The 72,089-nt window shown below is 32.9% G+C and overlaps 3 protein-coding genes and 1 pseudogene across 7 annotated transcripts; 1 reads left to right on the top strand and 3 right to left on the bottom strand.

The window, feature by feature from the left end:
* Positions 1-653: 653 nt before the first annotated feature.
* LOC148544898 (uncharacterized) lies at positions 654-1,166 on the bottom strand. Its single transcript, XM_088498475.1, is given in 1 exon segment — positions 654-1,166. A coding segment is annotated over 1 exon segment (513 nt).
* A 16,970-nt stretch (positions 1,167-18,136) lies between these two features.
* Positions 18,137-18,702, bottom strand: LOC107615615 (uncharacterized; annotated as a pseudogene).
* A 3,858-nt stretch (positions 18,703-22,560) lies between these two features.
* On the top strand, positions 22,561-25,796 carry LOC107618269 (hypothetical protein At1g04090). The gene is made up of 2 exons (XM_016320282.3): positions 22,561-22,979; positions 23,524-25,796. The coding sequence occupies exons 1-2, from the start codon at positions 22,871-22,873 to the stop codon at positions 25,089-25,091; spliced, it is 1,677 nt and encodes a 558-aa protein (XP_016175768.1). The 5' UTR covers positions 22,561-22,870; the 3' UTR covers positions 25,092-25,796.
* A 6,858-nt stretch (positions 25,797-32,654) lies between these two features.
* ATRX (P-loop containing nucleoside triphosphate hydrolases superfamily protein) lies at positions 32,655-58,066 on the bottom strand. Of its 5 annotated transcripts, none has more exons than XM_088498018.1 (27): positions 57,758-58,066; positions 56,841-56,977; positions 55,544-55,671; positions 55,364-55,426; positions 54,016-54,104; positions 53,842-53,934; positions 52,905-53,095; positions 52,590-52,830; positions 51,748-51,861; positions 50,699-50,782; positions 48,594-49,016; positions 44,345-44,667; positions 43,588-43,678; positions 43,303-43,506; positions 42,259-42,378; positions 41,263-41,429; positions 40,515-40,656; positions 40,181-40,330; positions 40,041-40,096; positions 39,651-39,951; positions 38,766-38,898; positions 37,938-37,999; positions 37,564-37,790; positions 34,918-35,121; positions 34,505-34,583; positions 34,190-34,431; positions 32,655-33,462 (listed from the first exon to the last, which is right to left on the bottom strand). In XM_088498018.1, the coding sequence occupies exons 6-27, from the start codon at positions 53,908-53,910 to the stop codon at positions 33,084-33,086; spliced, it is 4,002 nt and encodes a 1,333-aa protein (XP_088354144.1). In that variant the 5' UTR covers positions 53,911-53,934; positions 54,016-54,104; positions 55,364-55,426; positions 55,544-55,671; positions 56,841-56,977; positions 57,758-58,066; the 3' UTR covers positions 32,655-33,083. The 5 variants fall into 5 exon arrangements, with proteins under 5 accessions (XP_088354144.1, XP_016174860.1, XP_088354143.1 ...); XM_016319374.3 differs by having other exon boundaries at positions 54,016-54,111; XM_088498017.1 differs by having other exon boundaries at positions 54,016-54,111; positions 56,768-56,977.
* Positions 58,067-72,089: the final 14,023 nt, after the last annotated feature.

Here is a 72,089-nt window from a genome sequence, read left to right on the forward strand (position 1 = left end):
AATAAAGCATTTAAGATTTTACCAGTCATTTCACAATTACCTCTAATCAGTGTCTTAGATCCCTCAGCACCTACTGTAGAAGTAGTGTATACTCTCCCCGGCTGCTGCACCCTACCAGCCTCATACTTCTTCTTCTCTGGGAAATTAGTGGCCATATGCCCGGGCTGTCCACAGGAATAGCATACTCCAAGTCCCAATCTGCACAGAACTCCAGGGTGATACTTTCCGCACCTCTGACAATTTAGATCCTGCTGTGGCTGCTTCCCAAACCTTCTTCCTTGATTGACGTTAGTATTCGGCCTTCTGTAATTATCCTGGCCCTGAGTCTGATGTGGAACAAAGCCTCCACGCTTAAAATTCCTACCTCTCGGAGCAAAGTTCCTCCTTGAAGGCCTCTGAAAAGGCACCCTCAAACTTCCTTTCTCTGCTACTGCCTTTCTCACACAATCTTCAGCCACCCTACTCTTATTCACCAATTCAAAAAATACTCTGATCTCCATTGGGACAACGAAGCTCAGAATATTGCTCCAAAGACCTTCCTCATATTTAATACACTTCCATTCAGTAAAATCTTCAGGCGCACCTTGACAGATACGAGAAAAGCGACATAACTCCTCAAATCTGCTAGTATACTCAGCAACAGTCATATGTCCCTACTTTAACTGCATCAGTTCAAGTTCCTTGGCATTTCTGGCTGAATTAGGAAAATATTTCTTATAGAATTCTGTTCGAAAAACCTCCCAAGGAATCACAGCACCATCAGGCTGCAGGATACGTCGGGTTCCCTGCCACCAATACTGAGCTTCGCCTTGCAACTGATAAGTTCCAAATTCAACCCATTGCTCTTCAGGAACCTGTTAGGCCTGTAATGCCTATTCCATAGTCTGAATCCAATTATCTGCATCGGTGGGATTTGAGGTTCCCCTGAAGGTCGGAAGGCGAACTTTCAGAAATGTAGCAAGTGTCATAGGACCGTCCTCATCATTATTGTTCCCATGATTACCCTGGTTTATCTGATTACCCAATGCCTCAGCTGTCGCCTGCATAGCTGCAGCCATATTTCCTAGGGCAGCCATAAAGTCTACTGGATCAGTCCCTATGGGAACAGGAGTAACGGTGCCTGTCCTACATCTACCTCGCCCGCGACCGCGTTCGCGAGTCGACATCTGGTCCTTATACACACCAAACAAGTGATATTAAGTTGATCAGTCTCAATATTGCAGGTCTAATACTTTAAGCTCCAAATGCATGCTCACAAACATTTATGCCATATATATCAGTCAGATATCCTAATAGCACATAAACACATACACAGAGAATGTACAAAAGCACAATCAGTCCGTCTTTCAGGCTCTATAGGAACGAACTGCTCTGATACCATAATGTAACACCCTACCACACTAACCTTTATGCTTAAGTCATAAAACAGAGGTGGTGTGGTATTACGACCTCTAAAATAAAATGAGTATATATATATAATAGCAGAAGAATTATAATATGCTAGGAGCCTTTTAGAATAGAGGGAATAAAAATCGTGAAATAAAAGCACAATGCTCAAGGTACGAGTGAACTTATGTATTAAGAAAACCATAATTATTAACATAAGATGACAGAAGTAGGAATTGAGTGCCAAAGATACAAAATAACAAGCTCCTAACTCAGCTTGCGAAGTCAAGACTGGCCAGAGAATATTTACACATATATACATACATATCCAAAACCCAAAAGTACATATACACAATCCTGCCTCTCCATAAACCTCTAAGAGGATCCAAAAGGAACAAGTTATGCAGAGAGAAAACTAAGTACATATATATATATATAATATATATATATATATATATATACATCACTGTACAGCAAAACTACCCAGTAACCACTCCGCTTCAAGAGTCCAGACGCCTAACGAGATGCCTCTCGGCCTGCATTTGAAAAATAACAACATAGTAAGGAATGAGAACCGGAGGTTCTCAGTGTGGTAAAGGTGCCACACACATAATATATAAGGTCCTGGGAATGCCAGAGGCAGACACTCAGATTATAGAGCTTAAAGTATTAAATAGGAGCCATAAAAGGTGGTTTTCTAAGAATATTTAAACCTAACCTAACTTAACCTTAAATCTAAATCCCATACTGCCATTCTTCCAAACCTCCAACTCCATCATGCATTTCACAGACAGATAAACAGATAAAGGCAAGCACAAGAAGGTTACAAATACTGCAAGAAACAAATTCACATTTAACATGGAAAGTACATTTAGGCACACCCAATTAAAGCACAAGCAAGTAATTCAAGTAATATGCATATGATGCATGCCTATCCTATGGCTGATGAGGGTCATCTGTCGGTTATCCAGCCAACCATACAAGTTTGAAAATACTTAGACTGTCCCCCGACGTGCATCCCCAAGAGTCTTTGCATAGTTTTTCTCATATAATTAATATTGCTCAATGGGGTTACATTCCCGGGAATTTATATAGTGTCCGGTCACACTTACGTCGTAGGGTCAACAGAGTATCGAATTTTCTACCTGGTACACGTGGTGGAAAGCCATGGCACTTTATCCAGGGAATCTCGTATCTCAGATTATTAAAATTCATAAGCCATATAAATAATTCAATTATAATTTATCAACATCCACATCATTCTCAATCGCATCTCATTCATCATCATACATCAATCAAATTTAATCCTTATCCTTCATTATCACACCTCCCATTCCATCCACCAATAGTTCCAATTCAAAACATAATTCATTCTTTTCTAAATGAATCAAACTTAAAACATGCTCATTTTCTTAATAACTTAAAATCAAACCTTATAACCTTTAAATCTAAATCTTTTTAAATAATCATATAAACAAATCTCTAATTTTTATAAAATTTTGGTAGCATCTCCTCTAAAACTCAGACTTTGCCACACTTTTCGGGTCCAAACCTGCATTCTTTTCAATTCAACATACCCTTCCTCATCATGATAATAATCACCACAATAAATCTACCTCAGATCAACAATTAAACTCATACAATATTCAAATCCAACAACCAAAATTCAACTAAGAATCATAGTTCTGAAATCCTAGGCTTTTAATACAAAATACCTCAATATCACAACAACCTCCACAATAATTATACCTCAAATCAATAATTCACCAAATCACCATTTAATTAACAAGCACCAAACCAACCATGTTCATCAACAGGATACTAAGTATTAAATATTAGTACACGGAATCATGCTCTCACACTTTTCATACAACTCTGTGCAACTAACCAGCAAGTGTACTGGGTCGTCAAAGTAATACCTTACGTGAGTAAGGGTCGATCCCACGGAGATTGTCGGCTTGAAGCAAGCTATGGTCATCCTTGTAAGTCTCAGTCAGGCGGATTTAATTGGTTATGAGGTATTGATAATAAAAATATAATTAAAAAAGAAAATAAGATAGAAATACTTATGTAATTCATTGGTGCGATTTCAGATAAGCGTATGGAGATGCTTTGTTACTTCTGAACCTCTGCTTTCCTACTGCCTTCTTCCAACCATGCGTTACCTCCTTCCATGGCAAGCTGTATGATCCTCTCAGATGAAAACAAATCCATCTGCAGGAATAGGACCATTGTCCTTTTGCGCACTGTCACTTGCGCCCCACATTCATAGGTTTGAAGCTCGTCATAGTCATCCCTTCCCAGATCCTACTTGGAATACCACAGACAAGATTTAGACTTTCCGGATCTCAGGATGCTACCAATGGTTCTAGCCTATACCACGAAGACTCTGATCTCATGGAATGGAAGGCTCTGTTGTCAGGAGAGGCAACCATGCGTCGTGAACCAGGAGGCCAAGAGATACACACTCAAGCTGTTGCAGATAGAACGGAAGTGGTTGTTAGGCACGCGTTCATAAGTGAGAATGATAATGAGTCTCACGGGTCATCACATTCATCAGATTGAAGTACGAGAGTATATCTTAGAGAAGAAGTAGGCGTGAATTGAATAGAAAACAGTAGTAATTGCATTAATTCATGAAGAACAGCAGAGCTCCACACCTTAATCTATGGGGTGTAGAAAGTCTACCGTTGAAAATACATAAGTGATGAAGGTTCAGGCATGGTCGAATGGCCAGCCCCCTAAACGTGATCAATAGATCAAAAGTTATACAAAGATAGTCTCAATGATCTGAAGATGAAAATACAATAGTGAAAGGTCCTATTTATAATGAACTAGTAGCCTAGGGTTTACAGAAATAAGTAAATGATGCAGAAATCCACTTCCAGGGCCCACTTGGTGTGTGCTTGGGCTGAGCATTGAAGCTTTCATGTGCATAGGCTTTTCTTGGAGTTAAACGCCAGCTTTGGTGCCAGTTTGGACGTTTAACTCCAATTCTGGTGCCAGTTTGGGCGTTTTACGCCAGAAATTTTAGGCTGATTTTGAACGCCGATTTGGGCCATCAAATCTCGGGCAAAGTATAAACTATTATATATTGCTGGAAAGCCCAGGATGTCTACCTTTCAACGCAATTAAGAGCACACAAATTGGGCTTCTGTGGCTCCAGAAAATCCACTTCGAGTGCAAGGAGGTCAGAATCCAACAACATCTGCAGTCCTTTTTCAGCCTCTGAATCAGATTTTTGCTCAGGTCCCTCAATTTCAGCCAGAAAATACCTGAAATCACAGAAAAACACACAAACTCATAGTAAAATCCAGAAATTTGATTTTTATCTAAAAACTACTAATTATATACTAAAAATTAACTAAATCATACTAAAAACTACCTAAAAACAATGCTAAAAAGCGTATAAATTATCCGCTCATCACAACACCAAAATTAAATTGTTGCTTGTCCCCAAGCAACTAAAAATAAAATAGGATAAAAAGAAGAGAATATACAATAAATTCCAAAAACATCTATGAAGATTAGTCTTAATTAGATGAGCAGGGCTATTAGCTTTTTGCTTCTGAACAATTTTGGCATCTCACTTTATCCTTTGAAGTTCAGAATGATTGGTATCTATAGGAACTCAGAATTTAGATAGTGTTATTGATTCTCCTAGTTCAGTATGTTGATTCTTGAACACAGTTACTTTATGAGTCTTGGCCGTGACCCTAAGCATTTTATTTTCTAGTATTACCACCGGATACATAAATGCCACAGACACATAACTGGGTGAACCTTTTCAGATTGTGACTCATCTTTGCTAAAGTCCCCAGTTAGAGGTGTCCAGAGCTCTTAAGCACACACTTTTTTTTTTTTGCTTTGGACCACGACTTTAACCGCTCAGTCTCAAGCTCTTCACTTGACACCTTCATGCCACAAGCACATAGTTAGGTACAGCTTGGTTTAGCCGCTTAGGCCAGGATTTTATTCCTGTGGGTCCTCCTATCCATTAATGCTCAAAGCCTTGGATCCTTTTTCTACCCTTGCCTTTTGGTTTAAAGGGTTACTGGCTTTTTCTGCTTGCTTTTTCTCTTTTTTTCCCTTTTCTTTGCATTTTTTTCTGCAAGCTTTTCATTGCTTTTTCTTGCTTCAAGAATCAATTATATGATTTTTCAGATTATTAAATAACATTTCTCCTTTTTCATCATTCTTTCAAGAGCCAATAATTTTAACATTCATAAACAACAAATTCAAAATTATGCACTGTTCAAGCATTCATTTAGAAAACAAGAGGTATTGCCACCACATCAAAATAATTAAACTAATTTCAAGATAGAATTCGAAACCATGTACTTCTTGTTCTTTTGCAATTAAAAACATTTTTCATTTAAGAAAGGTGAATGATTCATAGGACATTCATAGCTTTAAGGTATAGACACTAAGACACTAATGATCATGTAATAAAGACACAAACATAGACAAAACATAAAGCATATAATTCGAAAAATAGAAAAATAAGAACAAGAAAATTAAAGAACGGGTCCACCTTAGTGATGGCAGCTAGTTCTTCCTCTTGAAGATCTCATGGAGTGCTTGAGCTCCTCTATGTCTCTTCCTTGCCTTTGTTGCTCTTCCCTCATGGCTGTTTGATCCTTTCTAATTTCATGGAGAATAATGGAGTGTTCTTGGTGCTCTATTCTTAGTTGTTCCATGTTGGAACTTAGTTCTCCTAAAGAGGTGTTGATTTTCCCCCCAATAGTTTTGTGGGGGAAAATGCATCCCTTAAGGCATCTCAGGGATTTCTTGATGAGGGACTTCCTCATGTTCTTGTTGAGGTTCATAAGAGGACTCTCTTATTTGCTCCATCCTCTTTTTAGTGATGGGCTTATCTTCTTCCATGAGGATATCTTCCTCTATGACAATTCCAGCTAAATTGCATAGGTGGAAGATGAGATGAGGGAAGGCTAACCTTGCCAAAGTGGAGGTTTTGTCAGCCACTTTGTAGAGTTCTAGAGATATGACCTCATGAACTTCTACTTCCTCTCCAATCATGATGCTATGGATCATGATAGCCCGATCTATAGTCACTTCGGATCGGCTGCTAGTGGGAATGATGGAGCGTTGGATAAATTCCAACTATCCTCTAGCCACGGGTTTAAGGTCATGCCTTCTCAATTGAACCGGCTTGCCTTTGGAGTCTCTTTTCCAATGAGCTCCTTCCACACATATGTCCATGAGGACTTGGTCCAACCTTTGATCAAAGTTGACCCTTCTAGTGTAGGGGCGTGCATCTCCTTGCATCATTGGCAAGTTGAATGCCAACCTTACATTTTCCGGACTGAAATCTAAGTATTTCTCCCGAACCATTGTAAGCCAATTCTTTGGATTCAGGTTCACACTTTGATCATAATTTTTGGTGACCCATGCATTAGCATAGAACTCTTGAACCATTAAGATTCTGACTTGTTGAATGGGGTTGGTGAGAACTTCCCAACCTCTTTTTCGAATCTCAAGTTGGATCTCCGGATACTCATTCCTTTTGAGTATGAAAGGGACCTCAGGGATCACCTTCTTCTTGGCCACAACTTCATAGAAGTGGTCTTGATAGATCTTTGAGATGAATCTCTCCATCTTCCTTGACTCAGAGGTGGAAGCTTTTGCCTTCTCTTTCCTCTTTCTAGAGGTTTCTCCGGTCTTAGGTGACATAAATAGTTATGGAAAAACAAAAAGTAATGCTTTTACCACACCAAACTTAGAAGGTTTGCTCGTCCTCGAGCAAAAGAAGAAAGAAGGGAGGAGAATAAGAAAAGAATGGAGGAGATGGAGAGGTGTGAGTGGTTTGGCCAAAAGGGGAGAAAGAAGTGTTTATGATGTGTGAAAATGAAGGAGGGATAAGGGGTTTATATAGGAGTGAAGAGAGAGGTAAGGTTCGTGTATTAGGGGTTGGGTTTGGGAGGGAAAAAATTTGAATTTTGAATTGTGAGGTGAGTGTTATGGGGGAGAGAATTGGAGGTGATTGGAGAGGGGTATTTGAGGAAAGGTGTTATGGGAAGGTGTGAAAAAGAGAGAGAGAGAGAGAGAGAGAGAGAGAGAGAGAGAGTTGAGGTAGGTGGAGATCCTGTGGGGTCCACAGATCCTGAGGTGTCAAGGATTTCTTATCCCTGCACCATTTTGGGCATGTAAATGCCCCTTGGAGTGCCAATCCTGGCGTTAAACGCCAGGTTACTGCCCATTTCTGGCATTTAACGCTAGCTTTTCTCCCTTTTCTGGCGTTAAACACCAACTTTTCTTCCCTTTCTGGCGTTTAAACGCCAATCTGGTGCCCTTTTCTGGCATTAAACGCCCAAAATGGTGCCAGACTGGGCGTTTAACGCCCATTCTGCTACCCTTACTGGCGTTTAAACACCACTAAACTCATCCTCCAGGGTGTGCTATTTTCAATGCTATTTTTTATTTTAGCTTTTGTTTTTGTGACTCCACATGATCATCATCCTAAAGAAAACATAAAATAACAATAGAAAGTTAACATAGATAAGTAAAAATTGAGTTGCCTCCCAACAAGCGCTTCTTTAATGTCAATAGCTTGATAGTGGGCTCTCATAGAGCCTCACAGATACTCAGAGCATGATGATGCCCTCCCAACACCAAACTTAGAGTTTGAATGTGGGGGCTCTGTTTGACTCTGCATTGAGAGAAGCTTATCAAGCTTCTTCTCCATGTGTACAGAAGGAGATTCTTTAGTTTTAAACACAAGGTAGTCCTCATTCACTTGAAGAACCAACTCTCCTCTGTCAACATCAATCACAGCTTTTGCTGTGGCTAGGAAGGGTCTGCCAAGGATGATGGATTCATCCTTACTCTTCCCAGTGTCCAGGATTATAAAGTCAGCAGGGATGTAAAGGCCTTCAACCTTTACCAAGACATCCTCTACAAGTCCATAAGCCTGTTTTCTTGAATTGTCTGCCATCTCTAGTGAGATTCTTGCAGCTTGCACCTCAAGGATCCCTAGTTTCTCCATTACAGAGAGGGGCATGAGGTTTATACTTGACCCAAGGTCACACAGAGCATTCTCAAAGGTCATGGTGCCTATGGTACAAGGTATTAAGAATTTTCCAGGATCTGGTTTCTTTTGAGGTAATGTCTGCCTAATCAAGTCATTCAGTTCATTGGTGAGCAAGGGGGTTCATCCTCCCAAGTCTCATTACCAAATAACTTGGCATTCAGCTTCATGATTGCTCCAAGGTACATAGCAACTTGCTCTTCAATAATATCTTCATCTTTTTCAGAGGAAGAATACTCATCAGAGCTCATGAATGGCAGAAGTAGGTTCAATGGAATCTCTATGGTCTCTGTATGAGTCTCAGATTCCCTTGGTTCCTCAAAGGGGAACTTCTTTTCGTTCAGAGGACATCCCATGAGGTTTTTCTCACTGGAAATCATGTCCTCCTTACTTTCTCCAGGTTCGGCCATGTTAGTCATGGTTATGGCCTTGCACTCTCTCTTGGGATTTTTTTCTGTATTGCTTGGGAGGGTGCTAGGAGGAGTTTCAGTAATTCTCTTACTCAGCTGACCCACTTGTGCATCCAAATTTCTAATGGAAGATCTTGTTTTGTTCATGAAACTTAGTGTGGTCTTAGATAGATCAGAGACTATGGTTGCTAAGCCAGAACGGTTCTGCTCAGAATTCTCTGTCTGTTGCTGAGAAGATGATGGAAAAGGTTTGCAATTGCCAAACCTGTTTCTTCTACCATTATTGTTGTTGAAGCCTTGTTGAGGCTTCTGTTGGTCCTTCCATGAGAGATTTGGATAATTTCTCCATGAAGGATTATAGGTGTTTCCATAGGGTTCCCCCATGTAATTCACCTCTTCCACTCCAAGGTTCTCAGGATCATAAGCTTCTTCAGAAGAAGAAGCTTCTTTATTACTGCTGGATGCAGCTTGCATTCCAGCCAGACTCTGAGAAATCATATTGACTTGCTGAGTCAATATTTTATTCTGAGCCAGTATGGCATTCAGAGTATCAATCTCCAAAACTTTTTTTTCTAAGTTGTCCCATTATTCACAGGATTTCCTTCAGAAGTGTACATGAATTGGTTATTTGAAACCATTTCAATGAGTTCCTGAGCTTCTTCAGGCATTTTCTTCAGATGAAGAGATCCACCAGCAGAGTTGTCCAATGACATCTTGGACAGTTCAGACAGACCATCATAGAATATGCATATGATGCTCCATTCTGAAAGCATGCCAGAAGGACACCTTCTGATCAATTGTTTGTATCTTTCCCAAGCTTCATATAGGGATTCGCCTTCCTTCTGTCTGAAGGTCTGGACTTCCACTCTAAGCTTACTCAATTTTTGAGGTGGAAAGAACTTTGTCAAGAAGGCATTGACCAGCTTTTCCCAAGAGTTCAGGCTTTCTTTAGGTTGTGAGTCCAACCATGTCCTAGCTCTGTCTCTTACAGCAAAAGGGAAGAGCATGAGTTTGTAGACCTCAGGGTCAACCCCATGGGTCTTAACAGTGTCACAGATTTGTGAGAATTCAGCTAAAAACTGATGAAAATCTTCCAATGGAAGTCCATGATAATTGCAATTCTGCTGCATTAGAGAAACTAATTGAGGCTTAAACTCAAAGTTGTTTGCTCCAATTGCAGGAATTGAGATGCTCCTTCCACAGAAGTCAGAAGATGGTGCAATGAAGTCACCAAGCATCTTCCTTGCATTGTTGGCATTGTTGTTATTTTCGGCTGCCATGTCTTCTTCCTTTTCGAAAATTTCTGTCAGGTCCTCTCCAGAGAGTTGTGCTTTAGCTTCTCTTAGCTTCCTCTTCAAGGTCCTTTCAGGTTCAAGATCAGCTTCAACAAGAATGCCTTTGTCCTTGTTCCTGCTCATAAGAAAGAGAAGAAAACAAGAAGGTATGTGATCATCTATGTCACAGTATAGAGATTCCTTGAGGTGTCAGAGGAAAACAAGAATAGAGGGATAAGGTAGGTAGATAAGAATTCGAACATATAAAGAAGGAGAGAGAGTCCGAATTGCTAATTAAAGAGGAGTGTCAGTCCTTAAATAGAAGAAGGTGAGGAGGGGAAAAATTTTTGAAAACAAATTTTTAAATAAAACTAAAGATTTTTAAAATAATTAAAAAGAATTTTGAAAAAGTGGTTGATGGTTTTTCAAAAATTAAAAGTGAGAAAGTGGTTAGGTGATTTTGAAGAAGATTTTGAAATCAGTAATCAAAAAGATATGATTGAAAATTATTTTGAAAAAGAAGGGGTTGAGAGAATATGATTGAGAAGATATGATTGAAAAATAATTTTAAAAATTTTTAAATTAATGATATGATTGAGAAGATATGATTGGAAATTAATGACTTGGCTAACAAGAAATTTAAAAGATATTATTCTAAAATTCAAATATTGAACCTTTCTTAGCAAGGAAGTAACAAACTTGAAATTTTTGAATCAAATCATTAATTGGTAGCCAGGATTTTCAAAAATAGTGAGAGAAAAATAGAAAAAGATTTGATTTTGAAAAAGATATGATTTGAAAAGGATTTGATTTTGAAAAATTATGAAGATTTGAAAAAGATTTGAATTAAAAACTAACTTACCTCCCTTGTGTTGTCCTGGCGTTTAACGCCCATTTGGCTACCTCCTTGGGCGTTTAACACCCAGCCAGGTACCTTGGCTGGCGTTTAAACGCCAGAATTCCTTCTTCACTGGGCGTTTTGAACGCCCAGCTTTTTCTCTGTGATTCCTCTGCTGTATGTTCTGAGTCTTTAATTCTCTGTATTATTGACTTGAAAGACATAATTTTTGAAAAAAAATTTAGAAAAGAAAGACATGCAAGACACAAAACTTAGAAATTTTCATATTAGAGACACTAACAAATTGAGAATGCACATGAGAAACAACAAAAGACACAAAACAAGAGAATTGAAACATCAGACCCAAGAAAATCATCAAGAACAACTTGAATATCAATGAAGAACATAATGCATATATTTTAGAAGAATGCAAGAAAATTAAAAATATGCAAAATACCAAACTTAAAATGTGACACTAGACTCAAACAAGAAACACAAATTATTTTTTATTTTCATGTTTTATTAAATTTTTTTGTATTTTTCAAAAATTATTTGGAAAAAGAAAAAATAAGGATTTCAAAATTTTTAATAAGATTTCCAGGAATCATGCAATGTTAGTCTAAAGCTTCAGCCTAAAAAGATTAGACATGGCTAGCCAAGTTTCAGCAGGACATTACATACAACAGCCAAATTGATGGGAATCAATTAGCTCCTGAGATGATAAAAGCATCATCTGAAACTCTAGAATTCATTCTTAAAAATTCTGAAGATATAGAATAATTTATTTTTTTTGTTTTTTGAAAATTTTTTGAAAATAAAAAGCTTTAAAAATAAAATAAAATTACCTAATCTGAGCAACAAGATGAACTGTCAGTTGTCCAAACTCGAACAATCCCCGGCAACGGCGCCAAAAACTTGGTACACAGAATCGTGCTCTCACACTTTTCACACAATTCTGTGCAACTAACCAGCAAGTGCACTGGGTCGTCCAAGTAATACCTTACGTGAGTAAGGGTCGATCCCACGAAAATTGTCGGCTTGAAGCAAGCTATGGTCATCCATGTAAGTATCAGTCAGGCGGATTCAATTGGTTATGAGGTATTGATAATAAAAATATAATTAAAACAGAAAATAAGATAGAAATACTTATGTAATTCATTGGTGGGATTTCAGATAAGCATATGGAGATGCTTTGTTGCTTCTGAACCTCTGCTTTCCTACTTCCTTCTTCCAACCATGCGTTACCTCCTTCCATGGCAAGCTGTATGATCCTCTCGGATGAAAACAAATCCATCTGTGCTGTCACCGCAGGGCTAATCATCTGTCGGTTCCCGCTAGCGTCGGAATAGGACCATTGTCCTTTTGCGCACTGTCACTTGCGCCCCACATTCGCAGGTTTGAAGCTCGTCACAGTTATCCCTTCCCAAATTCTACTCGGAATACCACAGACAAGGTTTAGACTTTCCAGATCTCAAGAATGCTGCCAATGGTTCTAGCCTATACCACGAAGACTCTGATCACACGGAATGGAAGGCTCTGTTGTCAGGAGAGGCAACCATGCGTCGTGAACCAGGAGGCCAAGAGATACACACTCAACCTGTTGCAGATAGAACGGAAGTGGTTGTCAGGCACGCGTTCATAAGTGAGAATGATGATGAGTGTCACGGGTCATCACATTCATCAGGTTGAAGTACGAGAGTATATCTTAGAAAAGAAGTAGGCGTGAATTGAATAGAAAACAGTAGTAATTGCATTAATTCATGAAGAACAGCAGAGCTCCACACCTTAATCTATGGGGTGTAGAAAGTCTACCGTTGAAAATACATAAGTGATGAAGGTTCAGGCATGGTCGAATGGCCAGCCCCCTAAACGTGATCAATAGATCAAAAGTTATACAAAGATAGTCTCAATGATCTGAAGATGAAAATACAATAGTGAAAGGTCCTATTTATAATGAACTAGTAGCCTAGGGTTTACAGAAATAAGTAAATGATGCAGAAATCCACTTCCAGGGCCCACTTGGTGTGTGCTTGGGCTGAGCATTGAAGCTTTCATGTGCATAGGCTTTTCTTGGAGTTAAACGCCAGCTTTGGTGCCAGTTTGGACGTTTAACTCCAATTCTGGTGCCAGTTTTACGCCAGAAATTTTAGGCTGACTTTGAACGCCGATTTGGGCCATCAAATCTCGAAAAAAGTATGAACTATTATATATTTCTGGAAAGCCCAGGATGTCTACTTTCCAACTCAATTGAGTGCGCGCCAATTGGGTTTCTATGGCTCCAGAAAATCCACTTCGAGTGCAGGGATGTCGGAATCCAACAGCATCTACAGTCCTTTTTCAGCCTCTGAATCAGATTTTTGCTCAGGTCCCTCAATTTCAGCCAGAAAATACCTGAAATCACAAAAAAACACACAAACTCATAGTAAAGCCCAGAAATGTGATTTTTATTTAAAAAATACTAATTATATACTAAAAACTAACTAAATCATACTAAAAACTACCTAAAAACAATGCTAAAAAGCGTATAAATTATCCACTCGTCAAATATACACATGCAATCCTACTTATCCTATGGTCACCTAGCCTAAGTTTTCACAGAACATTATATATTAAATGCAAGAAACCTAAACCATACCTTAGCCGATTCCCAAGTATTATTCCAAGACAATTTTCTTAAAAGAACACAGCCCTCAAAACCTCAACTAATCTACTTCCTCCAAGTTCCAGTATTCACAATTTCGAACTCTAATTATTTATTTTCAACCTAATACACATTCATAACACATATATATATCCAATTTAATACTCAAAGCTCAAATTCAATGAAATTAAAATAAAATTATCGTATCCTCACCTTACCCAAGCTTCGCATAAGCAAGAGTGAACGTTTTCCTCAAGCTAATTGGATCCTAAAACATCAGAAATCAAAGAAATTCAACATTCCTTCTCAAAATTTGAAAATTCGGGGAAAGAAGAGGCTGAGGTGAAATAGAAATTTACCTATAAAATTATTCCGGTAGAAACGTAGAGCTCGACGCAGTGAACGCGTGGCCGCAAATAGTGCAGTAATCGGAACTCGGACGGAGAAGTTACGGCGTACGGAAGATTGCTGTAAGGGTTCGGCGCTACTTCTCTTCCCTGGGTGCTTTACGCTGCATTCAGGTGAAATGTGGGAGAGAAGAGCTGTTGGGCTCATTTAATATGATGGCCCGGTTGGACCGATGGCCCGATTTGGACCCAGTTCAACCGGTTCAACCCGTTCGGTCCAATCTTGGACTGTTTTCTTCGAAATTGGTGTCAAAATTCTTGTTTCGATGAGCTCTATCTTAATTTGATATAATTTTCATATTTCTAATCCTCCTTATTAAAAACTAATTTACTGACTAATTATCTACTAATTAATCGGAGTTTACACCATACTTTGAGGGACTACCCATTCATCCGAACTGTGTGGAATTAGCTTGGTTGACAGGAATTCCCAGGCAAGTTTTCTTAGCCAATCTTTTTAGGAAAATACAAAGTTCAAAAAAGTCTCTCCAAATCAAAATGGAAACTTATGGCCCATTACCTTTATAGCAACCTGCAATACAGCATGGAGATGTAGGAATAAACGTATTTTCAAAGAGGAGAACGCACAGAGCAATCAAGCTTTACAAATGAACAAAGTTCTAACAGAAAATTATGATATGGTTCTTAATCTAATAGAGAAAAGCAAGAAGCTTCTAAGCTTATACAAAGAGGAACAAGTAGGTTGGGAACCACCAGAAGAAGGATGGATCAAATTTAATGTGAATGGATCAGTCTTCAACCAGGAAGCAGAGGAGCTTGCTGCGGATTGTTAAAGGACTTCAGGGGTAGAATGCTTGTGGGCTTCATTATGAATATTGGAACATGTACCATAACGATGCTGAGCTTTGGGGCATATATATTGGAATTAAAATGGCTGTGGAGTTGGGAATCAACATGCTAAATGTGGAATTTGATTCAAGGGTAGCGCTCTCCTTAATCCAAAAGAACTCGATTGAACTTCACACAAATATCTCGAGTGACCTACCAATTCGGTCCTTGTCCATTTCTCAGAATGACAATGCAACTCCTCACAATAAAAACGATCTACTTCGGTTCTTGTCCTCTACTTCGATTCCTGTCCTCTACTTCCGTGATACAACGCGGTTCCTGTGGATGTTTTTCCGTCAACTCTGAACGGAAAATGCTGACGTGTCAGGTTCAGAAATGGACAGGAGCCTAATTGTCTTTAAATTCAAATTGGTTAGGGATTTATTTGTCCTTATTCTTTAAACAATATATTTGTCAAATTATTTTTTTTATCATTATATTAATTTTTTTAATATTTTATTAAATATATGGTATAATAAGTACAAACTAATTAATAAATTATTCAAATTTAAAAATATCATTTATTATGAAACTAAATAAATACTTCTTAAATATAATTTTAAATATATAAATAATAAATATTAAAATACGGTTAATACATTAATAATAATAACTCTATAATATAATATTAGTATTATGATCTAGATATTTTTCACAATAAAATAAAAACTAATAAGCATATTATTTGATATATAGTAAAAAAAATTTTTTTGAGTAATAACAAATTTACTTTTTTTTCTCTCTTTAAACTAAATTAATAAGTCTATTTGATATCTTTGCACTAAAATATACTATGAATAGACTATTAATACTAAATGAAATAAAACATAATATATATATATATTGAAGGCCATTTATAAACTCAATAAACTCAAAGCATTAATAATATTATTAATCTATTAATTTAGTTTAAAGAGATAAAAAAAATTAAATTTGTTATTACTCAAAAAAAATTTATTATATATATCAAATAATGTATTCATTAGTTTTTATTTTATTGTGAAAATTATATAGATCATAATACTAATAATATATCATAGGGATATTATTATTAATGTATTAACCAAATTTTAATATATTTTATTTATATATATTTAAAAATTATATTTAAAAATTATTTATAATAAATAATATTTTTAAATTTAAATAATTTATTAATTAGTTTGTATTTATTATACTATATATTTAATAATTTATTGAAAAAAATATTAATATAATGAATAAAATAAATTTAAAAAAGAATTGTTTAAAGAATAGAAATAAATAAATTTTTAACTAATTTGAATTTAGAAACAATTAGACTTCTATTTATTTCTAAATCTAACACGTCAATATTTTTTCGTTTAAAATTTACGGAAAAATACCTACAAAAATCATGTTGTGTCACAAAAATAAAAAATAAAAACTGAAATAGATATTTTTATTATAAGAGATTGCATTATAATTTTAAAAAATGAACAGGAGCTAAATTAATAGTTAACTCCAAATATCTCCCTAATTCGTTCTATCCAAGAGCTGTTAGTGAAGATTCAGACAATAACAATCAAGCATACCTATAGAAAAGCTCATTCTAGTACAGATTCTCTTGCAAAGGATGCCCAAGACCATCAAATGGGGCTCACTTGCTTCGATGAAGTGCCCTTTGTGCTTCTTCCTCATATTCTCGCTGATAGTAGAAGAGTAGTGGTTCCTAGGATTGCTTTCCACTAATCCAAAAAAAAAAAAATTATTTACAATATAAAAAAATAAATAATACAACATAAAAATATAAATTGTGTTACCTATATTTAAAATATTTATTTAAAAAAAATCCCCCTAAATGTACCCTCCAACGACCACTTCTAAAATGACATGTTATAATTATTAGCTATTAAAAATTTCTAATAGTTAAAACTAAGATATAAGAGACGATAACAAATATGAGAATTTATCATGTTGGCTATGTCTTCATTGCAATTAACGAGATCCTAAAAAGTTAATGTTGTTCTTATCACCAAACAATGTTTTTGGTGCTCGTAACGTTGTCCGTACGTGTCCGGTCTCCCCTAAATTTATTTATTTATTTATTTTTGAGAAAATGACGTTTTCTATTTTTCAGTGATTAAATAATCATAAAATATTTACTTTCTTTTTTAATAAGATTAAAATAATATAATTTTAATTTATTTGATCAAAAATATCTTTAACAATCTTTATAATTATATATAAAATTAGGGATAATTATTTAAATAACAATAATAAAAGAATAATAAATAATTTTTATTATTATTGTAATAAATTTTTATATTTTAAATATTTTATCATATATAAAAAATTGTAACTTGTTCAAAATATGTACTTTAAATTTTTTATATGTTTCACTATTGATGATAAAAATATTAAAAAATTACATTAATAACCATAAAATATATAAACAATTTTAAACTAAATGTTTTTGTAACAAGTTAAAATATTTTATATTATGTAAGAAATTGTTGTTATTATTATTATTATTATTTGAACTCACTAAATAATTATTACTAATTTATATATATAATTACCATGATTATTGATGGTATTTTAGTAAAATAAACTAAAATGTATATTATTTTAATCTTTCAAAAGAAAATATGTATTTTGTAAATAGAGAAAAAGAAATGCTATTTTGACATTTCAAAATGTCATTTTCTTTATTGTTTCCGACCGAATTTCATGCTGCACGGGCTCTATATTTTATTTTATTTTTTTATTATTTTATGATATTGTAGGGAATTGTGTTTAATTTCCTTCTTTTGAACGCGTGTTTATAACCCTTTTTTTTTAACTAAGATACATTTTTTTTCCAATAGATTTGACAAAAAAAATATTTTTTAAATTTAGAAGTAAATACTAAATCAGTATTTTAAAGATATAAAATAGTATTTAATTTTTGTTATTGACAAAATGATTCTCAAAAAATTTTAAAATTTGACAAAAATGACCAACCGTCAATAGAGTTACATGGAGTTAAGATTTAAAGGTGACGTGTTAGTTAACAATTACAATAATTATAAAATTTAATTACTTTTAATTTTTATAATTTTAAAAACACCCCAAATTTCAATTTTTTAAAAATCTTAATCCCCTTTCTTCTGAAAATCTCATCTCTTCCCCTTTCTCATTATCATCCACCAATTTTCTTTCGAAATTAAATCCTCTTCATTTTCATTCGTTGCGGCCTCTACCTTCCTTCTTCTTCTTACTCTTCTAACCAAAGATACTTCTCTAAAATTCAATCCCTTCTTCTCAAGACAAAATCCCTTTTTCATTTCTCATTTTTTTTCTCATATGCCATTAGTTCCTTCAAAAGCTTCTCCACCTTATAGCTCTTCTTCTCCTCTTGATGATGTTGATAACCACTTGACCCACCTGCCAGAACCAAACCCATTCTCAGAATTATCATCAACACAACTCACAAATGGGTCTGCGCTGATGGCACCACCAACATCAATAGCTCCTCCATGATTCAGATCGTAACCAAACTCTAAGTTGAGGTTCAGAGTCCTTGCCTGATTGTTCATGTTGTTGTTGTTGTTGGCATCACCATATTGATACAGAGAAGGATGATTACTCGATTTTCAAATGGGAGGAGAAAGAAGGTTTGAAATAATGTTGTGAGATTATTGAATGGAGTGTTCGTCATCCTCATTGGGAAAATTCACTTTAGCTTTCTTTCCGCGAATCTTACGAGCTTCTCTGTCATAGGTCCTGGCGGCTTCTTTGGTGGTGTTGAAGGCTCCAAGCCAACACATGAGCACCTTTCCTTGGATCGCGAATTTCCGCCATCCATTTTTCCTCTCCACATGCCTTTCCAATCACAAACTGAACCATTGTCTCAAGAACACAGAGTCTTCCATGTGATGCCTCAGCAGCAGATCCCACCCCCTCTATCGCTATTACTACCACCACCACCACCACAATAACTACAACTACAACTACAACTAGAGCCTCGTTAATCACTACCCGATTTCTAAAAATGGCATCGTTGAGAGGAAAAAGAAGAAAAAAGGATATCAGATTTTTAGAAAATGATGATGATTTAGAAAAAGAAATGAGAGTTTTAGGAAAAAAAAAGAGGATTAGTGTTTTTAGAAAAATTAAAATTGGAGTTTTTTTAAATTATAAAAATTAAAAGTAGGTAAATTTTGTAACTATTATAATTGTTAATTGAAACGTCACCTTTAAACTTTAACTTCAGGTAACTTAAATGACGGTTGGTCGTTTCTGTCAAATTTTAAAATTTTTTGGGAATCATTTTGTCAAAAACAAAGATCAAGTACCATTTTGTCAGCGTCAAAATTTTTCGAGTACCAATTTAATATTTATCTCTTAAATTTATTAATGATTACACATTCTCAAAATATTTTAAAATATAACAAAAATAATTAAAAAGTATAATTCTTTTAATAAATGACAAGTGACTTTTGTTTGACAAATTATTTGCGTAATTAATTAAAAATTTTATAGGAATATTTAAATGAATAAAGTTCTACATCCAAACAAAATACTCAATCAAATCTAATCAAGTTGTTATAACCACTTTTAAATTATGCGATTTTTTCTCTGTTTTCTTCTCTTGACCTACTCCTTCTGCTTCTCCATTTCCTCCTCCTCCTCCTTTTAAATTTGTGCACGCAGGTTCTTCTTCTTCTCGTCTCCTCCTCCTCCTCCTCATCCTTCTTTTTCTTCTTCTTCTTTTTCTTTCTCTTTCGTTATCATCATCATCAACAATACCAACATTTTGGTAACATCTTTATTGGTTCTGATTTTTTCTGGTATTATCATTAAATAATTTCGTTTCATTTCTTAGTTTATTTCGGTTCATTTGTGTGTTAATTGAAGTTCATTTGATGCTGCTGATAAGTATTGACCAAATTTTTTATTCTTTAAGTAATTTCGGTTCAATAATTAGTTTAATTGAAGTTAATTTGATCTAGAAATGAATTGGTTGTGTTTTTGTTGATAATTGAGTTTTTTTTACTATTTGTTCAAAACTGAACTAATTTTAGTTCATTTGTGTGTTAATTGAGGTCCACTTAATGCTGCTGATAAGTATTGACCAAATCTTTTAGCAAAGAAGAATAGAATTATTAATTATCACTTTATTCAATTGCATTAGATTTCATTCCATTCCATTCCATTCAATTAGTTCAGTTTTGAACAAGCAATCAAAAAGACTTAATCATAAAAGAAAACACATCGAAGTCATTTTTGGATCTAAATGAACCTCAAATAAACTAAGAAATAAACCAAAATTACTTAAAGAATAAAAAACTTGGTCAATATATAACAGCAGTATCAAGTGAATCTCAATTAACACAAATGGACCGAAATTATTTCAGTTTTGAACAAGCAGTCAAAAGACTTAATCATCAATAAAATCACATCAAATTCATTTTTGGATCCAAATGAACCTCAATTAAAAGGAGAGAAAAAACCGCAGCAACAATAGCAGCGATAAAAGAACGACGATCGAAAGAAAACACACGAAGAAGAAGGTGGAACGCGACGAAGAAGAAGGAAAAACACCAAGAAGAATAAGGAATAACGCGAAGAAGAAGGAACGCGAAGACGAGAAAGTTTGAATAACGCGAAGAAGAAGGAACGCGAAGACGAGAAAGTTTGTGTTAGTGAAGCGCATGTTTACACGCTGGTGTAATGAAAGTGGTTTTTGTTGAGTTTGGACCAACTTAATTAAACTTGATTACCAAAAAACCTAAATGTGTAGTTCAACTATATTTAAATAAAAATTTTTAAAATAAACTGAAAACACAAAATAAAGTCTGATCTTTTGTTTTTCTATTTTGAAAATTATTTTTACTATTGACAAAAAAATTGCAAAATAATAATATTTTTTATCGTGAAATCATCACATTTTTAAAATAAAAATATATTATATTTTTAATTATATTTATAAAAAATCAAATTAAAACTTAATCTCTGAATTGTTTTTGAGATTACATGTTTAACGAACGAATATTTTTGTCAAATTTTAAGATAATTTAAAAAAAAATTGTTAATAACTTTAGAAAGTAACTTTTTCAGCAATTTGACCATTCAGGAGTAATTTTAAATTTTTAATGATTTATCCTCTTTTTTCTCTCTCAATGTCTCTCTCTAGTCTCTTCCTCTTCTCTTCTCTCTCTACTATTTTTTTTTTGTTTTATTTTAATGCTTTGTGATTTCCAAAAATTTAATCTCACAATAATTTTTTTGTGCACCAATCATGTTACTTTAAAATCTTCCAATCACAGAGGAAAAAAACTTCCAATCACATATTAGCACCGTAATAACTACAACTTTCTTATTAATATTCAATTATGTATTATTATATTAATAAAAATAATTAATTTTAAATAAATTACATAAATAATTATCCAAAAAATTAAATATAGTTGTGACTGTTAAAATTGTATATATTTCACGTATTAAAATTAAACTTTTAATTATATAATTATTCCAAATAAAAGTGGCTCAATAATAACAATTAGCCACTTCAAAATGTTCTATAACATTAATTAATACTTTGATTTCCTTAAGCTAGTTTTTTGAAACGGATAGTGTAATCTAGCTCTGTTACAACTCAAAACTTTTATATATAAACTTATCATTTCTTTGTGCTCTTTATTATATAAACTTATATATAAAAATCATTACTAAGAAAAAAGCTTAAAGACAAGTGGGAATGAATGTACAAAGATTAAACATAGACTAATATACTTAAGGAAAATAAATGTATGAGAATGCATCCATTTGCATTGCAAGGGGGTAAATTAACCAAAAAGAAAGAGGGAAGTATGTCTTAATCAACAACAACAAACCTAATAATTGATTCCTCTTTGATGCGTGTTAGAAACTCATTCACCCCCACAAACATTGTATGTACTTTTACGCAAGCTTGCTTGCTTTACTTGCTTATGCCATTGTTGCACTATACTATACTAGAGATATTTATTTCCTCTATGAAGAAATTATTTGTACATTTCATATAATATACGACAAACGACATTGTGTTAATTTATACATTATTTATTACTTACATAAATTGAATTGAAATGAAGTAACAAATAGAGTATGAGCCAACATAATAAAGAAATTATTTGCAAGTTAAATTAACATTAATTTATGCAATTAATTTTCCTTTTTTATAATTGTACACGATAATCAATTAATCATAGAAAAGCATATGGTTATAATTGAATATATAAATACACTTTACATGTGTTTTATACTTTATTCCTTACTTGCAGAGAATATATAGAGAACAATGCTCTTTATAAACTCTAAAAAATAAAATTTTAATTTTTAAATCTTAAATTCTAAATTATAAATTATAAATTTTATATTTTAAATTCTAAAATTCTAAACTGTAATTCTTAAATTTTAAAATTTAAATTCTAAAATAGAGCTATTCATATAAAATATAATAACGAATAACTATAATTTATTTAATTAAAAAATAGAAAAGTATTAAGGGGTTAGTAATTTTTGTATTTTATAATTATTAATTGGTCATCAATAATATTTTTAATGATGTAAAATTACATTTAATAGTAGAAGATCACTTATTTTTTTTATAGTTAAATACTGGTCACAAAATATAAAAGTTGGTGCCTCTAAACTTTCTCTAAAAAAAATATAATACTTTAAGGATGAGCCTCTACGTACCATTCTTGTTAAATTAATAAAAAAGTCTGAAACAAGGAGCAAACTAAAAGAAAAGAAAATTAAAAAAAAAATTATAGCAGGAACAAGGCAACCTCAAAAAACCCGAAGCAAGAATTAAAAAAGGAGCAGCGTCTCTGCAAAAGAACAACACTCCAACTAGAAGAGAGAGGGAGAGAGAAAGTTGACTTTTTCTTTACTGTTACTGAAACACTCTTCTTTCTCTCTTTCTTCTTCATTCTTGAAACTCCTTTGTTGAAGGCAACGGAAACACCAAAAGAAACCCATTTGTTTTGGTGTGTTTGAAAGAAAGAAAGAAAAAGAAGAAAAGGGGATGATGTTGGGTTGTGAGTGTTTCTGTTGGGATTGTATTCCTAACTACGATGATTTCTCTGAGCCACACCCTTTCTCTCTCCCTTCACCTCTTCCACACTGGCCACAAGGTATCTCTATCTATCTACCTCGATATATGTATTTATACCAACTTGTCTTAATAAAAAGCTTTCACCAATTTTCAAGCTGAAATGTGTCTTCTTGGCTTTCATTAATGGGTGCTTTCGTAAATATCATTATTCAGAGCACAAAACAAGCTCCTTTGTATCTCTTGATTGTTCATCTCTAAAAAAAAAATTTCTTTTGGTGGGGGCGGGGGTTGGGTTGGGTGCCATTTTTGTTGAGCAAATATTTAATTTTTATTAATTGAGAGATGTGTATGGAAACTTGCAGTCATCAAAATTCTTTAATCACACAATTACTAGGCTTAGACACTTTTGATTAATATGTATGCATCAAGTAAGCATCTTCAATGCATATTTTGGCATGTGTAATCTATTGTGTGTGTGTTACTAAAAAGATGAAATTTTAAATCTTGCTATCAATAATCTCTTTTGTTATGCTGGTTCTCTTTGATTTCGTCTAGATTTGCCGTTATAAAATTCTATGGCTTAATCATCTGTATTTATCTAATAGTGTATATGATCTGTTCAGGTAATGGTTTTGCCGGTGGAAGAATACGGCTCGGAGAAATCGAAGTTTTGCAAATAACCAAGTTTGAGAGGATTTGGAGATGCACTCAGTTGGCTGGAAAAGCGCAGCCATTCACCTTCTACAGACCATTGGAGATTCCAGACGGCTTCTTCTCCCTTGGCCACTACTGCCAATCGAATGGCCAGCCACTGAGAGGATATGTGCTTGTGGCGCGTGAAATGACTCGTGAATCCGAATCTCCAGCTCTTAAGAAGCCTCTTGACTACACTCTAGTGTGGAGTTCGGATTCACATGACGAATGTGCTTACTTCTGGTTGCCGAACCCTCCAACGGGTTATAAGGCCATGGGAGTAGTAGTTACTAGCACGCCAAAAGAACCGGAAGTTGAACAAGTTAGATGTGTGCGCACAGATCTAACGGAACCTTGTGAGACTTCTAATCTATTGGTAACTATGAAGTCCAAATCTTCAAAGGATCCATTGCAGATTTGGAACATACAGCCCTGTGACAGAGGTATGCTCTGTAAAGGTGTATCTGTCGGAACATTTGTTTGCGGCGCTTATTTTGATTCCGAGGAAGTAGTGGAAAATATTGGTTGCTTGAAGAATCTCGACTCTACCTTGCACGCAATGCCAAATCTGAACCAGATTCATGCGCTTATCGAGCATTATGGACCTACTGTGTACTTCCATCCTGATGAGACATACATGCCATCATCAGTGCAGTGGTTTTTCAAGAACGGAGCGCTTCTGTATTCGGCCAATGGCAAGAAGGGTAGCGCCATAGATTATCAGGGCTCGAATTTGCCTAGTGGAGGAACAAATGATGGTGCATTTTGGATTGATTTGCCTAGCGATAACGATGCAAAGAATTATCTAAAGAAGGGTGACATAGAGAGTTCAGAACTCTATGTTCATGTAAAGCCAGCATTGGGAGGTTCCTTTACAGATATTGCAATGTGGGTGTTTTGCCCCTTCAATGGTCCTGCCACCCTCAAAGTTGCATTGATGAACATCGAGATGAGCAAGATTGGTGAACATGTGAGTGATTGGGAGCACTTCACCCTCAGAATAAACAACTTCACTGGGGAGCTGTGGTCTGTGTTCTTCTCTCAGCATAGCGGAGGCGAATGGTTGGATGCTTCTGATCTTGAGTTTATCAAGGACAACAAACCAATCGTTTACTCTTCAAAACACGGCCACGCTAGCTACCCTCATCCTGGTACTTACCTTCAGGGGTCATCCAAGCTTGGAATAGGTGTGCGTAACGACGCAGCTAGAAGCGAATTCGTAGTGGATTCCAGCACAAGGTATCAGATTGTTGCGGCCGAGTATCTTGGCAATGGAGCCGTGAAAGAACCGTGCTGGTTGCAGTACATGAGAGAGTGGGGTCCTTCGATCGTGTACGATGGGAGATCGGAAATAGAGAAGCTAATAGATATGCTTCCAATGTTTGTTAGATTTTCTGTGGAGAACTTGATTGATTTGTTTCCAACAGAGCTATATGGTGAGGAGGGTCCAACTGGTCCAAAGGAGAAGGAAAATTGGCTAGGTGATGAATATTGCTAGTCCTGCTTTAATCACACCATCTTTGATATATTTAATGTGTGCTCGATGAACATTTACAATCACTCATTCATTATTTTTCTATAATTTTAAAGCACTATAAATGAAAATAAGTGGGTGTAAATGTTCCGAACTCGCATTACATGTGGTATTTGTCCTGCTACTAGCCGTTGTCCCTGAATACTTTTTTTTTAAAAGAAAATAGCTCAACACAACAACATGGAGAATGCTTTTCCACTCGTTGTTACTACGTCCAGTGCACATTATTTGTCAATTTGGAAATTCGATAAACCATAACTCAATGTATTCCGATACATAGGATATGATTTATGAGTGTTCTGAATTTGTTATAGTGACATATTTTAGAACGGTTGGAGTAATTGGAAAAGAATCCAACTTGTGAGGTAGTATCTGTTATTAAATAGTATGTATTAGGTATTATTTTGGGAAGTTGGCAAGGTGAAGAGGATCAAGAAATCATCATTGGTTAATGATTGTAAAGGAGGTGTACCTCAGATAGTGGCAATTTATGTCAACTTGGTGGAGTGAAAATGCTATAGTTGTAACCTGTTCGTGAAATGTAAATGCTAAGGTTATTGGTTGTATATACATTCAATAGTAGTATTCGTAGCAACTATGTTCTTGATGTCATTTGAACACTTTAAAAGGAATGATATATTATTGGTGAATTTCACTCTAGGGAATTTTTGAAGAAAGATTTTGTGCTGGTAATTTGAAATTTTTTTAGTTAACTGATTAAATTGACTTGTTTAAATTTTCGTTGTGAGAAATACATTTTTGAATTTTATTTGAATTGATCTTGTAAAGTTTGATCTCATATTATACAAATATACAAGACTTTAAGTAACACCAATATATATAGGAAAATTTGAAAAGACATATATAGTATGAGACTATTTTATAAGATCAATCCAGATAAAAAAAAATTGAGAAAATTTATTGGTTGTATAGATTTATGTCAAAGAAAAATGTTACTTGAAGTATAATGGTATTTTGTTGTAAAATAAATAATAAGGAAAAGAAAATAAATATAAAATAAAGAAGTATAATTAGATAACTTTAGTAGTAATATTAATATTAATATTTATCACAATTAATATCTCAATATAATAGAAATGATTCATATATATATATATATATATATATATATATATATATATAGTAAAGTATATAAATGAGAGAGAAGAGTGTTTTGGTAGTATAAAGAGAAAGAGAATTGTTATTGATTGTTGTTGTTTATATTGTTTCTGACTATGCCTTCTATTTATACATGTAAAGTGTTTTCATTTTCAACATTCATTAATTTAAATTCTTCTTTGAAAATGATTCCTTTAATGTTTAATCGTCCAAGTCATACATAGGCATCCAGGTATTTGTTCTTATCCATATAAAATCTCTTCAAAATATTTTCTGTATATGTTGTTTGATGAATGAAAATTCCATTTTTTGTATGCTCGATCTGCAAGCCAAGACAAAATTTAGTCTTTCCAAGATCTTTCATCTCAAACTCTTCTTTTAGAGTTTTTATAATTGTTGGAATCTCTTCAGGAGTTTCAATGATATTTAAATCATCAATGTACACAGTAATTATAATGAATCCAGATGCAGATTTTTTTATGAAAACACATGGGCAAACATCAACATTCTTGACTCCGTTTTTGGCCAGATACTCAATAAGACGATTATACCATATTCATCCAGATTGCTTTAAATCATATAAAGATCTTTGCAATTTGACCGAGTATAACTCCTGTGAATATTCATTGGATGATTTAGATATTTTTAATCCTTCAGGGACTTTCATATAGATATCACAATCTAATAATCCGTATAAGTAGGCTGTTACCACATCCATTAAATGCATATGTAGTTTATGGTATGCGAATAAACTAACCAAATAACGCAATGTTATTGCATCCACTACAGGGGAATATGTTTCTTCATAATCTATACCGGGCCTTTGTAAAAAATCTTGTCGCACAAGTCAAGCTTTGTAGCACACAACTTCATTTTTCTCATTTTGTTTTCTCACAAATACCCATCTGTATCCAGCAGGTTTTACATCTTTTGGTGTACGGACTATAGGTCCAAAGACTTCACGTCTTACAAGTGAGTCTAACTTAGCCTTCATAGCTTCTTTCCATTTTAGCCAATCATTCCTTTGTCAACATTCTTCGACTGTTCTTGACTCAAGATCCTTACTTTCATGCATGATATTTAATATCACATTAAATGCAAATATTTCATCGAAAATTGTCTTATTTTGGTCATATTTCTCTCCCGTAAAAACATAATTTATCGAGATCTCATCATTTTCACAATTTTCAGGTACTTGAACGTCTTTTGGCGTCAAAATTATATCAGAATTTTGGACAAACTACAGATGTCTTTACTATATCTTTTTCAACAGGAATAGTATTTATCTCTTTTATTTTTCGAGAATTTTTGTCTTTGGAACTGATAGGTTTACCACGCTTCTAACATGAATTTGTTTCGGTGGTTATTTGTCCGACTGGGACATCTATTCGAATTGGAGTATTTTCAACTGGTATATAGGATTTAATTTTCCTTTTTGTATCAGAAAATGTATCAGGTAATTCATTTTCTATTCTTTGCAAATGTATAATCTTTTGAACTTCTAGTTACCCTGATCGAGGATCTAAATGCATTATGCATTCTAATTAAGTTCCTTTTCAAGAAGCTTATTTTCTCCCCCTAATGTTAAAAATTTTGATTCATCAAAATGACAATCTGCAAATCGAGTTTTAAATACATCTCCAGTTTGTATCTTAAGATACCTCACTATAGAGGGAGAATCATATCCAACATATATATCCCCAATTTTCTTTGGGGTCCTATTTTGGTGCGAGGTGGTGCAATGGGAACATATATCGCACATCCGAATATTCTTAAATGGGAAATATTTGGCTGCTGGCCAAAAGCTAATTGCATAGGAGAGAACTGATAGTAACTTGTTGACTTCAAACGAATAAGTGCTGCAGCATGTAAAATAGTATGCCCCCAATCCAAGGTTGGGAGATTTGTTCTCATAAGTAAGGGTCTAGCAATTAACTGGAGGCGTTTAATAAGTGATTCTACTAACCCATTTTGTGTGTGAATATGAGCTATCGGATGTTCAACGCTTATTCCAATAGCCATACAATAAGCATCAAAGGCTTGGGAAGTAAATTCACTAGCATTATCAAAACGAATTGCTTTGATTGGATTTTCTGAAAACTGTGCTTTTAATCGAATAATTTGAACAAGTAATATCATAAATGCCAAGTTGCGAGAAGACAACAAGCATACATGTGACCATCTCGAAGATGCATCTTTTAGGACCATAAAATATCTAAAAGATGCACATAGTGGATGAATAGGTCTACATATATCACCTTGAATCCCTTCTAGGAATTCAGGGGACTCAAATTCTATCTTTACTGGTGATGGCCTTAAAATTAGCTTTTCTTGAGAACATGTAACACAATAAAATTTACTAGATTTAAGAATCTTCTAGTTCTTTAGTGAATGTCCATGGGAGTTTTTAATAATTCTCCGCATCATGGTTGTTTTCGGATGACCTAATCGATCATGCCAAGTTATTAATTCATTTGGTCTAGTAAACTTCTGGTTTACAATGGCATGTGATTCAATTGCACTAATTTTAGTATAATATAACCCAAATGAAAGTAAGGGTAACTTTTCTAATATAATCTTTTTATTTGAATCTTAAGTTGTGATACATAAGTACTCATGATTTCCTTCATTCATAGTTTCAATATGATATCCATTTCGATGAATATCTTTGAAGCTCAATAAGATCCTTAGAGACTTAGTAGATAATAGTACTTTATTTATTATGAATTTTGTTCCTCCAGGAAACAAAATTATAGCTCTTCTGGAGCCTTCTATCATATTACTGAAGCCAATAATAGTATTAACATATTCTTCTTTTGGCATAAGATGAGTAAAATCTATTTTTAATATATAAAAATAGATACATAAGTTTACCCATATTACTTTTAAGACATCTTTCTTCTCCTACTAATGCCATGTCAGCAACATCGCTTACTTGACAAAATTTTAGAATCAACCACTCAATTTTTGCCAAATCATCTATTATTTCCATATATATACAAAAAACAATAAAATAATTACCAACTTACAAAGACATTAAATCCATATTTCTATATTTATTATATCTTACCGTTGTAAACAATACAATAAATTTATAATTCTAATAATTAATTCATTAATTTCTATAAATAACTCATTCAATGTAATAAACATCCATATTACAAATGTCATATTAATATTATTAATCATAATAAATTTTACGTTACAAATTTTCAAATTCCATATTATTTGAATTACTTATATAAGTCTCTTATTACTATTCTTTCAAATAACATCAAATTTAGCACAAAAAATTTATTTTCGAACTACACACCATCTCAAACTTATTCAATGGAGATAATTACGTTGAATGTGAAAAGTGTAACAAGAAAGCATATGAAAAAAGAGATAACTACATTTGTGACACATGTAATCAAACACCACACTATCCAACAATAAAGTAACTCTATATATTTTTCATAATCCCATCTATCAAATTATTAGTTACTAACTCAATACTTATTTTAGGTTCAAAATTTAATTAAAGGTTTTAGATCAAAGTAGTACAACAACTTTTGTACTATTTGATGGCAAAGCAACGGTTTCAAATTTAATGGTACTCCAGAAAAATAATGACATTGAAACACCACCCCAATTAAAAAATTTGTGCAACCTCACTTATATTTGAAGTCAATGTAAATGATTTTAATCTTAAAGAAAGTTCTAAATAATACACTATTACCAAGACATTTGTTCCAACAAAAAACACTGAACCTCAACACTCATTATAACAAATAAAACAGGTAATACTAAAAAAAATCACTTATTTTAGTTATTTTAGACATCATTTTTATTTTTAATTTAAATTATTTATTGATTATAGGAACTAACTTCGCCAACACTAATATCATTAGATGAAGATCACATACCATCAAGAGATTAAGGAGAAAGAAAACTATATAAATTCAAGACACATATTCGGAAGAAGAACATACTTGCAAAGATGGAACAAACAACACAATAAAAAGTACATATAACTCAACAATTCATAAAGAACATGTCTTCACAAGAACCTGCACAGAAAGAAGAAAGTAACAACTCTAACAACAACCAATAAAAAAAAGGAGGACGAGCGCCACATAAGAAGACTAAGTTCATCAACTAAAACAAATGCAAAAATCAAACCACCAAATAAAAATGTCATTTTGTACATACAACTCTAATATCCAAATTTTTTGTACTACAAATTATTTTAAATAAAATACCTTTTAAATTTAACTTTAGTTTACATATTTAATTTAATTCTACAAAATATAACAATTTTTAATATTTATTATATACTATCATTAATTTACCGCCCTGCGCATCGCGCGGGTCTCATTCTAGTATATATTACTTTTGAGAATGGTGTGCGAACTTGCACTATCCGCTAGGCAAACATCTTCATTATATGTCCTTGCCATTTTCTTCAAAGACAAATAATAACAAAATGAGTAGAAATATTTGCACAGTAAAATTATTTTCTTGATTGAAATATTTTTCTAAGAAGTATAGTATATACTAAAAATTTTATTATTATTATCTTAGCACATTCAGTAATTTTGAAATTCATAAATATTTTATTATTTATATACATCATACTTAAAATTCAAATGCATAGAGAATAAAACTTAACAAGAAATTTTTTACAAACCCACATATTAAACTTTTTCATCATTGATCAAATGGCCAATATTTCTTTAAAGATCCTCAAAGAAATCAGATACATCATAATGAGTGGTGTAATTTTCAGCAGCATCATTTGAAACAAAATTCGTTTTCTTTCATTTGTCGTCCTTTTTCGAAGATGTTTGATAAAGATCGACTAGGTGCCTTGGGGTACAATAGGTATGCGACCAATGGCCCTTTCCACCACAATAGAAATATTTATTCTCTATTGATTTATTTTGCCCATTGTTTCTTTTTTTTCTTTTATCCTACTTCTGGTGAGATCCTTTCTTGTGAACATAATTTTTCTTCCTTTCATAATTTTTCTTGTTACTAAAACCTTGCTATTTACATCTTCTAGAGTAATAATTTGTCGCATTTTCTTCAAAAAATGGGGCAGCGCCAGCTGGACGCGTTTCGTGATTGTTTAAAAGCAACTCATTGTTGCGTTCAGCAACAAGAAAGCAATAAGTTAACTCAGAATATTTTTCAAATCTTTTTTTCTCGATACTGCTGCTACAGGAGCACATTCGAAGCATGGAAGGTCGAGAAAGTTTTCTCTAACATATCATTATCAATTATCTTTTCCCCACATAATTTCATTCATGAGGTGATTCAAAACATTGCTGAATTATATTCACTTATGGATTTAAAATCCTGTAGACGCAAGTGCGTCTATTCATATCGGGTTTGAGGAAGTATCACTATCTTTTGATAATTATACATTTCTTCAAGGTTTTTTCACAGATCTGCAGGATATTTTAATATGAGATATTCATTTTTCAATGCTTCGTCAAGATGGCAATGAAGGAAGATCATGACTTTGGCTTTATCCTTATGGGATGCATTATTTTCAGCCTTAATGGTATCTCCAAGATCCATTGAATCAAGATAGATTTCAGTATCTAGTATCCATGATAAGTAGTTGTTTCCAGATATATCAAGAACATTAAATTCAAGATGAGAAAGCTTCGATATAATGAAAATTTGTTACCTAAGTCCTCTTAAAATTTGATCAGAGTCTTGTACTGATAACGTATTGTAAAATAAATATAAAATAAAAAAAAGTATAATTAGATAACTCTAATAGTAATATTAATATTCACCACAATTAATAAGTATAATAGAATGATATATATAGTAAAGTATGTAAAAGGGAGAGAAGAGTGTTTTGATAGCATAAAGAGAAAAAAAAATCGTTATTGATAATTGTTGTGTATATTACTTTAAATGATGCCTTCTATTTATACATGTAAAATGTAAAGTGTCTTCACTTTTAACCTTCATTAATTTAAATTCTTCTTTAAAAATAATTCCTTTAATGTTTAATTATCGAAATCATAAATGGACATCCAAGTAAACCCTAAACCCTAAACCCTAAACCCTAAACCCTAAGTATTTGTTCTTATCTGGATTTGTTCTTATCACAACATTTTTAAGTTAGTGTAATTTATTCACTATATACAAGAGATTTCAAACCTTATGGAATTGTAACTTTTTTTTTTTTTTTTCATAAAACAATATAAAACTTTAGCACTTTCTTCTTTAAATAAGGAAAAGTTCAATGAAAACTTGGCCTCTTCTCTCTCTAATTTATCAAAATCAAGATTCTTTTACATCTAGTCCAAAATATTTCTTCCAAATATATAGAAATAAATAAATAATATTATACGTGAACAATCCAAATATCCTTGCTAAATTTTCTATTTTATCGAAGACAAATTAATCAAGAACATGTTGCACATTGCATTTATAACCAAAAGAATAGATTGTAGATTTGGTTACATATTGACACTTAGGATTGTCTCATCCTCACCTTGTCGCATTTCTATTTTATCTAAACAAAAAAGGAAAATAAATAACATGAATTTCCGAAAATGAGCATGATGATAGAGTGAGAAAGTAACAAGTCAAATTATCCTTAACTTCCATTGTAAGTGCAACTATTGATCCAAGAATAATTAATCTTTTACTTTCTCTGTATCAACATGCTCACTTTAAGTATTCATAATCCCCTTTCAATATGGGGGCAATAATCCCTTTACAACAACCCCAGAAAAAAAAAAGAAGAAAAAAAAAAAGATTAGATTAATATATATATATATTAACAGATAAAACTATATAACCTTTCACCATTGCCCGTTTTCCTATCTATTTAGTAATCTTCAAGTCATCCCACCTGATCTCCTGAGCACATTCCCCACAAACTGTACAGCCACCTTGTTTTATTCTCTGACTTCTGAGTGTGAGCATGTGTGCAAGGTTTGTGCACTTTCTCATGTTAAAACGATTCCTTATCCTACTACTTGACACCATGCTAAGAGGGTCTTTCACCTGTTGTAGTTTTGAACTTGCAGCCATCTCTGCCTTTTGATCAGGCATGGGGTCACTAATTGGTACCCTCCCCACTTCTTCCCATTCAAGTGATTTTTTGTACACCTCCCAAGCCATGTCTTTCTCCTCTTTTGATAGCTTCTCCTCTTCATTTTCTTGTAACAGGGTTTCATGTTCATGATAATTGGCAATCCACCTGGCATCAAAATATTAGGTTAGATACATTATGATTACTTATCCTTGGAAGGAAAAAAAGGGGGAGAAACTGAATTGAAGAATCAGGTATTTTAGAGAACTGAGTCTAGCATGCTATTATCTAGCCGCTCAATCTTGAACAATTTGGTTCAACTGATGTCATAAACATACTAAAGACCGCAACACCTAGTGACCAAATGTCCTAATAGAATTTCTTTTGCCGCTCTTAGGCTCTTACGCACCACAAAATTTGATGGAGGGAAAAGTTGCTCCATTTCAAGTTATGCTTAGGTTGCATATATTAGTATAAGAGATAATATTTAAAGAAACACTATTACCTAAAGATAAACCCAAGACCTTTCTATTGATGTTTGATCAATTGGGCTTACACAGTCATTGACAAACGGGAACTGTTTTCTCAATCCAGTGAGTACCCAGCACAAACATTTGTGACTCTTTTCCATTAAGTTGTACAAGAGTATGTGACTTATGGATAGTAGTTTCGTTTGTCAATTATATTTAAAGTCTTTGGTAATACACTGAAAAAAAACAAGTACTAGAGTTCAATTTTGTTCGAAGATTCAACACTAGTCAAGACCAACGGTTAGGTTAAAAGGGTAAAAAGTATGTGTCATAACCTACCATGATAACTTAGATGTCAAACCTATAAAGACAGCATAGTCGTGGAAAAGATTCATTGAAACAACTTTCAAGTCAAGAGAATGTACCGGGGTTGATGATTTTTAAGTAAGCTTTCCATTAGCTTATCAGAGTTGCTACTTCCATTTGAATGTGGTGTTGTATGTTTAACTGTATTACTACTGCTGCCATTTTCTTGATTAAGTTCAGCCAAAGTCTCAGGGTTCTCATCATCACCAAACTCAAACAGATGTAACATCTCTTCTTTAGATATGGTCCTATGCACCTGTTGCCTATCAACCACTCTAGCGGCAAGCCCCTCCTTTGTTACCTATAAAACCATTTCCATATATCAGAAATACTGAAAAGAGAACAATAGAAGCATATGATGAAGTGTTTATTACCTGGCGCTTATATATTTTCTCTTCCATGGTGCCATGAGCCAGCAATCGGTATGCAAATACAGGTTTTGTCTGCCCATACCTGCAAGTATGGAGATACTGACTTCAATCAGGTTCAAGCGAATTGTAAACAGATAAGCTGTTATTGAATAAAGTGTGCAAACATTTTAAACTTTAAAAATATCTTTCCAAACCAAGAATATTGTGTAACATTAACCATCGAAAAAGAGCCCTATGTAGCACTCTGCTTTTTGTTATGTTTGTCACCCAAAATAAAACTGTTAAACAGTCAACACCACATCCAATTTGAAAGTTGCTTTACCCACATTACTTTAAAATTATATTACAGATCTGATTGCTCAACTCCAAATATATCTAGAAGAAAACTCATTGAGGAAAGATTATCCAGAGCTTACCTCCAAGCTCGATAGATGGCCTGCAGATCGTATGTTGGATTCCAAGAACCATCAATTATAACAACACGGTTAGCAGAATGAAGGTTAATACCCAAAGAGCCTGCTCTGGTTGAAATCAGAGTGCATTTTACCCTCTTATTTGAGGGCTCATTAAATCTTTCAACAATCCTCTGCCTTTCAGAGCTCTCTGTCCTTCCATCCAGCCTGGAGGTTAAATCAAAGGGTAATAATGAATTTAGGAAGGATCATTAATAATAAGAACCATCTAAAATTCAAGTACACCTTGAACATTAAAACATTAAGTTCTAACATAGCAACATCATAAATGCAGATTCAGATGAAACCAACAGAAAAGCAAAGGAAAACAAGAAACAGTAGGAAAAGAAAAGAGTACAAATGTAAAAAATTAAATATACTAAATGACTAGATGAAACAAGAATTTTACTTGTAAATAACATATGGGCCAAATTAACCAAAAGGAAAATAAAAAAAGAAAAAACAGTAGAGACATTATTTAAATCAAATAGCTATTACATATATCTTACTTGGATGGAGAGATAATTGATAACCCTCCCAACCTTTCGATTTTTGGCATAAACTGGTCAGCAATGAAATTTATGCAGTCCATACATCACATAACTATATCACAATATGATGATTGAGAAGTTTCATACATAAGGTTCTATGAGAATACTCTATGAAATGAGAGTTGAAACCGATTTTGGCCCCTGAAATTTTCGACCGGCCTCAATTTCGACCCCTAAATTTATAGTTAATTAACACCTCCAAATATTGGATTATGCCCCCACGCTTGCCCCTGTAGCTATCTCCGTTAACGGAGATTTGATGTGGCACGTTAAGTTGACAGAGTGTGTATCCACGTGGCACCCAACTTGCTAGAATGGATGTGTAATGAGTGAATGACGTGCAAAAGTTGAATGAACTCAATTTGCGATCCTCTTTTCCCAATATGTTCGAGACTTTACTGGAGAAATTGAGTTCATTCAACTTTTGCCACATCATTCACTCATCACACATCCATTCTAGCAAGTTGGGTGCCACGTGGATACACATTATGTCAACTTAACGTGCCATATCAGATCTCTGTTAATGGAGATATCTACAGGGGCAAACGTGGGTCACAATCTAATATTCGGAGGTGTTAACTGGGTAACTATAAATTTGGGGGTCGAAATTGAGGCCGGTTGAAAATTTCAGGGGCCAAAATAGGTTTCAACTCATGAAATGAACATGTCTCTCTAAAAGATATCTATTACTACTACCATATTTTGCAAGACTGTAAATAATAATGTAATCATGCTGATAACACATTAGTGTAATAAATCTAGAAGCAACCAAAACAGAGACTACCCCACGATTTTAAAATAATAATGCCTGAAAACTAAAGCATTTAAGAAATTTCAAGCAACTAAGTGTTCTTGACATTGCTTCTTGTCTTCTAACCCTGAAAGGTTGTGGTCACTTCATGCATCTAGTATGTACAGTTGTAAATCCTAATTCCAGTTTCTAACTCACTCCTTAATCCCAACACCTTTACACCTTGATAAACCCATCTAGAAGTCCAAAGTTCCCTCTATCGTTCGATCCTTTATTTGGACAGCTGTGCTTAACATGATTATTGATTAATCTCCTGATGTGTGTGTGTTTTGTGTCAGAAAAGTTCAGAAACAGATTGACATGCGTTTGCACTGTTCTATGGCTGACTCTTTTTGTAATAGTGAGCTGAGTAAGGGATCTAGAAGAGCCTAGAAGCTGTGAGAATCTAGAAACTGCTAGTTTTAGGAGCTGGCAACTAAGATAGATTCCACCCTAACAGTCCCTAACAAACTAAAGTTGGTAAAGACCCTTCTACCCGTTTGGTCTAGAGTGCCGAAAACTCGCCTTTTCTATGTATAAATACTAGCTCATCACTCTAATAGTACATCCTCATCTTCTACAATTCTCTGCTTCTCTCTCCTGCTCTCTTTCTACTCTGAAACTCTATTATTGTGGAATACTTCATTCAGTCTATCTTAGGTGTGCCTTGCATCCTTAGATCAGTTTCTATTGTCTATGTTCATGGATTTTAGCAGCAGGAAAGAGGGAAAACCTTTGTGGCACTGTACAGTATACAACTATACGCTACTATCTGGAATATTTGGCTAGTGCGCAATATATGCCCCTTTAACAATGGATTTTCCGATAAACAAGTTTTTTTCCTCTTTTACTTTGGGGGGAAAGGAGAGAGAGAGAGAGAGAGAGAGAGGGGGGGGGGGGGTTATAGAATTAGGCGTCTGGCCTCTATCTATTGCAAATCTCATGATCTGTTTAGAGGACTTCCCCTATCAGAAATGTTGAAAGATTGGACAGCTACACTTCAAAAATCTTTTGTTGCAATCTTTTTTTGTTTCCAGGATCTCTTTTTCTCCACTATAGTGTATCATTCTTTTCTCTATTAATTATATTCTTCTTCTATATCAAAAAGCTAAAATGTTTCAGGAGAGACAGCATAAAAATGGTGCAAGCTAGAAAAAACGATTGACCAATAATTTTTTTAAAAAAAAAAAAAGAGGGGGGGGGGGGGATACAAAATCTGGATAGAAAAGGAGTTTAACAAAAGTAGCAGCAAATTGGGCATGTACTTACCGATACCAATCTTTCCCCTTCTTCCAACGCTTCCCAGGTTTGCCATGTCGAGGTATCTTTGAGAGATAAAGTTCTATGAGGTCTAGCGTTGGTATGCTCTGACTAAAAACTAATACCTTATCGCCCACACTAGAACTCATGGTTAATATCTCTAGTAGCAAAACCATTTTGCCACCATGATCAGGCTCTCTATAAATCTTTCCGGGAAGTAGATCATGCCACCAACCCTAGAAAGATACAGATAAGAAGCATCATCACTATATCAGAAGAAATCGCCAGAAGGCAACACATCATCTCATATTCGAAATTCTAATGCAAAATGAAAAGATTAAGTAAAATATTATATCACGAATCAATTGATAGTCTTTTCATACCTTTACAAAAAAGCCAGTACCATCTTTCTTTTGCGGCAAATCATTTGCATACCTCATCTTCTCTGTAAGGTAATGAGTTGTCAAAAGACATACTGTGGAGAATTGAATCTATTAGAATGCAAAGGAGAACGGGAGGGGGGAGGAGGAGGAGTGTGCGTGCGCGCGCGTGGGGAGGGGGGAACCTCAAAACAGTCCATGAGTTATGCTCGGTAACAAACATCAACAAATGTTTCATTACTATTTGATTACTTCTCTCTATTATGTTTCCCTAGAATCACTATCTTCATGTCACAAACAAACAAACAAGACTCATTTTCATACCTTTTGTTTCTTTTAAAAATACCACCTGAAATTCAGCCTAACCGCAATTATAATTAGGATGAATAGAAGGATATTGAACAGCATGATCATTACATGCTACCCAGACATTTGGAAGAATTATTAGGATTCATTGGTTTTCAGCTGATGCAATAGAGCAAAATGTAACTTGAGCCATTAAATCTATTCATAGTATACTAAAACAAAGACCAAAGTAGTTGCGCATTGCACTATTTACGCTTCAAATTAGCTATTAAGATTGGGATTCTCTAATTCAACTTAGATGTTTTTTAAAATTAATTCCTTTCATTCTAGTTGCTCTTATTCTGTTAAGATGTCAACAACATCAACAAGTTTATACAGACTCAGCGCATACTAATAACTTACTAAGAACAACTCACGATAATTATTGCTTATGCAAATGCTGAGATGCATACTAAAAACTACCCATGGCATATTAAGGAAGCCTTCAGTAAACAAGTAATAATATTTAAAAATATAGAAAACTACCTCCAACAGCATTAATATCGGAATTATCATCACTGCTGCAGTCATCCACGATAAAATTCTCAACAGCTTCTTCCTGTCTTACATAGTCCTTGTCTTCTTTTGTTAATTGCAAGATCCCAGGGTGGTTCCATATCTATCACGCACAACTTTTTATCATCAGGATTCATGAAATACCAAATAAGGTATGATGCAATAAAACAGTTTACCACATTCCTATCACTAAGACACTAATCAAAAGTATTCTGCTGAAAAGGCAAAACATTTATCAAGAACACAACAAATTAACAGAAAATAACTGACCAATATTGACAATATACAATTACCCAAAAACCAATTAAGTTTCTAAACAGCTGCTGCTTGAAATTATACATTAAGAAGCACTGACTGAATTAAAAAGAGATTTATGAGTAAAATAGAGAAAAAGAGACTATATGCATCAACAACTCATTAATTTTTTCAAACTTGAGTCTTACCCTCAACAGAATCCCCCTACCCCACAGCAGGGAAAAAAGTACTATAACTTCTACCATTTCCCTAGACCCCTAATAGTAAGAACCCAAAGAAAAGTAGAGACTATAGAGAGAACAGAAAGTGACTATAACTTCTAAGATTTAGTGTTTTACTATGGTATATATAGGTGAGGTTTGTGTACCTTGCAGTGCAAGGTAATTTGAGAGGATAGTCATATACACTGGGTTTGCTCTATATACAGGTATCAGAGGGCTATAATTCTCTACATTGCAGCAGCTTACAATAACCAACTCTATTATCCCCTCTTGTCAAATTGTTCCTATTTCCTACAACTACCTGTTTCTTTCTTTTATTATCAATACTGACATAGCAGACAATTAAACTGACTACCACATGGTCTATGTAGAAACTTACCCGGGCTAACGCCTGGTAACCAGCAAAAAAACATCTTTTTCCAAACTTTTCATGAGCCCTGTCTTTACTGAACCCATGCACATCAAGGAATCTCTTGTACAGTTTTCTTTGTAACAAAGAAAGCTTGACAGTTACCACAAAGACAGTTTTGGGGGGTAGATCCTTTTTCACCACAGTCATGTCCATTCTTTGGACAAAGCCTTTTAACTGTTCATAGAGAATATGTGATCTTTGGTTCATAATTTTCACATCTGTGAGTGTCGAATTAGTGTGTTGACCATTCTCTATAGGATTCTGGAAGCTGCAAATACAGTAAAATACTTTCTAAGAAACATAAAAGGAAGTAACTCTCAGCAAAAATTAGAGAAGTGAGAGTAAAGAAAGCCTTGCCGGTTTCTAAATTCATGGCTGCTTCCAAGAAAACCTTCTCTTACAAAATCAACCATCTGTTTCAAAGAAAATGAAAGATTCAAAAGTGCATACAATAGCTTATTCATCATCCAATTTTTATAACTTCAATGAAGACTTACACAATAGTATTCCATGAGATTGTTTTGAAGGGGCGATCCAGTCAGGGCAATTCTTCTTTGGCATTTTACTTGTTTCAAGGCATGAGTTACGTCAGCCCTTGTATTTTTAATCATATGGGCTTCATCACAAACAAGAATGTCCGGTCCATCCTACAGTAACAGGTCAACAATTCAGAGGAATGCATGGGTTTAATAATGTAGATAAATACTTTGCCTTAACATAAGTACTGTAGATAAGGACTATACAAGTCTTAGATTTCCAAGTAGTATCATGATAGTTGACAACAGAAAAAGAAATTTTCAGCTAACAAGGGATGCTATTTCAAGAATCTACCTGCAAAGCATGGCAAATCTCTCTGGCCACATTCCGGTCTTTCACATGCTTTCCAAAAGATAAATTACGGAAAGCAGTATAACCAATCAAAAAGACACCACCTTTGGTTCTCCACTTTGCAAGCAGCTCAACCCTCCTATCTCTGAGAAGAGTTAAAAAACCAATGTGATGATGACTGTAATCGTTGAGTTGAAATGTGTGAGAGTGAATAGGGCTCCAGCAACATGGATATTACAGTTTTTTTTTTTTTTTTTTTTTTTACCAAAGATATGAGACTCGAACCCGCAACCTCTTAATTGAGTATGGGGTGCCATTTGAGCTATTACTCATTGGCTACATGGATATTACAGTTGACTTCTTGTATTTGATGTTTCAAAATCTAATGTAATGATTAAGCTCATAAATAATAAAGTAATCATTCTTATCTCTCTCTCTATTGATCAAAGATAAATACATCTATCCACTTACTCCAATCTTGCAAGTGATGAAGAAAACACTTGAAAATAATTACATTACTATTCATCAACCAATATAAGGCAATTTGAATAAAGAATCAGTCGCAATTTGTCGATACACTGGTAAGAAATTTCAAGAGACAAATACAAAATGATAACCCTTTCCTCAAGAATCAATATCAACAGGTTTACGTGCTTGCATGAATGGGCCACCATATTCAAAGTGAGCTTAAGTAGACAAATATAAAATGTGACAGCTCTCAATTGACATCGAAAGAAAATAATAAGCAAACCTTGGTACATCTTCCAGCATGAAGACTCTGAGTTGCTTTAACTCTGAGGGCTTCCACTTGATAAACTCCTGACGCCAATTATGCAGGACATTGACAGGTGTGACTATAAGTGCGGTCCTTAACCCCAAATCAACACACCTCATTGCAGTGTACAAGAAAGCAATCACCTAAAATAACAGAAAATAATAAATATTTATGATAACAATAATTACTAATAAAATAAAGACATTTTCTATGGAAAATATAAAATGTGATTGGAACATAATATAACTCTTTATGGATCATAATGTTTTCAATATTGATAGTGCATTAAAATTAATCTCTGTAAATAATACAACTTATTTTAATTTCATAATCCAATAAACATTTATAAAATTATATTTTATGACAAAAATTGATTTAATGTTCAATTATGATAAATTGTAAATATTATGATACCAAGAGGTAAAAACTGAGTTGAGAGATTTCATCATTTAGATCAATTTTTTTGGAAGTGATTTGATATTTCATTATACCATTTAACATATAATATAGTTTTGAAAATATAAGTGAATAACAATTATTACATTACATTTCTATTAATGTCCGAATTTTCTGAAATTCAGTAAGCTTGCTTGTCAAGGTACTACCACATAAATCAATAGTTGAATTGGTAAAATTCATAATTTATAAAAGTTATTTGATGGTGTAAGGGGATCCCCACTCAATAAGAGATTATATTTTTTTATACACTGTACTATTAAAAATTATGTAGTATTAGAATTTTAAGAGCCCTTAAAACATCCAGCGAAATAAACCTTTTATGGTTAGGTATTATCCTGTCCTACCTTCCAAAGTGTCCTAGATAAATATAATTCACTTCTCAAATCAACCAAATGAAATGCACTATCATCCTTTCACATAAATGACATTTATCTGTCATAGGTATCTTCAACTAACAAGAATTCACTGATCAGTCATAGAATAGAATACAGCCAATGGTATGAGCTAGAATACCTGAAAAGTTTTACCAAGGCCCATGGTATGAGCTAGAATACAGCCAAGACCTTTATCCCCAGACTTCACTTTTCTTATTGACTCTACTATATTTTCCCACATAAATCTTATTCCTGCAATCTGCAAATATAAAGAAAAAACAAAGTTGTACATCTTGCAAATTTTCAAGAAAACAACAGACTTGAAATAAAGACATCCAAAGATTCTCAAAGAGGCGGCACTAAGAAAATACAAATGAACAACGGAAGCATATCCCAAATCTTCCCTATTTAGCAATTAAAGCTCCCTTATTCTAGTAGCAAATGAAGAAAATGTATCAGCATCCAAGATTAAATGTTTCAACACTGTTTGGAACATATGTTCAGCTCATGCTTAGATTCGCCATACAGAGGATTAAATAAAAAGGAAGCAGTCCGAAATAAGAGGTGGCAACATCGTATTATCTTTCTCATTTCTCATTTTCTTCTACTAATATAGTACAAGAATTTTCTTTTCAATTGGAAGTGATGCATATTGTGGTGGTTTTGGTACTTCTGCAGCCTTGCACCTCTATTGAGTAGTGAGGGTAATAAGTTTCACCCTTGAGAGCTACCCATAGCAGTTGTAAAGTAAGGTTAGCTTTCTTCCCTTTGGCAAGAGAGGATGAGAACAGAATAGAATCATTTTTCTTACTTCCACAGAAGCTATATTCCACCTCATCCATGCAATAAGTGAATATTGAATAATATAGTTTTATTGCAAATCAATGCCAAGTTTTTTTTTTCCCTTTTTCCCAAGGTTTAGGTAGCCAATCCCAAGGCCAAATAAAAGAGGAAGATATTGACAAACAGCATAAATAAAAAAGTGTGCAATTTCTTCTTACACCAAGTAGATCCTAAAATGTTTGTCTTCCCTAAATAAATAAATCTACATGGATAACCTTAACATGACGGACTTAAGCAACTGGTTACTAAAAAAATAGCAAGCAAAAATGAGAAGTTACATTCAAAGAGAAAAACATCCAAGGAAAAAGGAGAAACAGTTTTTAAGTAGGAAACAGAATACCTGATGGGCTTTGAGTTTAGCTGAGATGCTCGGAGGAATTCTGACAGCTTCTTCACCTTTCTCCCTCACAACATTCACTATGTAACCTGATGCCGCATCGCCAAGAACTTCAACACTAGCCCCTTCGGATAAATTTGATGAGCTCATTTCATTTGGTGAAGCAGAGAACTGGCCTCGCAAAGACTTCAAGCGTTCCTGACGTTCCTGCAAAAGTAGGGACAATAATTGACAAGCTGGAGCAGTAAGACAAGTTTCAACACAACAAAATCATTATCAAAATGCCACCTTTTCAATTGCTATTTTCTTTTTTGTTTCTTCACCTAATTCCGTATCATCAAGTATCCTTCGAATCTTCTTTTTGCGCCTTCTCTTAGAGCTGTAAGATAATAAGATATTATAATGACCATCTCTGCAACTAAACTATAGAGACTAATAATGGTAATTTACTGCATACTCCATCTCCATGCAAGAATCAGTTAAATCAACACAGCAATAAAAACATGTAAAATGAAGTTTTCCAATTATAGATACCTAAAAGTAAAAAACAAAAGCAACACACCATTAAAGAATAAAGACTAAGGCACATCATTTCAAAATAATAACCAGAACATATCAACAGAAGAATGACAACGGAAATAAATAGATAAAGGAACATCACTATAACTCACACAATGGCATTACCGGCTAAATATCAACAATAAGAATGTTAAGAATTGCAGTGTAAGGCTGCTTATTAATAGAAAAATATGAAAAATTACTTATTAGCCTAAATTACTTATGAAAAATTGGAGGAAATCCAACAGTCATGTTCAGCTCCAAATAAATCAAGAAGACCTGGGTACATAATCAATTAACTATATTGAGTACAAATCATTACATGTTCTGAAGTTAACATGTACAATACACCTTGACTGCAAATCTGATTGGAAATATTAAAGAATCACATGCAGGCCATACATACATACATACATACATACATATATATAAGGTACACCAAAAATGTCAAACATTATATAAATTAAATCTATAACAATAACTCCACCTGATTGTAGCATTAATCTCTGCATCAGACTCATCCGAATCATCTGAATCATCTGAATTTTCTGAATCACTGCTAGAGCTGGAAACTAGTTTAGCAGTAGATCCCATAGCTTGCTCCAATAGCAGTGTCAGTCTTTGCAGACTATTTGGCTGGCAAAAACAACAATCCCAGCCAGTGGCCTGAGCTTTAGTAAGAGATTCTGCACCAAGATTCTTCTTTATGCAGTTGGTGCAGAATAACATTGTGCATGATTTACAATTAATTAATCCACTGCTTCCTCCACACCATGCACAATGACTTGAGGGAGAATCAAAACTCAGGTCCTGCAACAAATTAGTAGCTTCTAATCAGAATTCAACCAAATGAAATACGATAGAAAAACTACATTACTACATCAGCCCAGAAGAGCTTTTCATAGTCACAGAGTAATACCAGGCAAGAATATTTTTCATCAACATACCATACCAATCATGTACAAACTGTATTCTGGAAAATGCAGAAGTTTGCAGCAGCATGTAAGATTACTCTTACAAGGTGCACGGCAAGTAGAATTATTAAACATAAATGTTAAAAGTGAAAATCCACCTTCAAAGCCATAAGTTTAGCTATCAGAGAATAATATTTGACAGATTTAAGCCCATTGCATAGTGCACATATTTCATATTTAGTGCACGATTCCCAAACAGAAGTGGGTATGAAGGGCAATAACAGAATAGGTTAATGAATAGCTTATGAGAGTAGTAGCATAGCCCAAAGAGTAGTGTTCCAGCTAGGACGGGGCAGCTGTAACTAACTTATAGCTGTCATAACTAACTTAAGGTTAGAAGGACAGAATTGCCCCCAAGTCTAGGTTGCTCAACAAACTAGAACACAGTTGTATATAAGGTCAGTTTGGATTGGCTTTTGAAAAAAGTACTTATTTTTTTCATCTTTTTAAAAAGAGAAAATTTCACTCCTCTCCACTTTCCTCCCCTCTATTTTATAAATGTACATTTTCCTCCCTTCTAACTTTTAAAAAACCTCCTCTTTAACCAATTTTAAACTTTGTGTTAACTAATATTAACTTTATCTATTTTTTAAGAAAAAATAAATTATTTTTTTAAAAAATACTCATTAGCAAAAATTTTATTTTTTATCATTAAATTTTGCTTACCAAAATACCCTTTAATAAATTATTCTTTTATTGATTAAATTATATTTTTAAAAAAATTTAATAATTATATTATTTTTTTTCTAAAATACCCTTCAATAATTTTTTAATTATTAAATTATAATTTTACCAAAATTTTCGTTAACAATTTTTTTAATATTTTACTATTAATTTTGCGATATCTATATATATTATTTTAACATTAAATAAAAAATTTTAGTAAAATTATTTTCAATATCAATATATATTAATTGTTTTTCATATTAGCAGTGGTAAGATTTTTTAATTTAATGTTAAAATAATATATATTGATATCAAAAAATTAATAGTAAAATATAAAAATAATTATTAACAAAAATTTTGATAAAATCACAATTTAATAATTAAAAAATTATTAAAGGGTAGATATCTTAGAAAAAAATAATTTAATTATTAATTTTTTTAAAAGTATTTTGGTAAAAATATAATTTAATTAATAAAAAAATAATTTATTAAAAGATATTTTAGTAAGCAAAATTTAATGATAAAAAATAAAATTTTTGCTAATGGGTATTTATTCAAAAAATTATTTATTTTTTCTTAAAAAATGGATAAAATTAATATTAGTTAACACAAAAAAAATTTAAAATGGATTAAAGAGGAGGTTTTTCAAAAGTTAGAAGGGAAGGGAATGTACATTTATAAAATAGAGGGGAGGAGAGTGTCATTTTAACATCTCGTAGGGGAGGAGAGTGGAATTTTCTCATTTAAAAAATATCTTTTTTCAACAACAACAACAAAGCCTTGTCCCACTAGGTGTGGTCGGCTACATGAATCAAACGACATCATTGTGCTCTGTCATGTATCATGTCTACAGAGAGACCGTTTACATGTAGATCTCATTTGACCACTTCATGTATGGTCTTCTTAGGTCTTCCTCTGCCTTTCACCCCTTGTCCATCTTCCATCTTCCATCTCATCCACCCTCCTGACTAGATGTTCTATCGGTCTTCTTCTCACATGTCCAAACCACCTGATGCACGATTCAACCATCTTTTTCACAATTGGTGCTACTCCAACTCTCTCCCTTATATCTTCGTTCCTTATTTTATCCAATCACGTATGACCATTCATCCATCTCAACATCTTCATTTCTACCACACTCAGCTTATGTTCGTGCTCCTCTTTGGCCGCCGAACACTCCGTACCATAAAGCATAGCCGGTCTTATAGCGGTGCGATAGAATTTACCTTTAAGTTTTAAAGGTGCTTTTTTGTCGCATATAAAACCAGATGCACTCCGCCATTTTGACCAACCTGCTTGGATCCTATGATTTATATCCTGTTCAATCTCTCCATTATCCTGTATGATGCACCCAAGATACTTAAAACTTTTAACTTTTTTCGTAGGATGTTTTCTCCAATCTTCACCCCTATATTAGGGTTTTCCCTTCTCAAACTGAACTTACATTCCATATATTCCGTCTTGCTACGGCTTATGCGCAGACCATACACTTCTAGAGCTTCTCTCCATAAGTCTAACTTCTTATTTAGGTCTTCCCTCAACTCTCCCATAAGGACGATATCGGCAAAAAGCATGCACCATGGCACAGGCTCTTGGATGTGCTCTGTGAATACTTCCAAGACTAATGTGAAAAGGTATGGATTTAAGGATGATCCCTGGTGTAATCCTATACCAATAGGAAATTCCTCTGTCACACCACCTTGAGTCTTCACACTAGTTGTAGTAGCAACATCATACATGTCTTTAATTGTACGAATATATGCGATCCTTACTCTCCTCTTTTCTAAAACCTTCCATAAGACCTCCCTTCCACATGATCTTTTTTAACAGACAAAAATGATTTCACACTTGATAGGCTTCTTAAAAAGTGTTTTTAAGTATTAAAAACGCCTTTTGCTTTTACTTTTTTAAAAAAGCAAGGTATTGCTAGCTTTTAGAAAAAGCAAATAATTTCCTTTTTTTAATAAAAGTATTTTTAAAAGACGTATCCAAATAGGTTTTAAATTGAATAAAAGTACTTCATTTAAAAAAAAAAGTACTTTTTTCACTAAAAAAGCCAATCCAAACTTGCACATAAAGCACAAAAGAGTGCTTTCTTCAGTAACAAACAAAAACAGATTCAGTTACAATCAATCACTCACCCTGTCTCATTTGTTAGCTATATAAGCATTCATGCGCCTCTACCCAACAGCTTAAGCTTTTGAGATACATGATTTCATAACAATATTAAAGCTTCTATGACCAAAAGAAGGTCCAGAGTTCAATCCTTGTTACTTCCAAAAAAACAAAAGAATTTAAGCATAAGGCAAACAAAAAAGTTTGACCTACAGTTCAATCCTTATTGCTCCCAAGTGAAAGAATTTAAACATACGACAAACAAGACCAGAAAAAATACCTATGCACAATTCACACTTCAAGCCCAAAAAAGAGATTCTTACCAGAAGAAACATGTTAGATATATAACCATTCATGTGTCCCTACCTAACAGTTTGAACTTTTGGGATAAGAGTTTCCATGTATAACTGTTGCTTAAAGTTCATACTTACTAGAATGACTAAGAATTTAAATTAAGTTTCTCAACCTTCTTTTATGGATAGAAAATTTCAACATTAGGATGTGAGAAAAATGAGCCTATTCGCAATAAGGATATTGTCTTAACTTATCTACATCTATAATATAATAATATATATTTATTCATAACTGTATTTAAAACCATGATTTTTCCTCTAGCTGCTTTTGAATAACATCCTACTCCTTCGTAAACTAATCAAACAACGTATTAATCAATTTAGGGAATAAATTCTCTCAATTTTTTTTTCTCTCAATTGTTTTGTCAAGTGTGATCTCTCACCATATACACTCCTTAAGTGGGACCAAGAGAAAACATGTGAGAGAAGATGTTGAATGGTAGATGATCACACTTAACAAAACAATTGAGAGAAAAAAAATTGAGAAGATCCATTTCCATCAATTTATATATCTTCACAAAAATACCTGCCTTTCAACTTCTTCAACACAAACCCGGTTCTACTAATATTGCAAACTGGGCAAGCACATATATATCACTAAAATTTAAAATTGCCTTAAATTGTGTACCTTTCGGCGTATCTTTTCCTCCATTAAGCAATTGCAATCCCCACAAATAATCACCTTCAACAGAGGGTGTGAGTGAACTTCAAGAGCCACTTGATCACAAATTGTGCAGTGAAATTTCTCATTTGGACACACTGAAGGAAGAGTATCAGCACCACTGTTTAATAAGCCTTTTACCTTCTCTAGAGTACTCATATTCCTATCTACCTTGTCTTCAATGGCATCTGTGTCATCGTCACTGTCATCACTAATAGTACGAGGCTTTTTATTATCAGTGTCAAGCTCACCATCATTCAAACGCTTAGTTCCCCGCTGTTCAATAATATCATCCAACAAAGATTTGGGTGGATCAGCCAAGTCACCAGTACTCATAGCATTTTCCTTTTCAAGATCGTAACCAGCATCAAAATCTTCAAGTTTATCGCTCTGCAAAATCAGAAAATGTCATCAGACATAATTTTCCCATCAACACAAGTTCCTTCCGTCGGACGAATAATAGGTTTATGGTTACAGAAGAAGGGAACGAAAAAGATGACAAATAAATAGCACTTACGTCATTGGTAAGTTTTATAGTGATTAAAAAGGAGAAAAAAATCAAATGCCTATTTATTCAATTAGATAGGTCAAATTAAATACTTTAACAGTTGTACTATACAGTGTTTTTTCTCTTTTGGGATAAAAACAGAATTTCATTAAGATGAGAAGGATAAAACAAATTGGGGATAATGGATCCCCTATACAAAAGCAAAAGAAAACAAAAGATTTATCTATTAAGCATAACTTTCCAATCTCTCAACATGTCTAAGAAGGAAAGTCCTTTATGAAGATCATGAGTTTTATACTAAATAGATGCTAGATGCCTAATTCTATCCCTTAAAACTTTCTTGTCAGGCACAAACACAGAGAACATGAGACTCACCACCCATGGAGTTCAGTTTTTTTTTTTAGATATTTGTGTGTGAGTTGGGCGGGCCCCCGGGGGGGGGGGGTGTTCACTGTTCTGATGAGTTGATTGATAAGTAAAAATGTTAAAAATTTTAGCATATGTTTGGCCACAGGATAAAAAGGCGATGCAAAAATTTTTCAGCAGTAAGCTTCCTATGCAATTTTACACATCAAACTCATCCGTGAAAATTTCCACCCCATTTTTACCCATCAACCTAACATATCCTTAGGGGGTAATAATTATTCTTGTTTGAGGGTAAATTGTTAACCCATTTAACTTATGAAGTGTGCACCATTCAAAATGTGCACCATCACCAATTTAAATTTCTGCTCCCACGTCCATTAGAGATTGTTACTTGTCACAGTGGTCAACACTGGCTTCTATTGCATGAAGTAGAATGCACTTCGAGCAACCTATGATATCTTTACCAAAAAGAAGAAAATTCCTTTCAAATTTTCAACTTAATCTCATCCAAACACAAGCTGAGAAATCACATGTTTTGCATCTTGGTTGTGTCAACCAATAAAGAAAATAATGAAATTGAGATATCAGTGGATTGTAAGGGAATAAACTATTCAACTAAAGTAGTCACAACAAAATTCGAAACTTTTTCCTTACCTCTAGAGAATTCAATTTCATTCTTTCAAATTTCACTCCAGACATTATTACTTGAATTTCTCCCTTTAAAGGTAAACCAGTCACAGCCTACCCAAATCACTAAACGGTTTCCTGAGTTAGAGGACTACTTGATTTTACAATTTAGTTCACAGATAATATAAGCTAATCTGAAGATAGTCCAAATATACTCTTAAAATGATTTAGATCGTCTTTGAAGCTAAAAATGATTAGTTTGAAGCTTTATCATGTGGCTACTATCTGCCACCTGGTCAGTGAGCATACCTCTCACTGAATTATGTTCATATTTAATACGTGTGTGATAATATCTAATCTAAGTTATAAACTCAAATAAGTTCAATCATTAATAAGCATTTTCATTTACCCAATATAAAATATTATTAGACCAGGTAGATGATACAGAAATAATCTTTCACAAGTAACATCTAAAATCCTACGAACAACATATCCTATAAAAAACACTAGTAATTTCTGACAGTTTTGGGATCAAAAAAATGAGAAAGGAGAATAAAAATCAATAATTCACCTGTTTACTTTTCTTCCGACGCCTCCTTTGTTTCAAATGGATTTGAAGCTTCCTATCAACAATAGCATCATCCTCTTCTTTGACCTGTACAAAAACAAACAAGGAAACAAAAAGTAATCAATTTCCTGAACACACAAACTTATGGACAGCATAGAGTAGAAAATATGCAGATGGCAACAAAATTCATTAACAGGGAATGCCTATATATTTACTGATGAATCTAACACTAGCCAGATGCATTAAACTTTTATGCAGTCCCTAATTTATATAATTATATGTCCTTAGTTTTTTCTTGTTTATATATATTTCTACCACAGGTATCTTGAATATATTATATATGATAATGGAGAAATTGAGGACATAAAACATAGGATTCAAGCGGGCTGGACAAAGTGACGGAATGCGTTTGGCTTTATATGTGACCAAAAAGTACCTTTAAAATTCACAAGTAGATTTTATCGGAGTGCCATTAGACCAACTATGTTATATGGAACGAAATATTGAGCAGCAAAGAGTGTGCCCGAGCATAAGCTTAGTGCGGCAGAGATAAGGATGTTTAGATAGATGAGTGATCAAACACGTATGGACAGAATAAGAAATGAAGATATAAGAGAGAACTAAAGTAACGCCTATTACTGAAAAGATGGTAGAATTTTGTCTTAGGTGGTTTGGACATGTGGGGCAAAGATCGATAAAGCATCTAGTTAGAAGGGTGGATCAGATAGAGGATACACAAGTGATGAAAGGTAGAAGAAGACCTAAATAGATCATACATGAGGTTAGCAAAGAAAATCTACATATAAATGGTCTCACTATAAACATGACCTATGATGTAGCTGACCCCACCTTGTGGGATTAGACTTTGTTGTTTTATAAACAATTTAATCCTTTAGATTATCCAAACTCATTTCATGTTGCTGTTGTTGCATAATTCAACAAGTAGATTATAAACTACACAAAACCAAACAATAAATTATGAATGCAGTACATTTTCAAGGACCAATACACATTTCATGCAATAAATGACAGATAACGTAATAATAGCCAACCTTCTTAAATTGTTTCTTTTGCTCCTCAGAAAGATCTAGTTCTCTTTCATTTGCTATGGCAGCTGCAACAAATGGATCAGCAGAATTGCCATCAACATCGTCAATCTCCTCTACCTAAAGGAGAATGGAATTCAAAAGCAAAAACGGGTGAAAAAACCAGTCAATTAACAACAAATATGTTAACTGACAAGAAAGTAAAACATAAGGGTTGGCTGCTAACAGTGATGGATCTAAAAAATTTTGACAGCGGAGGCAAAATATATATAATGTGCCAATAAAATTAATTTCATAATAATTTAATACAATGGGGTCAAATTTAATAACATAATGGGGCAAATAAATATTATGATCATATACCACTAAAAATTTCCAAATTCGAGTTGGGGCAGTTGCCCCCACAACATATAACATATATTCGTCCCTGGCTGCTGAAGTGCATTTTGTGTCAATACAAGACCAGGATTTAAGAAAGCATTGACAGTATATAAAGTCCAAGTGCCACAGAAATCAACCAATGTGCTAGTTCGGGACAGAACCATACAAACAGCAGTAACTATAATTGGCAAACCCTCAAATAACAATCCAAAACAAAAGAATAGATCATGCAATCTCAATGCTAATGCCACAGCAGTTAGCAAACTCAAACAAGTTTTCATTTTTCAAAGACAATTGCAATGCCGAAGAAGGCAAACATGTTGCATTATATTAGGAAGGGGAACTTAGTAAAACCCAACATTTAATAAGGAAAACAAAAATCAATTGCTGACACTATCTTTTTTTCTTCATTGGACCGAAAAAGCATCATTACTGTTAACCAGCAACAGTTAAAATTGTATATTCACCTCATTAACTCCAGGAAATTTGAGTCCCATCAGTGCTGCTTGCTGTGGGGTGCTGGCCAAATAAACAGAAGCCCAGTGCTTACTGCCAAATGAAACATCAGTGCCACTCCCATCAGACACTATTTTATTGAACAAATCCCAATCTCCCTCCATTCCTTTCTTTACAGGATCCTTGGTTTCATCACCAAATTTTTTTTGGAGAAATCCACTAGCTCCCTCTTCAAGTAGTTTACCATGTCGCCTGAACCAACACCACAAAACCATGAATATTGTATTTGAATATATCCTGATTCAAATGCCAAGTAAAAAACATACCTTCTAACAGGTCTGTTTACTTGTAGATACTTCTCAGCAACAGCAACTGATTCAGCAATTTCCGTAGTTGCCTGCAACCCTACCCAATGATTCCTCTTTTTCCATGCTTCAGTGCGGCAACCATTGGGAGCTTCCTTTTCAATCCACTTATAAAGGCTTGGGAGCTCAATTCCAGCACCATCGAGTTGTTCCTAAACATATCATATCAAAGAGTGGCAGATAAAAATCATATGCACATCCTAATCAAGAAAGAATTTAAAAACAACTCCAAGAAAACTGCCCATACATATTAACCACAAAAAATCCCATCAAGAACTCACATCAAACTCGAGCATAAAAAATAAATAAATAAAGGATGCCCAATTGCTCAAAGCTCCCACCATTATGGGGCAGGATTAAAAGCAGAGGCTATTTGTGCAATGAGAATATGTTACCATCAGTTAAAAAGAAATGCAGCAAATTCCATGATGTTGACGCTCAACAGAAATATGATTAAATAATGACGGTGACTAATGAACTTAAGCTTGTATTATGTGAACCAGTCTCTAACCAAGGGCACAAAAGGACTAATGCATAAAGAGGAGGTTGAGCCATTGCTCACTCCAATATGGCTATAAGTAACTAAAACACACCACAATGCACACTCAACTCATTGAGGTAAAAATGACTTCCATTTGGAACAAAGTATTATAATATGCAACATTACATAGCTCTAATAAATAGTCAAATCACTAGCATTTTCTTTTAAGCCACTGGCCACATTAGCTCAAATAAAAGGTAAGTTTTGCAGGTTTAAGATCACAGTCCAGGCTGTCACCATGGGTCTGGGTTTAATTTAAGAGAAGACAACGGATAACAACAATTTAAATATAGACGACAATTTTAATCACAATCATCAAGCATACAAACCAAAACATCTATTGAAAATTGAAGATACCAGCAAGTTGACACTTTCAGTTTCAAGGTCGTCCAGCACAGTTTCCCACTCTTCTTTAAAAGTAGCCATCTCATCAGCAACAGCAGTTTCCAACTACATACAAGACACACAAGTCATGACAAATAAATAAAATCCAAAAGATAAAAACAGCCAAGGCCAAAGAGATGAACTAACATCATCCTCTGTCAGAGTTTGCTGCAATTCTTGTCTAACATCACTCTCCACTTTGGCAAGAGACTCCTCTTCAAGAGCTTCTTGGGCCTCTGCAGCCTAAAAAACCATTAGAGAACCTCCATTTATGACTTTTAACACATGCAAAAAATAAAAGTGCATACACCTCGTTGCAAGTTTGCATACCATACTATCTTAATAGTTGAGTTACATTTTACAGGAAAAATAACTCTTGCTACTAGATTTTCTTGTCCTTTTGTGTTTAATAAAAACCTCCCCAGATTTGTATGTGTAAAATCATAGTGTTATGAAGAGTAGGATGAGCTTCGTATCTTAAAGAAAAATGAACAGTATACCCATTATGTGGAGCCTGAGGCAGGATAAAATTGACACAATTAATGTCCGTGCTCTTCCTGTGCCTTTATGTGATCTGCATTCTCTGTTTCTGGTTGTAATAGACCAGGATTCTATGTTTCTATTTAAGTTAGAGATATGTTTGTCGAATTGAATTTCCTACAAATCTTGACTCAGTCTCTAATTTTCTTTTCTATGTTGGTATTTATGTATTTCATTGTTCCTTAATATTGCTCAAATTTCAAATATTTTATTCTTTGTGATTTTCAAAGATGAAATTATACTAGTGTAATTAACAATACATAGCCATAATGCAAAAATCCATTGTGGAAATATAGCAGATAGCATCGCAACATATAGCTGAAGGCATATCCTTACTGTTTCATTATTCTTTCTCTAAAATAACCACTTGAAAAGCAGTTTAACTTTTTCCATGACTAAGGTTGTTACCAAAAAGATTAATAAATTTATAATTTATAGAATATATAATGACATATTCAATATATACGACTTCTGCCATAGGTCACGACACTATATTTTCATAGCAGATTCCGGGCGGCCACTATCTGCAATTAATTACAGTAGAATAATTTCATCTTTGAAAAATCCCAAAATAAAATAATTCTGGGTAAAATTTTTTACATGATGCAGATTAGAAACAATTAATAGCTCAATTTTTCAAACAGTGGATAATGAGTAACTACATTGATTATTGATTATTGTTCCTAAAGTATAAACGTGATTACAAAATTCGAAAAATGGTTTCAATATATTTCTGGAGCAGTTACCAGGAAATGGCAAGGAAATTAACGGTAAAGAAATTTGTGATCTCTTTACCATTCTACTTCCAAAATTTTAAATGCTCTAAAAGTTTAAATATGGCTTTATCATATATAAGTATTATGGAGAGCTTGATTCAACAAACTATACACCAACAGTAGTTAAATGTTTCTCTCTACTGATGTAATGAATTATGAATTATGAATTATAATAATACCTTGCTCTCTACTTCTAACAACTCAGAAATAAGGTCTTGTATCTCCTCCTCAGTCAAAGGTTCCTTCATAATACAAATAAAATTATAAAACGAAGCGCATTGAAGTTTACACATGGATTAATCACTAAAAAGTTGAGAAACAAAGAGGAAAGTGAGAAACAAAATATCCACATGGCTGACCTCAAGATTTACTCTATCATCATCAACTTCAGGAGGCAAAGATCCCTCATCATCAGAATCATCATTGAAAGAATCACTAGAACCACTCTCAATATCTACCACCTCATCCTCGGTTTTTCCCTCCATCTCTAGTAAAAATTACATCAAAAGGACAGAAAAAAAAAATACAAGATTGAACATTAAATTGTATCAACTACATATGTATTTACAACCTTCTCAGAGAGTAACAACATGCAGAGAAAAAGAATACAGCAGTGCAATATACTAGGACAGCAAACTATATAAAATTCATTTAGAAAAATTATCGTCACAATCAAAGATAATAGTTTCTTCCCATGATTAGTAAATCAGTTAGAGTACCCCATGGATATTGAATTCATTATTTTACCTACGATTTGTGTTCTTTAAAAGCAGACAAGCTTTTTAAGTCACAAATAATTGACATGTCCACAATCCACAAATAACAATAGCACAACCTTCATAGATTCATAGACCTTATTGACTCATTCAAAATGAAGATGCATTTTCCTACACTGCCTGAAAATGGGAAGTGATTGGCAATTTCTTCCAAAACAATGCCAACATGAGACTAATAGATACAATTACTTAACCTGAGATGAGCTTTCAAGGATCTAAACCCATCCAATGAACCATCGTTTAGCCTCAGTGAACTCACAAGAAGGAATGTATTCTCAGAATCACCAGAAAGCATTTCTAAACAGGGGTTACCAAATGTTGCACAATTAAGCATTAAAGTTTTTAAGCATCAAGTATCATCATAGACCTTTAGGGTTGCTAGAACTCCTTATAAAATATACTTAAATCCATCAATCTTCCACAAAATGTTCTAAGCTAGTATCAACGTATCCCACACCCATCTATGAACTTGCAAACATGGAAAAGCTGGAACCTAATGATAATATTGACTTGTTTTCCAGAATTGATTTTAATATTAGTTCTATGACACAATCGGCAAGAGTTTTTTGTTTTTTGTGTTTATTAGTACAGATTGATCTGCATCACTTGGTATAACACAGTAATACACAGAATAATCTACACATACAGAAATAATACAAAACTTCAAACTGCCAAAAATAAATTATCTTGTTATAGGAATTAGATACGCCATAGAGGCAACACATGGTCTTAAAATGCTGGAACCATAATTCCTGAGAGAAACATATAAACATTTAATCTCCTTACTGTAGTCTCGTAAAACCTCACCAGTAAACTCTACGACCTAGAATGAAAGGATGCCCACTAGTAAAAGAATAACAAATGTTGATAAGTGAGAAACCTAATGCAGTTGTTTTAACGATCGGAAGGAATCCAACTGAACAAGAATACGAAAAGTGGATGACAGTTTCCAGGTCAAGTGTCATTCATTTGGACAATGCAGGCTTGGTGTTACTCGTCCCCTTGATCAGGTCAATACTACAAAGCAAAACCGAAGCAACAGGTTATCGACAAAACCCACATATATGAATCTAGTTGCTACAATAATAAAGTATAACCAACTTGATTTAATTCAGCTCTTTCAAAATAAGTAAAAATCTTTGTTACGAAAAATCAAACAGTTTTTTCATTTGTGGCACTTTTCTTTCCCTTTGTATTCGATGGGTGAGTCACGGATATAGTTGCCCTAAAGTTACCGAAATTCCTTCGTTTAGGAAAGTTTTCACAATATCATTTCCAGTACACAAAATAAATAAATAAAATGTTCTCCTGAACCAAACAGGCGTTATTCACTCATGATCATCCAATGTTTCATTCAACCCTGCAAATGTTTTACCAAAGAGGAAACTTTTGGCACACTATCCTTATTCTGCAGCTAGGTAAACAGACCTCATGAACAATATATGATGAATGAAAAAAAATGCCACAAATTTATCTGATATTGTAACACAGCCCTAGGAATATAGGGTTTTATCCCTAACTCCAATCATCGCTAATATATATAATGGAAATTGAACAGCAAGGTACACATTAATAAAAAAAAGCCACAATAATACATTGAATAAAAAAGAGAGAGCTTAGTATATCCCATGACACGTTAAAAATCAGGAGCTAATTTTTCTATACACAATTTAAACCAACCAGTTCGGCAAACACTTTGTTCAAGTAGCGCATTCCAAAGGAACCAGCATTTCGAGAATTCGTGGATTTAAAAGTAACCGTTTTGCAAATCAAGCTAAGAGCGAAGCGTGTTGGTACCTTAATCGGAAGGTTGGGATTGCAGCGGTGGAAATGGCAACTCGGATCTTTCTAGGTTTTGCAGAGAGAGAGAGAGAGCGCGTGAAGAACAAGAAGGAGTTCGGTACACACCCAGAGAGAGCAACCCTCTTATTTGAGGAAAGAAGGTAGAGAGAGTGTAGAAGAGAAGGTTTGATATGTGTGTATGAGATTTAAACGTTATTGGGTTGTGTTGGTTTCGGTTGCGGAATATGGAAGAAGTGGTGTCATGTGTGGTGTTTTGTTTTACGGCACGACCGGGGCAAGGGACGAGTACGCCAAAAGGATATCAAACTTTTTTTTTTTTTTTTCATTTTTATTTATAGCAGTTTAACAATTTATTTTTTTGACAATTTTTTATTAAAAATATTATTGATACACTAAAATCAATCACTAAAATCAGCCATCAAAATATATATATATATTAATTTACTCTTAATATATATTTTTATATTTCAATATATATTTTATATTAGTAACTGACTTAATAATTAATTGACATAAAATAATTATTTTTTATTTATTTATTTATTATTATTTGATATTAAAATATAAAAGGTTCTCTAGATTTTTTTTCCATTGGAATGTGATTTTTCATCCTAAAATATTTTTTTCGCGTATTTTTCTCAATCTCACTTAGATATAAAGGATTATAGAAGATTGGGGATTAAATTGTTCTATTTAAATAAGTTTTTTTTATCAATTTTTTATCTATAATCTATAATCTATAATCTATAATTTTATAATATAATATAATATATAATGGCAATACATGAGTCCAAGATTTCTTTTCAGTATTACTCTTTTTATTAACTTCTCCACTATTTGTCCACCTTGACATAAATTTTATTCATTATCTTTCACCTCTCATCAGTTTCTCTCTTCTCATTTCATCTCTTATTAGTATTATTGAATACAGATAAAAAATTTTTTATTTAATTTACTTTTATCTATAACAATATATAATGACAATACGTGGGTTTGGTGTCCAAGATTTTTTTCCAATATTACCCTTTCTATTAACTTCTCCACTACTTGTCCACCTTGACATAACCTTTATCCGTTATCTTTCACCTCTCATCAGTTTCTCTCTTCTCATTTCATCTCTTATTAGAAAACCCTAAAAAATCCTAGAAAATTCTAAAAACCCTAAAAAACCCTAGAAAATCATAAAAAAAACCCTAATAATCCTAGAAAACCCGAGAAAGCTCTAAAATTCTTAGAAAACCCAAAAAATTCTAAAAAACCATAAAAAGCCTAGAAAATTTTAAAATATTCTAAAAAACCCGAGAAAACCCTAAAAACCCTAGTAAACCATAAAAAATTCTGAAAAATCCTAGAAAAGTCTAAAAATCCTAGTAAATCCTAAAAAACCTTAAAAAATCCTAGAAAACTCTAAAAACTTTAGAAATCCCAAAAAAAAAATCCTAGTGAATTCTAAAATCCCCTAAAAAACCATAAAAAAAATCCTAGAAAACCATAAAAATCATTGAAAACCGTAAAATACCGTAAAAATCCTAGAAAATCTTAAAATTTATAGAAAATCTTAGAAAATCCTAAAAACTTTATAAAATCCTAAAAAACCCTAGAAAACTCTAAAAAACTCTAGAAAATCCAAAAAAGTCCTTAAAAATCCTAAAAACATCCTAAAAAACCCTAAAAGCCCTAGAAAACCTTAAAAAAGCCTAGAAAATCTTAGGATTTTTTAGTCTTTTTCTCGTATTTTTTAGAGTTTTCTCGGGTTTTTCTAGTTTTTAGGGGTTTTAAGATTTTCTAGGATTTTTTGGATTTTTTAGGATTTTCTACGATTTTCTAGAGTTTTTTAAAGTTTTTAGGATTTTTATGGTTTTCTAGGGTTTTTAATGGGTTTTAGGGTTTTTTAGGATTTTCTAGCATTTTTAGGTTTTTCTAGGTTTTTATGGATTTTTAGGATTATCTAAGATTTTTTGGATTTTCTAAAGTTTTTTAGAGTTTTCTAGAGTTTTTCAGAGTTTTTAGGGTTTCCTAGGATTTTTCGAGTTTTCTAGAGATTTTAGAGTTTTCTAGGGGTTCTCAGAGTTTTCAAGGTTTTTTGGGGTTTTCTAGGGTTTTTAGAGTTTTCTAGGGTTTTTCACGGGAAAACAAAAAAAAAACTCCTAGAAAACCCAAAAAAAAACCCTAAAAATACTAAAAAACACTAAAAACCGTAAAAACCCTAGAAAAGCATAAAAAACCCTAGAAAACAATAAAAACCCTACAAAACTCTAAAAAACTCTAGAAAATCCAAAAAATCATAGAAAATCCTAAAAAATCCAAAAAACCTTAGAAAACCCTAAAAAACCTAGAGAACCCTAGAAAACCCTAAAAACCCTAGAAAACCTTCAAAACCCTAAAAAACCCTAAAAAACCCAAGAAAACTCTAAAAACTCTAGAAAATCAAAAAAATCCTAGAAACCCCTAAATATCCTAGAAAATCCTAAAATCTCTAAGAACCCTAAAAACTCTGGAAAACCCTAGAAAACTCTAAAAAACTCTAGAAAATTCATAAAATCCTAAAAAATCCTAAAAAGTTCTAAAAACCTAAACAACAAAAAAATCCTAAAAAACCCTAAAAATCCGAGAAAACTTTAAAAAACTCGAGAAAATCCAAAAAAACCTAGAAAATTCTAAAAACCTTAAAAAAATCCTAGAAAACCAGGTTTTTTAGGATTTTCTAATGGTTATTAGGGTTTTTTCTAGGATTTTCTATAGGTTTTTTAGAGTTTTCTAGGGTTTTCCAGGGGTTTTACGATTTTTTAGTGTTTTCTAGGATTTTGTGTTTTCTAGATTTTCTAGAGATTTTACAGTTTTCTAGGGTTTCTCGGAGTTTTTAGGGTTTTTTTAGGGTTTTCTAGAGTTTTTAGAGTTTTCTGGGATTTTCTAGAGATTTTAGAGTTTTCTAGGGTTTCTCAGGGTTTTTTGGATTTTTTTATGATTTTCTACGGTTCTCTAGAGTTTTTAAAAGTTTTTTAGGGTTTTTATTGTTTCCTTGAGTTTTTAGGGATTTTTAGAGTTTTCTAGGATCTTCTAGGATTTTTTAGGTTTTTCTAGAATTTTCTAAGTTTTTTTTAGAGTTTTTAGGCTTTCTAGGGTTTTTAGGATTTTCTAGGGTTTTCTAGGATTATTAGGGTTTTCTAATGTTTTTTAGGATTTTCTAGTCTTTTTAGGGTTTTTTAGGATTGTCTAGGATTTTTTTGGTTTTTCTAGAGTTTTTTCTAGGATTTTTAGTGTGTTCTAAATTTTTAGGGTTTTCTAGTGTTTTCTAGGATTATTAGGTGTTTTTAGGATTTTCTAGGATTTTTTTGGCAGTTTAGTATTTTGTAGGGTTTTCTAAAATTTTTTAAAGTTTTTCTAGGTTTTTATGCTTTTCCAGGGTTTTTTAATGGTTTTCAAGGGTTTTTAGTATTTTCTAGGTTTTTAGGGTTTTTTAGGGTTTTCTAGGATTTTTTGGGTTTTTTACGATTTTCTACGGTTTTTTGGGTTTTTATGATTTTCTAGGGTTTCTTAATGGTTTTCTAGGATTTTTAGGTTTTTCTAGGGTTTTTATGGATTTTTAGGATTTTCTCGGATTTTTTGGATTTTCTAAAGATTTTTAGAGTTTTCTAGGGTTTTTTAGAGTTTTTACGATTTTCTAGGATTTTTAGAGTTTTCTAGGTTTTTGAGAGACTTTAGAGTTTTCTAGTGTTTCTCAAAGTTTTCAAGGTTTTTTAGGGTCTTCTAGGGTTTTTAAAGTTTTCTAGGGTTTTTCAGGGTTTTAGGGTTTTTTAGGGTTTTCTAGGGTTTTGAGAGTTTTCTGGGTTTTCTAGATATTTTAGAGTTTGCTAGGGTTTCTCAGGGTTTTTTGTAGTTTTTTGGATTTTCTACAGCTTTCTAGAGTTTTTTAAAGTTTTTTAAGGTTTTTATCGTTTTTAGGATTTTTAGGAGTTTTTAGAGTTTTCTAGGATTTTCTAGGATTTTTTAGGTTTTTATAGGGTTTTTAGGATTGTCTTGGATTTTTTTTTGGGATTTCTAGAGTTTTTTAGGGTTTCTCAGGTTTTTTTACGGTTTTCAGGGTTTTCTAGGGTTTTTAGGATTTTTTTAGGATTTTCTAGGGTATTTAGAGTTTTCAAGGATTTTTCAGGATTTTTTAGGGTTTTTACGGTTTTCTATGATTTTAGGATTTTTTAGGTTTTTCTAGGGTTTTTTAGGGTTTTCTAGGGTTTTCTAGAGTTCTTTAAAGTTTCCAAGGGTTTTTATGGTATACTAGGGTGTTATAACGTTTTCTAGGGTTTTTAGGGTTTTTTAGGATTTACTAGGATTTTTTTGTGTTTTTAGAGTTTTCTAGGGTTTTAAAGTTTTTCTAGGGTCTTTAGGGTTTACTTGGGTTTTCTAGGTTTTTTAGACTTTTCTAGGGTTATTTCAGAATTTTTTATGGTTTACTAGGGTTTTTAGGGTTTTCTAAGGTTTTTAAGATTTTTTAGGGTTTTCTCGGGTTTTTTAGAATATTTTAAAATTTTCTAGGCTTTTTATGGTTTTCTAGAGTTTTTTAGAATTTTTTGGGTTTTCTAAGAATTTTAGGGCTTTCTCGGGTTTTCTAGGATTATTAGGGTTTTTTTTATGGTTTTCTAAGGTTTTTTAAGGGTTTTTAGAATTTTCTAGGATTTTTTAGGGTTTATAATAAGAGATGAAATGAGAAGAGAGAAACTGATGAGAGGTGAAAGATAACGGATAAAAGTTATGTCAAGGTGGACAAGTAGTGGAGAAGTTAATAGAAAGGGTAATATTGGAAAAAAATCTTGGACACCAAACCCACGTATTGTCATTATATATTGTTTTTTAGGATTTTCTAGTCTTTTTAGAGTTTTTTAGGATTGTCTAGGATTTTTTTAGTTTTTCTAGAGTTTTTTCTAGGGTTTTTAGTGTGTTCTAAACTTTTTAGGGTTTTCTAGTGTTTTCAAGGATTATTAGGTGTTTTTAGGATTTTCTAGGATTTTTTGGACAGTTTAGTATTTTGTAGGGTTTTCTAAAATTTTTTTAAGTTTTTCTAGGTTTTTATGCTTTTCCAAGGTTTTTTTTATGGTTTTTAAGGGTTTTTAGTATTTTCTAGGTTTTTAGGGCTTTTTAGGATTTTCTAGGATCTCTTAGGGTTTTCTAGGATTTTTTTGGGTTTTTTTGGTTTTTTAGGGTTTTCTAGGATTTTTTGGATTTTTTACGATTTTCTACGGTTTTTTTGGGTTTTTAAGGTTTTTATGATTTTCTAGGGTTTCTTAATGGTTTTCTAGGATTTTTAGGTTTTTCTAGGGTTTTTATGGATTTTTAGGATTTTCTTAATATTTTTAGAGTTTTCTAGGGTTTTTCAGAGTTTTTACGATTTTCTAGGTTTTTTAGAGTTTTCTAGGTTTTTGAGAGACTTTAGAGTTTTCTAGCGTTTCTCAAAGTTTTCAGGGTTTTTTAGGATCTTCTAGGGTTTTTAAAGTTTTCTAGGGTTTTTCAGGGTTTTAGGGTTTTTTAGGGTTTTCTAGGGTTTTGAGAGTTTTCTGGGTTTTCTAGATATATTAGAGTTTGATAGGGTTTCTCAGGGTTTTTTGGAGTTTTTTGGATTTTCTACAGCTTTCAAGAGTTTTTTTAAAGTTTTTTAAGGTTTTTATCGTTTTTAGGGTTTTTAGGAGTTTTAGAGTTTTCTAGGATTTTCTAGGATTTTTAAGGTTTTTCTAGGGTTTTTAGGATTGTCTTGGATTTTTTTTGGGATTTCTAGAGTTTTTTAGGGTTTCTCAGGTTTTTTTTAGGGTTTTCAGGATTTTCTAGGGTTTTTAGGATTTTTTAGGATTTTCTAGGGTATTTAGAGTTTTCAAGGATTTTTTTAGGGTTTTTAGGGTTTTCTATGGTTTTAGGGTTTTCAAGGTTTTTCTAGGGTTTTTTAGGATTTTCTAGGGTTTTCTAGAGTTCTTTAAAGTTTCCAAGGGTTTTTATGGTATACTAGGGTGTTATAAGGCTTTCTAGGGTTTTTAGGGTTTTTTAGGATTTACTAGGATTTTTTTGTGTTTTTAGAGTTTTCTAGGGTTTTAAAGTTTTTCTAGGGTCTTTAGGGTTTACTTGGGTTTTCTAGGTTTTTTAGACTTTTCTAGGGTTTTTTCAGAATTTTTTATGGTTTACTAGGGTTTTTAGGGTTTTCTAAGGTTTTTAAGATTTTTTAGGGTTTTCTCGGATTTTTTTAGAATATTTTAAAATTTTCTAGGCTTTTTATGGTTTTCTAGAGTTTTTTAGAATTTTTTGGGTTTTCTAAGAATTTTAGGGCTTTCTCGGGTTTTCTAGGATTATTAGGGTTTTTTTTATGGTTTTCTAAGGTTTTTTTAGGGTTTTTAGAATTTTCTAGGATTTTTTAGGGTTTTATAATAAGAGATGAAATGAGAAGAGAGAAACTGATGAGAGGTGAAAGATAACGGATAAAAGTTATGTCAAGGTGGACAAGTAGTGGAGAAGTTAATAGAAAGGGTAATATTGGAAAAAAATCTTGGACACCAAACCCACGTAAATTGTTTTTTAGGATTTTCTAGTCTTTTTAGGATTTTTTAGGATTGTCTAGGATTTTTTTGGTTTTTCTAGAGTTTTTTCTAGGGTTTTTAGTGTGTTCTAAAGTTTTTAGGGTTTTCTAGTGTTTTCTAGGATTATTAGGTGTTTTTAGGATTTTCTAGGATTTTTTGGGCAGTTTAGTATTTTGTAGGGTTTTCTAAAATTTTTTAAAGTTTTCTAGGTTTTTATGCTTTTCCAGGGTTTTTGATGGTTTTCAAGGGTTTTTAGTATTTTCTAGGTTTTTAGGGTTTTTTAGGATATTCTAGGATCTCTTAGGGTTTTCTAGGATTTTTTTATGGTTTTCAAGGGTTTTTAGTATTTTCTAGGTTTTTAGGGTTTTTTAGGATATTCTAGGATCTCTTAGGGTTTTCTAGGATTTTTTTGGGTTTTTTAGGGTTTTTTGGATTTTCTACGATTTTTTGGGTTTTTTACGATTTTCTACGATTTTTTTGGGTTTTTAAGGTTTTTATGATTTTCTAGGGTTTCTTAATGGTTTTTTAGGTTTTTCTAGGGTTTTTATGGATTATTAGGATTTTGTAAAGATTTTTAGAGTTTTCTAGGGTTTTTCAGAGTTTTTACGATTTTCTAGGATTTTTAGAGTTTTCTAGGTTTTTGAGAGACTTTAGAGTTTTCTAGTGTTTCTCAAAGTTTTCAGGGTTTTTTAGGATCTTCTAGGGTTTTTAAAGTTTTCTAGGATTTTTCAGGGTTTTAGGGTTTTTTAGGGTTTTCTAGGGTTTTGAGAGTTTCCTGGGTTTTCTAGATATTTTAGAGTTTGCTAGGGTTTCTCAGGGTTTTTTGTAGTTTTTTGGATTTTCTACAGCTTTCTAGAGTTTTTTAAAGTTTTTTAAGGTTTTTATCGTTTTTAGGGTTTTTAGGAGTTTTTAGAGTTTTCTAGGATTTTCTAGGATTTTTTAGGTTTTTCTAGGGTTTTTAGGATTGTCTTGGATTTTTTTGGGATTTCTAGAGTTTTTTACGGGTTCTCAGGTTTTTTTAGGGTTTTCAGGGTTTTTTAGGGTTTTAAAGATTTTTTAGGATTTTCTAGGGTATTTAGAGTTTTCAAGGATTTTTCAGGATTTTTTAGGGTTTTTAGGGTTTTCTATGGTTTTAGGGTTTTTTAGGTTTTTCTAGGGTTTTTTAGGATTTTCTAGGGTTTTCTAGAGTTCTTTAAAGTTTCCAAGGGTTTTTATGGTATACTAGGGTGTTATAACGTTTTCTAGGGTTTTTAGGGTTTTTTAGGATTTACTAGGATTTTTTTGTGTTTTTAGAGTTTTCTAGGGTTTTAAAGTTTTTCTAGGGTCTTTAGGGTTTACTTGGGTTTTCTAGGTTTTTTAGACTTTTCTAGGGTTTTTTCAGAATTTTTTATGGTTTACTAGGGTTTTTAGGGTTTTCTAATAAGGTTTTTAAGATTTTTTAGGGTTTTCTCGGGTTTTTTAGAATATTTTAAAATTTTCTAGGCTTTTTATGGTTTTCTAGAGTTTTTTAGAATTTTTTGGGTTTTCTAAGAATTTTAGGGCTTTCTCGGGTTTTCTAGGATTATTAGGGTTTTCTTTATGGTTTTCTAAGGTTTTTTTAGGGTTTTTAGAATTTTCTAGGATTTTTTAGGGTTTTATAATAAGAGATGAAATGAGAAGAGAGAAACTGATGAGAGGTGAAAGATAACGGATAAAAGTTATGTCAAGGTGGACAAGTAGTGGAGAAGTTAATAGAAAGGGTAATATTGGAAAAAAATCTTGGACACCAAACCCACGTATTGTCATTATATATTGTTTTTTAGGATTTTCTAGTCTTTTTAGAGTTTTTTAGGATTGTCTAGGATTTTTTTAGTTTTTCTAGAGTTTTTTCTAGGGTTTTTAGTGTGTTCTAAACTTTTTAGGGTTTTCTAGTGTTTTCTAGGATTATTAGGTGTTTTTAGGATTTTCTAGGATTTTTTGGACAGTTTAGTATTTTGTAGGGTTTTCTAAAATTTTTTTAAGTTTTTCTAGGTTTTTATGCTTTTCCCAGGTTTTTTTTATGGTTTTTAAGGGTTTTTAGTATTTTCTTGGTTTTTAGGGCTTTTTAGGATTTTCTAGGATCTCTTAGGATTTTCTAGGATTTTTTTGGGTTTTTTTGGTTTTTTAGGGTTTTCTAGGATTTTTTGGATTTTTTACGATTTTCTACGGTTTTTTTGGGTTTTTAAGGTTTTTATGATTTTCTAGGGTTTCTTAATTGTTTTCTAGGATTTTTAGGTTTTTCTAGGGTTTTTATGGATTTTTAGGATTTTCTGAAGATTTTTAGAGTTTTCTAGGGTTTTTCAGAGTTTTTACAATTTTCTAGGTTTTTTAGAGTTTTCTAGGTTTTTGAGAGACTTTAGAGTTTTCTAGTGTTTCTCAAAGTTTTCAGGGTTTTTTAGGATCTTCTAGGGTTTTTAAAGTTTTCTAGGGTTTTTCAGGATTTTAGGGTTTTTTAGGGTTTTCTAGGGTTTTGAGAGTTTTCTGGGTTTTCTAGATATATTAGAGTTTGATAGGGTTTCTCAGGGTTTTTTGGATTTTTTTGGATTTTCTACAGCTTTCTAGAGTTTTTTTAAAGTTTTTTAAGGTTTTTATCGTTTTTAGGGTTTTTAGGAGTTTTTAGAGAGTTCTAGGATTTTCTAGGATTTTTTTAGGTTCTTCTAGGGTTTTTAGGATTGTCTTAGATTTTTTTTGGGATTCTTAGAGTTTTTTAGGGTTTCTCAGGTTTTTTTAGGGGTTTCAGGGTTTTTAGGATTTTTTAGGATTTTCTAGGGTATTTAGAGTTTTCAAGGATTTTTCAGGATTTTTTAGGGTTTTAGGGTTTTCTATGGTTTTAGGGTTTTTTTTAGGTTTTTCTAGGATTTTCTAGAGTTCTTTAAAATTTCCAAGGGTTTTTATGGTATACTAGGGTGTTATAAGGTTTTCTAGGGTTTTTAGGGTTTTTTAGGATTTACTAGGATTTTTTTGTGTTTTTAGAGTTTTCTAGGGTTTTAAAGTTTTTCTAGGGTCTTTAGGGTTTACTTGGGTTTTCAAGGTTTTTTAGACTTTTCTAGGGTTTTTCAGAATTTTTTATGGTTTACTAGGGTTTTTAGGGTTTTCTAAGGTTTTTAAGATTTTTTACGGTTTTCTCAGGTTTTTTAGAATATTTTAAAAATTTCTAGGCTTTTTATGGTTTTCTAGAGTTTTTTAGAATTTTTTGGGTTTTCTAAGAATTTTAGGGCTTTCTCGGGTTTTCTAGGATTATTAGGGTTTTTTTATGGTTTTCCACGGTTTTTTAGGGTTTTTAGAATTTTCTATGATTTTTTAGGGTATTATAATAAGAGATGAAATGAGAAGAGAGAAACTGATGAGAGGTGAAAGATAACGGATAAAAGTTATGTCAATGTGGACAAGTAGTTGAGAAGTTAATAGAAAGGGTAATGTTGGAAAAAAATCTTGGACACCAAACCCACGTATTGTCATTATATATTGTTTTTTAGGATTTTTTAGTCTTTTTAGGGTTTTTTAGGATTGTCTAGGATTTTTTTGGTTTTTCTAGAGTTTTTTCTAGGGTTTTTAGTGTGTTCTAAAGTTTTTAGGGTTTTCTAGTGTTTTCTAGGATTATTAGGTGTTTTTAGGATTTTCTAGGATTTTTTGGGCAGTTTAGTATTTTGTAGGGTTTTCTAAAATTTTTTAAAGTTTTCTAGGTTTTTATGCTTTTCCAGGGTTTTTTTTATGGTTTTCAAGGGTTTTTAGTATTTTCTAGGTTTTTAGGGTTTTTTAGGATTTTCTAGGATCTCTTAGGGTTTTCTAAGATTTTTTTGGGTTTTTTAGGTTTTTTAGGGTTTTCTAGGATTTTTTGGGTTTTTTACGATTTTCTACGGTTTTTTTGGGTTTTTAAGGTTTTTATGATTTTCTAGGGTTTCTTAATGGTTTTCTAGGATTTTTAGGTTTTTCTAGGGTTTTTATGGATTTTTAGGATTTTCTAAAGATTTTTAGAGTTTTCTAGGGTTTTTCAGAGTTTTTACGATTTTCTAGGATTTTTAGAGTTTTCTAGGTTTTTGAAAGACTTTAGAGTTTTCTAGTGTTTCTCAAAGTTTTCAGGGTTTTTTAGGGTCTTCTAGGGTTTTTAAAGTTTTCTAGGGTTTTTCAGGGTTTTAGGGTTTTTTAGGGTTTTCTAGGGTTTTGAGAGTTTTCTGGGTTTTCTAGATATTTTAGAGTTTGCTAGGGTTTCTCAGGGTTTTTTGGAGTTTTTTGGATTTTCTACAGCTTTCTAGAGTTTTTTTAAAGTTTTTTAAGGTTTTTATCGTTTTTAGGATTTTTAGGAGTTTTTAGAGTTTTCTAGGATTTTCTAGGATTTTTTTAGGTTTTTCTAGGGTTTTTAGGATTGTCTTAGATTTTTTTTGGGATTCTTAGAGTTTTTTAGGGTTTCTCAGGTTTTTTTAGGGGTTTCAGGGTTTTCTAGGGTTTTTAGGATTTTTTAGGATTTTCTAGGGTATTTAGAGTTTTCAAGGATTTTTCAGGATTTTTTAGGGTTATCTATGGTTTTAGGGTGTTTTTAGGTTTTTCTAGGATTTTCTAGAGTTCTTTAAAATTTCCAAGGGTTTTTATGGTATACTAGGGTGTTATAAGGTTTTCTTGGGTTTTTAGGGTTTTTTAGGATTTACTAGGATTTTTTTGTGTTTTTAGAGTTTTCTAGGGTTTTAAAGTTTTTCTAGGGTCTTTAGGGTTTACTTGGGTTTTCTAGGTTTTTTAGACTTTTCTAGGGTTTTTCAGAATTTTTTATGGTTTACTAGGGTTTTTAGGGTTTTCTAAGGTTTTTAAGATTTTTTACGGTTTTCTCAGGTTTTTTAGAATATTTTAAAATTTTCTAGGCTTTTTATGGTTTTCTAGAGTTTTTTAGAATTTTTTGGGTTTTCTAAGAATTTTAGGGCTTTCTCGGATTTTCTAGGATTATTAGGGTTTTTTTATGGTTTTCTAGGGTTTTTTAGGGTTTTTATAATTTTCTAGGATTTTTTAGGGTTTTATAATAAGAGATGAAATGAGAAGAGAGAAACTGATGAGAGGTGAAAGATAACGGATAAAAGTTATGTCAAGGTGGACAAGTAGTGGAGAAATTAATAGAAAGGGTAATATTGGAAAATAATCTTGGACACCAAACCCACGTATTGTCATTATATATTGTTTTTTAGGATTTTCTAGTCTTTTTAGGATTTTTTAGGATTGTCTAGGATTTTTTTGGTTTTTCTAGAGTTTTTTCTAGGGTTTTTAGTGTGTTCTAAAGTTTTTAGGGTTTTCTAGTGTTTTCTAGGATTATTAGGTGTTTTTAGGATTTTCTAGGATTTTTTGGGCAGTTTAGTATTTTGTAGGGTTTTCTAAAATTTTTTAAAGTTTTCTAGGTTTTTATGCTTTTCCAGGGTTTTTTTTATGGTTTTCAAGGGTTTTTAGTATTTTCTAGGTTTTTAGGGTTTTTTAGGATTTTCTAGGATCTCTTAGGGTTTTCTAAGATTTTTTTGGGTTTTTTAGGTTTTTTAGGGTTTTCTAGGATTTTTTGGGTTTTTTACGATTTTCTACGGTTTTTTTGGGTTTTTAAGGTTTTTATGATTTTCTAGGGTTTCTTAATGGTTTTCTAGGATTTTTAGGTTTTTCTAGGGTTTTTATGGATTTTTAGGATTTTCTAAAGATTTTTAGAGTTTTCTAGGGTTTTTCAGAGTTTTTACGATTTTCTAGGATTGTTAGAGTTTTCTAGGTTTTTGAAAGACTTTAGAGTTTTCTAGTGTTTCTCAAAGTTTTCAGGGTTTTTTAGGGTCTTCTAGGGTTTTTAAAGTTTTCTAGGGTTTTTCAGGGTTTTAGGGTTTTAGGGTTTTTTAGGGTTTTCTAGGGTTTTGAGAGTTTTCTGGGTTTTCTAGATATTTTAGAGTTTGCTAGGGTTTCTCAGGGTTTTTTGGAGTTTTTTGGATTTTCTACAGCTTTCTAGAGTTTTTTTTAAAGTTTTTTAAGGTTTTTATCGTTTTTAGGATTTTTAGGAGTTTTTAGAGTTTTCTAGGATTTTCTAGGATTTTTTTAGGTTTTTCTAGGGTTTTTAGGATTGTCTTAGATTTTTTTTTTGATTCTTAGAGTTTTGTAGGGTTTCTCAGGTTTTTTTAGGGGTTTCAGGGTTTTCTAGGGTTTTTAGGATTTTTTAGGATTTTCAAGGGTATTTAGAGTTTTCAAGGATTTTTCAGGATTTTTTAGGGTTATCTATGGTTTTAGGGTTTTTTTAGGTTTTTCTAGGATTTTCTAGAGTTCTTTAAAATTTCCAAGGGTTTTTATGGTATACTAGGGTGTTATAAGGTTTTCTTGGGTTTTTAGGGTTTTTTAGGATTTACTAGGATTTTTTTGTGTTTTTAGAGTTTTCTAGGGTTTTAAAGTTTTTCTAGGGTCTTTAGGGTTTACTTGGGTTTTCTAGGTTTTTTAGACTTTTCTAGGGTTTTTCAGAATTTTTTATGGTTTACTAGGGTTTTTAGGGTTTTCTAAGGTTTTTAAGATTTTTTACGGTTTTCTCAGGTTTTTTAGAATATTTTAAAATTTTCTAGGCTTTTTATGGTTTTCTAGAGTTTTTTAGAATTTTTTGGGTTTTCTAAGAATTTTAGGGCTTTCTCGGATTTTCTAGGATTATTAGGGTTTTTTTATGGTTTTCTAGGGTTTTTTAGGGTTTTTATAATTTTCTAGGATTTTTTAGGGTTTTATAATAAGAGATGAAATGAGAAGAGAGAAACTGATGAGAGGTGAAAGATAACGGATAAAAGTTATGTCAAGGTGGACAAGTAGTGGAGAAATTAATAGAAAGGGTAATATTGGAAAATAATCTTGGACACCAAACCCACGTATTGTCATTATATATTGTTTTTTAGGATTTTCTAGTCTTTTTAGGATTTTTTAGGATTGTCTAGGATTTTTTTGGTTTTTCTAGAGTTTTTTCTAGGGTTTTTAGTGTGTTCTAAAGTTTTTAGGGTTTTCTAGTGTTTTCTAGGATTATTAGGTGTTTTTAGGATTTTCTAGGATTTTTTGGGCAGTTTAGTATTTTGTAGGGTTTTCTAAAATTTTTTAAAGTTTTCTAGGTTTTTATGCTTTTCCAGGGTTTTTTTTATGGTTTTCAAGGGTTTTTAGTATTTTCTAGGTTTTTAGGGTTTTTTAGGATTTTCTAGGATCTCTTAGGGTTTTCTAAGATTTTTTTGGGTTTTTTAGGTTTTTTAGGGTTTTCTAGGATTTTTTGGGTTTTTTACGATTTTCTACGGTTTTTTTGGGTTTTTAAGGTTTTTATGATTTTCTAGGGTTTCTTAATGGTTTTCTAGGATTTTTAGGTTTTTCTAGGGTTTTTATGGATTTTTAGGATTTTCTAAAGATTTTTAGAGTTTTCTAGGGTTTTTCAGAGTTTTTACGATTTTCTAGGATTGTTAGAGTTTTCTAGGTTTTTGAAAGACTTTAGAGTTTTCTAGTGTTTCTCAAAGTTTTCAGGGTTTTTTAGGGTCTTCTAGGGTTTTTAAAGTTTTCTAGGGTTTTTCAGGGTTTTAGGGTTTTAGGGTTTTTTAGGGTTTTCTAGGGTTTTGAGAGTTTTCTGGGTTTTCTAGATATTTTAGAGTTTGCTAGGGTTTCTCAGGGTTTTTTGGAGTTTTTTGGATTTTCTACAGCTTTCTAGAGTTTTTTTTAAAGTTTTTTAAGGTTTTTATCGTTTTTAGGATTTTTAGGAGTTTTTAGAGTTTTCTAGGATTTTCTAGGATTTTTTTAGGTTTTTCTAGGGT

Source organism: Arachis ipaensis, chromosome B9 (genome assembly GCF_059453495.1).
Source record: "Arachis ipaensis isolate K30076 ecotype BB chromosome B9, ASM5945349v1, whole genome shotgun sequence".
In the NCBI taxonomy this organism is placed as follows: domain Eukaryota; kingdom Viridiplantae; phylum Streptophyta; class Magnoliopsida; order Fabales; family Fabaceae; genus Arachis; species Arachis ipaensis.

Excerpts from the sequence above, each read along its gene's own strand:
- ATRX (XM_016319374.3), bottom strand. The coding sequence starts at position 56,925 with ATGACACTTGACCTGGAAACTGTCATCCACTTTTCGTATTCTTGTTCA. Across the intron at positions 52,831-52,904 it reads GTAAACAGACCTGTTAGAAG|GCGACATGGTAAACTACTTG; the intron begins GTATGTTTTTTA and ends GTGTTGGTTCAG. Across the intron at positions 51,862-52,589 it reads AATTTCCTGGAGTTAATGAG|GTAGAGGAGATTGACGATGT; the intron begins GTGAATATACAA and ends ATTCTCCTTTAG.
- LOC107618269 (XM_016320282.3), top strand. The coding sequence starts at position 22,871 with ATGATGTTGGGTTGTGAGTGTTTCTGTTGGGATTGTATTCCTAACTAC. Across the intron at positions 22,980-23,523 it reads TCTTCCACACTGGCCACAAG|GTAATGGTTTTGCCGGTGGA; the intron begins GTATCTCTATCT and ends TGATCTGTTCAG.